Source organism: Strongylocentrotus purpuratus, unplaced genomic scaffold, assembly GCF_000002235.5.
Source record: "Strongylocentrotus purpuratus isolate Spur 01 unplaced genomic scaffold, Spur_5.0 spur5_scaffold_3, whole genome shotgun sequence".
NCBI classification, from domain to species: domain Eukaryota; kingdom Metazoa; phylum Echinodermata; class Echinoidea; order Camarodonta; family Strongylocentrotidae; genus Strongylocentrotus; species Strongylocentrotus purpuratus.
This window is the reverse complement of record NW_022145609.1, coordinates 18,646,742-18,718,830: the sequence shown is the minus strand read 5'-3', so window position 1 is coordinate 18,718,830 and position 72,089 is coordinate 18,646,742. Positions and strand designations below refer to the sequence as shown.

The window sequence follows — 72,089 nt, the reverse complement described above, 5'->3', positions numbered from 1 at the left end:
CACGATATCGTCAATTTTATCGCATATTTTTCACGAAGAAATTCACGAAGTTGACGATATCGTGAACTTTATCGTAAACTTTTCACGATGAAATTGACGATATTGTGAATTTTATCGTGAAAAGTTCACGATATAAAGTTCACGATATCGTCAAATTTATCGTGTACTCTATCGTGTACTCGGCGTGTACTCTCCTGACGGGCGCTTCGTAAACAAAACCAGCCCTAGCTGGGGGAGACAGAGAGAAGGAAAAAAGGGAAAGGGAAAGAGAAGATAAAAGGAAAGAAAGAATAATAAGAAGAAAAGAGGGAAACGGGGGGGGGGGCGAAGGGCTCTTGCCTCCTCCTCACTCCCCCCCCCCCCCCTCCCCGCCAAAAAATAAATCAGAGAGAGAGAGAGAAGGGAAAGGGAAAGGGAAAGAGAAGATAAAAGGAAAGAAAGAAGAGGAAGAAGAAGAAAAGAGGAAAACGGGGGAAGGGCGAAGGACTCTTGCCCCCCCCCCCCGCCAAAAAAATAAATCAGAGAGAGAGAGAGAGAGAAGGGAAAGGGAAAGGGAAAGAGAAGATAAAAGGAAAGAGAGAAGAGGAAGAAGAAGAAAAGAGGGAAACGGGGGCAAAGGGCTTTTGCCTCGTCCCCCCGCCCCCCGCCAAAAAATAAATAAGAGAGAGAGAGAGAGAGAAGGAAAGGGAAAGAGAAGAAAGAAAGAGAAAAACGAAAAAGAGGGAGAATAGGAAAGAAAGGAAAAGAAAGAAAAGAAAGGAGGCAAGAGCCCTTCGCCCCTGTTTCCCTCTTTTCTTATTCTTTTTCCTCTTCTTTCTTTCCTTCTATATTTTCTTTCCCTCTCCCTTCTCTTTCCCTTTGGCGGGAGGGGGCAGGGGGAGGTAAGAGCCTTTCGCCCTTCCCCCGTTTCCCTCTTTCCGTCTTCTTCTTCTTTCTTTCCTTTTATATTTTCTTTCCCTTTTCCTTCTCTCTATCTCTCTCTCTCTCTCTCTCCTATTTATTTGTTGGCGCGGGAGGGGGGAGGAGGCAAGAGCCCCTCTTTTCTTCTTATTCTCCTTCCTTTCCTTTTTTATTCTCTTTCCCTTTCCCTTCTCTCTCTCTCTCTCTCTTATTTATTTTTTGGGCGGGGGGATGCAAGAGCCCTTCGCCCCCGTTTCCCTCTTTTCTTCTTCTTCTTCCTCTTCTTTCTTTCCTTTTATCTTCTCTTTCCCTTTCCCTTTCCCTTCTCTCTCTATCTCTTATTTATTTTTTTGGCGGGGGGTGGGGAGGGAGGAGGCAAGAGCCCTTCGCCCTTCCCCCGTTTCCCTCTTTCCTTCTTATTATTCTTTCTTTCCTTTTATCTTCTCTTTCCCTTTCCCTTTTTTCCTTCTCTCTGTCTCCCCCAGCTAGGGCTGGTTTTGTTTACGAAGTGCCCGTCAGGAGAGTACACGATAGAGTACACGATAGAGTACACGATAAAATTGACGATATCGTGAACTTTATATCGTGAACTTTTCACGATAAAATTCACGATATTAGTACAGCCTGTAATGTCCCAATATTGAATCCCGTGAGATAATTGTGCCAAAATTGATTTTTTTGGCTAACTTTGTCAATTTGGGGGTGCTGAATCCAAAAAACTTTGGTACCATTTTTTTCGACCACGTCTTAGGCGGCCATTTTGAATTTCAAAATGGCCACCATAAAAAATGCATTTTTTACCATTATTTCATATTATAGACATTGGAGAAGGTGCAAATGTGGGATAAAATGTATGCTTATGATGTCTGATATATCAATACACATTTTTATAAAATTTTGCTTTATTTCGATTGGCCGCCATCTTGAAATTCAAAATGGCCGCCATTGCTAATCCTATTTTATCTCATGTCTCAAGTTATAAGCACCTGGAAAGGTTTGTACCGTAACAGTATCATAATACTGATGCTGTGTGTGTTTTCAAACAAAACACAAGCTCCCAGTAACTGACCATTCGAATTGGCCACCATTTTGAAATTCAAAATGGCCGCCATGGAATAACATTTGCTATATTAATTCATTTGAAAGTACCTTAGAATCATCCATTTTGAGAGTTCATCTGTATTTAAAGCTTGCAGGACCTGGTACTTAGAATACCGGCTGTCATCTTGATCATCGTATATATGCCTAAACGCATCACCCCCCCCCCCTTCTTCCACCCGGGGGGGGGGGGGCTTAATTATAACATATAACAGTTACTGAATGTGGTGTTAAAGAAAAACTAGAAAAATAAATTCCTTGGACTGGACGTATTAAAACTTCAGTGTGCAAATACAGGCCTGTTATTCCAGAGATAAGACATGATGAGACACGCATCACATCAGAATGCAGTATCACGTGTCTATGCAGATTGCCAGCATACATCTTTGATATGACATGTGCTCCCCATGTGCTCTCACCCACGTGGATGTATGTGTATAGATACACTATGTAAGTCTGTGTCCCATACAGATTACACACAACTGACAGATTGTTTTACTGTCCCACTAAACCTATTTACTTGTGTAAAGACTCAAGACCTCTACAATGTTCTTCTATGCATTCTGATTTTGTCAGAGCAGCTGTCACCATACCACATGATTTGAGAGGTAGGCCTTTTAAACTATTAAATTTGCCTACAATGTACATTTACCTTTGTTGATAAACAGATGTCAGTTGCTGTTGTTTTATAAGAATGTTTAAATAGACATTTGAATATGTGTAATGTGAAGTATTCTCTTTGCTCAAAGTCAATGATGTTACCATCTCGCACATACGTACTGTACAGTAGCTATTTGTATCTGTGTTATTTCCTATGAGTGCTGGGTGTTGAACAGTTTATCAAAGTTATTATAATTAACCCAAAATGATCGGAATAGGCTCCAAGGGAAGCAAATTTATCAATGATGTATTTGTGATCCCTACAATAACAGTGTTTATCAATATGGAATCTAGGGGGAAATTTTTATGCCAACATGGACATCTTAATTCACTACAAACTAGTAACAGATTAGTGAATCTGTAACCAATCGATGCATAATCTTTGCTGTTTTTCCCCTTCACTCCCTTCAGGGTCTGATTCAGATCTTAAATGATGAAAGAGTGGATATGAGGAAACAAAACTGTCTCATGTGTGTCAATTTCCAGGTTAGCCAAGAGAGAACATAAATGATTTATTATTTTTTTATCTTTTCAATACAAAAGTGAGTGATGCATTAATGAATGAATCAAAAATATATTGAAATCTTACTGAAATTAGATTTTGTGAATAAACGTCAACAATACATTACAAACGATTTACATTCCACCTTTATGCTGTCATTGTTATGACTTCATTAATTTGCTCGAAATGAAAGAAAATCTAATGCTCATTCAGTCATCCGGTCTCTTTCCAGGACTGAACGAGCAGACAAGATGGAGACCTCCGGCCGAAGTTCAAATAAGTGTATCGTATGTTTGCAAGCTGATGAATCAACCCAAATGAACTTGACACCATCCAAATCATCCCTAGAAAAACTCAAAGACTTTGCAAAAAAACGCTCTTCTTTGGGGGAAACTACGATTTCTCCTGTTTGGGAAAGGATAGTAAGTCTTACAGATGAACAATATTTTCAGTCTGTTTTTCATTGGGCATGCTACAAACAGATTGTAAATAATGCGAAGTTGAAAAGGGCAGAGAAAAGGGTTCTTGATGCATCATCATCATCATCAAAGACAGCAGTCCAACCAAAGAAAGGACGGCCTTCAAGATCGGTTTCACCGTCATGCAGCAAAGGAGATGTACCAGGGCGACTAAGAAGATCAAGCTCTGCACCGAATGCCAAAAATTGTGTGTTTCAATGCAAAAATGCACATAGTGGTGAACTACATAGAGTAGAAACAGAGTCTATGGGGAGAAGATTAATGTTCATCAAATCAAACACAAAAGATGAAAAATTACGTGTGGCGTTAGCTCATGTTAATGAGCCTACAGATTGTTCTGCATTTGACTTGATGTATCACAGAAATTGTCTAAGGGATCATGAGCGAAAGGTACAGGGCTACTCCAACTCAGAGATGAGGTCCAAATTAAACATTGGCAAACATATTGCTGATATTGACATATTGAATGCTGTGAAATGTTCTTTGAATGAAGGGTTTACTGTGACGATGAATGAAGTTAATGAGTTGTACGTTTCATTCCTTGCTGACAATGACATCGACCCCGGACCTTATCACCACAAAAAACACCTGAAAGCAATAATATCAGAAAACATTGAAGGAGTAAATTTCATAAAATCACATCGTGCCAATGAAAGTGAACTTCTCGTAGGTGAAAAGCTGCTTGGAAAAACTGTTTCTGAACTTCATGAGCAACAAACAGAAGAAGCTGATGTTGAATGTCTTCAGGAAGCAGCTACGATACTAAGAAAGGCACTTGCATCTTCATCTGCTAAATGGAAATTTACAGGTATCCAGTCGATGTCAGAATTTCAGCATCCTCCTCTACTGACCAGTTTCCTTCGTTGGGTTCTCTTTGGCACAAAATGCGTAGGCATTAAGGGAAGACGTAGCCAATCATCAAGAAAAGCAGTCAATCTTATGGCGCAGCAAATGTTGCTTAACTTCAAGACTGACCGTCAAGCAGCATATTCACCAGAATCAGATGCCGAATTCAGAAGGAGGCATGAAACGCCGTTATCAGTAGGATTGGCACTCACAATACACAAGAAGACAAGAAGTAAAGATCTAGTTGATCTTCTATCCCATTTGAACATTGGATGCTCGTATGATAAGGTGCTGCAAATTGAAAAGCGGATTGCCAGTGGAGTTGCAGAAAGGATGGAGACATCTGGTGGGTTTTGTTTGCCACCTTTCATTGAGAAAGGAAAGTCTCTATTTTTCGCAGCGGACAATATTGACTTCCTTGAAAACACTGCCGACGGTCAGAACACTCTCCATGGTACCATTCTGGTAATCAATCAGAACCAGGGTGGGGATAGTGACTCAACCACAGGTCTCCCGGTCAGTGAACCACTCCGGATTCCAGACGATGTCAAACCCATTGATGTAGACATCAAACTACAGCATCCACCATCTCTTGAAGTCAAAACAATCACTGCCAGTTCATTTGAGTTTGGCTCCTTTCAGCATGCCATCAGCGAAAATGAGATGTATGACAAGGCGTGGTTCATGGCATCCTTTTCTACAAGGTCAAATACAACTTCAAGTGCAACACACCCTGTAGCTGCAAATGAATCTCTACACATTGATATTTCTCAACTGACTGAGCCTCTTGATAGTCAATCACCGCTTACAGAACAATCAAGTGATGATGAGACTAGCCTCCACGTCCATTCTGATCAGAACAGTGATACACAACCTGAGGACGAGCAATCTTTGGAGTCGGTTACTTCAGGTGCAACTTTTGAACATTACCTTGTTTCGGATATTGAACAGCCTATGGCAATGACAACTCCTAGTCTAGACAATTCAGGTGGGAATTCCAGAGTCCATGGAATTGAACAAAGTGAAGGAAGCACTAAAACTTCTGAAGGACCTGGTGTACACTCATCAGCCAAAGCACTGAAGAAGACAGTAGTGCCAACCTGGGCAGCCACCAATTCCTTACTCGTTCAGGCACAGCAGAAAGGAAATCAATCCTTGACAAAGAGTGCGATTGTTGCTCCTCTGTTACGCCGACCTCCCACTGACTATTCATCTCTCTTTACAATCTTAAGTCTTGCTCAAGGGATATCAGCTGCTGTGGTTGGTCCTCATAAGAAAACAGTCATCACCCTTGATCTTGATTTGTATGAGAGAGCAACCAAACTTCAATCTTCCACAGGGAACAAGAACTGGATTCTTCGAATTGGTGAACTCCATGCCTGCTTCGCATCACTGCATGCAATTGCAAAATATCTCGAGGACAGTGGCTTGGAATCTATTAGCATTGAAGCAGGCCTCTTTTCCCCTTCAACGATCCGCCAAATATTCACTGGAAAGTGGTTCAAACGTGGTATTGAATTCCACATGACCAACATCATGGCGTGCTATGATCTCCTGTTTGAAGCATCAGTACATCATGAGCACTTGGACAGCATGATTAAGAAATGCGAAGAGCTTCGTAAGAAGTTACACGAGAGAGATAGTGACATTAAACAGGTTTTTGAGGAGGTAACTTCGATGATTAAAGAGCATTATCAAACCACAATCATCCAAGAGAATGACGAGATGGCAACATTCTTACTCAACTACATGAAGCAAGTTGAGAGTTTACTGCATGTGATTCGAGCTAGCAGACAGGGGAACTGGGAGCTGCATCTCGCTTCCATGGAAGAGCAGGTCAAGTACTACTTTGCACATGACTTATACAAGTATGCTAGGCTCGTGCCAATCTACCTTCTTCAAATGCATTCGCTGAAGACATCTGATCCTACTACTTGGGATGCACTAAAGGCAGGGGACTTCATGGTCACTAAATCTGGCATCCCATTCACGAACCTATTTGTTGACCAAACATTGGAACAGCTGATCAGGGAAGTGAAAGTAGCTGGCGGCATCACTGGAATAACACAAAATGAAGAAGCACTGGGTAGGTTTTTCCTGATTGCCCCTGAATTGGTCATCCTCATTCAAGACTTCCAAGATGCTTACTGTTGTACCACCAATGACTCTCAAACTACGAAGGAGCACTATCAGCTCAGTGGTTCTGTGGCTCTTCGCATGCACAGAAATTCCTCAACAATCAAGAAAGCAATCATACGACACTGCGAGGGCAATCCATTTGAAATCAGGTCAATGAAGCTGATGAATATGGTATCTAACATGCAAGTTCCTGAAGCTTTCAAGGAGGACATTCTTGAAAGAGATGTAAAGGGAAAGATCATGTTCCAAGAATTTGTATCTGACAGAATAGTTGAGTCATCGGCCAAGAAATCTATCTGGGACCCAATGAGGAAGGCCAAACTGAAGACATTCAGCTCTTGCAGAAAGAAGACACAGTGTAAGATTGGAGCCAAGCTCGTCAAGCTAAGAGAGGATCGCCAACTTCTTGCAAGATTTCTCGTTGTTCAGCAGTCCAGACCTGGAATGATACATTCACTGGGTGACACAATTGGAAAATATGAATTTTCTGTCATTCCTAGGTCGCTATTTACCTCAGATGGCCTTCTCCTTATCCCATCAGACAAAAGCTCTTTCATCCATGCCATAGAAACCTATGGAACTGAACCGAATAGTCAGTCTGAAGACCAGATCAATGAGCAGCAAGATTCACCCAACATAGAGACATCAGGAGAAGACAAGAAAACAGACAAACTGTGCATCATCGATGCCATGGCAGTTGTCCAGGCCATAAAGAAGTCCCCATCAATGGTTGACTGCTCCGACTTTGCTGCTGCTTTTGTTAGGAGCATAAGGAAAATTGCATCCCAGTACGATGAAGCACGTGTTATCTTTGATAGATACATTGATGATTCCCTCAAGGCACAGACTAGAGGGAAAAGGACTGCAGGTATTGAACCAGTGAAGTTTGATATCAAGGACAATACCAACATCAAGCTCGTTTCACTGAAGACTCTTCTGTCTCACAACTACACCAAGTCGCAACTGACAGAATATCTTGGAAAGGCTGTTCTGCATGAGTATACAAATAGTAGCAAGAACGTTGTTGTCGTCTACGGAAATGCTACATATTCCAACAAGCCAGATATGTTTGATCCAGAACTCACCCATCACACACATGAGGAAGCGGATACACTCATCCCATTGCATGTACTGGATGCTACCTCAAAAGCAGCAGAGAACATCATAGATATTGATGTTTATTCTCCAGACACTGACGTCTTTGTATATCTGATGGATCTTTGTTCTACACACAATGTCTTAGGTCGCCTTTGCTTCATCACTGGAAAGGGAAATGCGAAACGTACAATTGACATTGCTGAGAGATGTTCTGCAGTTGGTAGCGAAAAAAGCAAAGGTTTGCTTGGTCTACATGCATTCAGTGGTGCCGATTGGGGTGGTAAATTTGCAGGCATCTCAAAGAGCAGATGGATCAAGCAGTATTTGGGCCTTGACCCAGAATGTGACATAGTCCATGCATTCCAAACATTAGGTGAAGAAGACTTCAACCAGGAAAGTGTGTTATCAGTCTTGGAAGACTTTGTCTGCAAGGTGTATGCTAGAAACAGCAAAGCCACAAAAGTGAGTGACCTTAGATGGGAGTTATTCAGGGCAAAAAATCTTGAGGCAGAAAAGCTCCCACCAACCCTTGGATCCTTGACACCACACATCCAGAGGGCAAACTTCGTAGCCAGAGTCAACAAGGGATACAAAGTTCCAAAACCAAAGCTGCCCCCTCTAGATGGAAATGGATGGGAGCTTTCCCCAGAAGGAACATTCAGTGCAACCAAGTGTTTAGAGCTTCCTGCGCCGAAGGCAGTCATGGAATTGGTCAAATGCTCATGTCGGAAGGAATGCAAAAGCCATTGCTCTTGCAAGAAGAACCATCTGCCTTGCACAGCCCTATGCAAGTGTTGTGACTGTGAAAATACACAGGACTATGATGTGAATGTGAATAGCCCCGATGTTGACTAGGTGAATATAAAATTGTAGATTATAAGAAATTGTTGTTTCAATGTCGCAACTAAACTCACATCCATAAGATTAGTTGTCATTTTAGACACAGTTGTAAGGAGGTACATTTGGTAGACATTTGGTCTTTGAAATCACAATCGCATGATTTATCAGTCTCAGGTTATGCCATGCATTATATGTCATTATCCAATTCAACATATCGCAATATAAAGCAGGAGTTGACTGCCGTGATTGATTCTAGAATCACATGCCTTCCAAAATGATTGATTTTGCATTTTAAGCGCTCCAATACCCAATATGTGTTACAAATCTGAAATACCATATTATGGCGGCCATTTTGAATTTCAAGATGGCGGCTAATTAGAATGGTCATCATTAAACGAAGCATGTATTTCCTTTTAAAGCATGTATATCATCATAATGATGATCCTATAACAAGTTTTAACCTTTCCATGCACTTCTAACTTGATATTCAAGTTGAAATAGGCTTAACAATGGCGGCCATTTTGAAATTCAAAATGGCGGCTTATCCGGAACAAAGCACAATTTCATGGAAATTTGTATTACTATATCAGACATCAATGCCATGCTTTTTATCCGAAATTTGAACCTTCTATGATGTCTATAATATGAAATAATGCTCAAAATGCAACTATTTATGGCGGCCATTTTGAAATTCAAAATGGCTGCCCAAGACGTGGTCGAAAAAAATGGTACCAAATTTTTTTAGATTCAGCACCCCGAAATTAACAAAGTTAGCCCAAAAAATCAATTTTGGCACGATTATCTCACGGGATTTCATAGTAGCCTCTACTATATCGTCAATTTCATCGTGAAAAGTTCACGATAAAGTTCACGATATCGTCAATTTCGTGAATTTCTTCGTGAAAAATATGCGATAAAATTGACGATATCGTGAATTTTATCGCATATTTTTCACGATTTAGTCTATTCGCGATGTCCCTTCAGGGCCACCATAGAACTCTGTCTAACAAGTCCGTCTAAGAAGTCTGACTAGGAAGTCTGAACTCTGGAGATTGAAGTCTCTCGATTTTAGAATCCCTGGCTTTATATAGGGAGCTGTTTTGTAGCAGCAAGGACACAACCCGACCTCGAGCTAAAGGGCAGAGTCTGTCCTCAAACTGAGGACAAAGTCTGGCCTCCGCTCGGGGTCAGTCGGAGGCCGCACGCGACTGAGTATCTGTCCTTGCCGTTACGTAAGACGAGGACAGATTCTCTAGACGAGCGTGGCCCTGGGCTTACGCAATCGAAATTCAAGAACTACTCGAGGACGAAAAACAACGTCGTAAATCTACTGAAGGACAAGTTTGACTTGCACAGCAAGCAATAATATACAGCGAAATAATAATGAGCTATGCACATGGTACAGACATAGGCCTATATCTAAATTCGTAACAATATGTACAAAAGAATTCCAATTTTACTACCATAATTTTACCATGCATAATGTTTTACCTGTAATTTTACTCTGTCACTGATGTATACTTTGTAAAAGAAACTGCAATTCGGCTCTCGGGCCGCGAATGTTTTTGAATGAAATAAACCATTTTAAATAAAAATTCATTGAAAACTTTAATAAAGATTAAAAAACGAAGCCTTGGGGATCTATTTCAGCTGTGTGAAAAAAGAGAACAATGGCATACAAGTACAGCGTATAACGAGATCTCCAACCGGATCTATGACTGCGAGGTAGACTGGACTACATGTATAAAGGGTTCTTGGTTTTCGGATGGCTTTGCAAAGCCGAGTCAGAGCGAAAAAAAAAGCAGAGATCTAAATGATCAACTCGTAGAGCATGGCTTCCTAGACCTAGCACGTGAGATTATGATCATACCACAACGACAACTTGATCATAGATTGGGAAATATATGTTATGAAGAAAGTCTTGTATTCATGAATCAAAAGGAAGTTGTTGATCAACAACGGTTGTGATCATCATTGGCAATTTTAATAACGTTTATCTTTATGATAGTTACAATAATGACAGTAACAGTTATAGTAGTAATAGGAGTCAAAGTAGAAGTAATAGGTTTTCCCGCTCACTTTTGGAATTTGGTCATTCAATTTCATGTTAAGAGCATTGAAATTCACGTAAGATGTGATCGCTGGGGCAAATTTCCATTCGTTCAAATTCGATGTTCAAGCAACAAGCTCTTCAAATAAGTCATGTTAATTTGAATAAGGAGTATACGATTTAATGAACGGTCATTTAATTTCTTTTTCTCTCGTTCGAATGTAATCCGTACAAACAATCCTTCAAATAAGTCAGCTAAATTTAGAGAAAGAGCATGCAATTTAAGGGATGGGCATATTGACAGTTATATTCGTGGTTAATATGAATGCATACTTTATGCCCCTCCCCCCTTGAAATAATCTGGATCCGCAACTGACATGGGCGATTCCATGCATACACTAATTCAAACGCATCGAGATTGTTGTCTTCTTTGTGATGACAACTGCATAGCGATGAAAAGGGGAGCGGGACACTTTTCATAGCTATAGGTAACACCCCTTTCTATCCGAATATCACAAAGACCGTGAATACTTCAGATTGTTAAATATTAACACTAATTAAACAAAAATGAGTTTGGAAATGCCAACCACAGCACATAGTCATGATGGTTTGTTTGCTAATGCCACAATTACGTACACATTACAAGGAAATGTCTGATACTTGGTTTCATGGAGATGAAGTTAATATTAAAAAATATATTGGTAATATAACTAAAATACTCTCGCGGCACCCCGGTTGAACAACGTTACTAGATTGGCAAACTAGGAAGGAGAAAGATTGACTAGGCTGGGAGGAATATACCCTTTGCTCTTATAAGGAGTGGGACAATTGTACATTTTAAAGTGAAACGGACACACATACATACTCTCTTTCGGTCTCTTTACCCGTATATCTTCTATCTTTCACTCCTATCTCCATTTCTTTTTCTTCACAGGACACAGATCGGATCACCCCAAAGCATATTTCGATAATCGTTTCTTGCACCTCTTACAACAGATTTCATTTAACAATTACCATGTTGCTGAGTTACTAAGTCACACAGCGTTTTCAAGCAATCCACATCTCCTTATATTATCTGACGTTCTTTTCCCTTTTCCTTCATCTCTCCTCTCGCTCTCATCTATTCTTTTGCTATTCTATTGGAAAGCTAGTAGTGATGAAATTGTTTGTTATCAAATAATAAAGTAAACATCAAAGTGAATTCAAGCATCTTTTTCAGGTATAGTCATGTGCAGTGGCGTTATTTGAACAGTTTGACGGGTGTGTTTGTGTATATGTCTGTGTGGGCAGTGGAAGCAGGCGCGGACGCAGCGGGGAATTTTTGGGGGTTGAACCCCCCCCCCCTCAATTTGTGTTATGTGTGTTTTTTTTTTTTATGAAACCCCCCCCCCCCTCCTCACATGTTTGTTGTTAATAATACACACACACACACACAAATATTACCAAAGGGTGACCCCCAAAAAGTGACCTGACCTTAGAAAAAATCCTGCGTAGGCCACTGAGTGGAGGTGTATATGTGATTGGACCAGGCGTATCCGGACACCTACCTCCTGGACATCCACCTCCGGATAACCACCCCTAGTCAACTACCCCCCGGGACAACTACCCATCGGACAACTACCCCCTAGGACAACTAACCCCCGGACAACTAACCTCTTGACAACTACTCCCCAAGGATAATTGTCCCGGGGTAGTTGTCCTAGAGGATGATTGTCGTAGGGGGTAGTTGTCTGGGGGTAGTTGTCCGGGTGGTAATTGTCCGGAGGTACTTGTCCTGGGGGGTAGTCGTCCGGGGTAGCTGTTCCGGGGGGAGTCGTCCTAGAGGGTGATTGGCCTAGAAGATAGTTGTCTTAGGGGGTAAGTTAAGGGTTAGGTGTCCTATAGAACAGGAACAGGACCATGACAATTATGAAATTAAAATCAATTTATCACATTTCCTTCAATCTTAGTAACCTACGCTTAATTTAATGACACAGATAGGCTCAATTCATAAGAATATTGTGTTTAATTGCATCAATATTGGAGACCCGTAAATTTAGGACGTTTATATGTTTACGATGGATAGTAATTCGACTTATATGCTACAGTTAGCGTTGAAACGCAGCCTGTTAGAAGGCCGCATATGCCAATATTTCAGAAAACAAGTACCCCCCCCCCCCTGGCTTTGTAATAAGGAGTTTTGAGGAGGTAATAGGCACCCCTTCTCCCCACTCCCCTCTCCAGCTACGCCGTTGAGTACAGATCTCCGTGTAAATCCGTTAAATCTTGATAGCTCTGTGGACAAGTTGATCAACATGGCGGTTCAAATAGCATTGGTTGTGGTTGTGGGATTATTCATCGGAATCTGTGGGCCACCTGGTAAGTGATAGTAAGGTTTCATATTCAATAATTTTTATTGTATGAAATAACTTTTTGAAAGTGAAATATCTATATAACTTTATCGTTATACAGCAGGCTTGCGGATGCACCATGTGGGAGAGAGGGAGGATTGAGGAGTCCTGAAAAAGGACTCTCGGTAATCTTTCTTGAGGGTGTGAGTCCTGAAAAGGACTGTTGGTGAAGTCTTGAAAAACACTGTTGGTTATCTTTCTTAGCTTATAGTTCTAAGGAGAACTATAGTGCTTGGAGAGGATGGGTAGCGGGAGTGGCTCGACGTTTCGGACAGGTTGACTATCCGTCGTCAGGAGTGGAGAATAGGGACTTTTAGATTTGCGTGGACCGATACGTGTGACGTCCATTCAAGGCAGTGCATTAAAAGGACGTCGACCGTAGCAATCCACATTGTCTTCGTGCAAATCTAAAAGTCCCTAATAGCTGGTACTATACATGACCGGGTGGGCTTGAGTCTCCAGGGTGTGGAGTTGGGTGGTCTGCTTGTCCATCTGCTTGTCCGTCTGGGCTGGAGTCTCCGCGTTGCGGACTTGGAGGAGCTTCAGAATTCTTAACAAAAAATGCGATGGAAGGATAAATATGATGAAATATACACGTATCTGTAAAGGAATTATTGTTTACGATTCAGTTCAGTTACGATAATGATCATAGGTCATAGGCTTGTTTCCACTTTTACTGGGTCAATCTAATAATGTTTTGTTGTAATATTTGTGTATTTCATATTTGTTTTACAGTGTAATTACATCGAAGTACGGGCTCTGTCACAAAGCTTGCTTTTATGTGCTAAAGATATCATATTATTTTATGCAGAATACATAATGAAAATAATCAATGATACATTCATCACAATTTTCAAAATGCTATAGCTTTATGGAACTTAAGAATTAAGAGGTTTGTACATATTTGTCGTCGTTAATAGGTATGTTAATAGTATCACAGGGCCCTGCATGTACTTCATCATAATCCTCATCAATGATCAAGACCCATTATCCAAACTCGCTATCAAATCCAAGGATTTTTCTGGATGATAATTTCATCATAATTATTTCATTTTATTTTGTTCGATGAGGGTTTGTATTATTAAAGCATTAGAACTAAATAATATCGAAAAGAAATGCATTTTTTAACAATATTATTCATGGATCAAAGCTGACAATGAGCTTGAATATATTACCAACAGGCTTAGAATGTAACATTTACGTTAGAAAAAAGAAAATATATACAAACATGTTATATATTGCAGATTTTGAAATGTTTGGAAGCGAATTTCCACCTTTTGTAGCTAAAAGTATGATACCATTAATAATTAAACTTTCAAATTTCCAATATGTCTCAGTCTCTAACGTATGGCAAAGGCCACATCCCTGATTATTATTGCATCTGGATTATGAATAATGACGGACGGTTCAAGGTATGATGTGCTTAATTTCATCTGAATATTGTTGGAAAATTGTAGTTTATCACAATCATTATTTCCAGCGCTGCATGTTCCCGCCGAAACGATGATAACAATCATTGTATTTTGAGAGAAATATTCCAGAAGTTACTAAACGGGATAAAACGGAAAAATTATGAGATCATGAATGGCAGCGGGGATAACCAAAAAATATTATTTAGCTAACTACATACACGTCATACATAATTATGGAGAGCGAGAGAGGGGTGAGGAAAGGGAGGGAGGGAGGCAGAGAGATAGAGAGAAAGAGAAAAAGAGAGACAGAGAGGGAGAGAGGAAGAGAGAGAGAGGGAGATATATATAAGTGCTAATATACAAAACATTGAACATTTCTTCATGTGTATGAAATCGAAAGAAAAGCAAAGTTTAATTGTATTCACATCTTCGTGAGACTGTGAATTACCTGGGTCTGATTTGTGGATTTAGTAAAATAATCTATCTGATGTCACGGTTCAATATGAAGGTCAAATATCTATTTTAGTTGGTTTAGTATGTCCTGTTGGTATATGTATTGGCGAACGCGAACATTTTTCACGCACAAATATTAATTGTACAAATGTATTATATTTACAATGCAGTCCCATCATGAAAATTAATTGACTTAAATCCAAAATCTTTACGTGGGCGACATCGCTGTCTAATAATTGCAGAATGGCTCGGATGGTGATTAAAAAGCACGACTCTCAGATGGCAGCAGCCTTCTCGTCGAACACTCCCCCCTCTTATAATCTTACTTCTGTCGCGTCAGTCATAATCTTCAACAAGATTTCAAATGTGTGCTTATCTCACTGATAAAAGCATGAACTATAATACACGTCAAACAAGATTTTAAAGGGGCTGACGTTGTATTGAAAATCATAAACGTGGTTAGTATGAATCAATAGTTTATGCACACCCCTCTCCCCCCCCCCCCCCTCCACCTTGAAATATTCCGGATCCGCCAATGACATGGGCTGCTCCATTCAACAACAAACACAATTCATACGCATCAGAAGTTTTGTCTTTTTTGTGATGAGAGTTGCACAGCAAAGAAAAGGGGGAACACATCACCCAGCTAGGTAATACCCCTTTTATCCAATTTTACCGACCGTGAATACATTAGATGGTTTAATATTCAAACTGGACAGAAATAAGTTTGGAAACGCCAACCACAGTTCAAAGTCATGTTAGTATATGCCATAATGTCATAAAATTATGCACACTCAGGACAGTGGCGTAGCCTGGGCTAAGTCATGAGAGAGGGGTTCACCAGTCTTTAGTATATATGGTAGATCGGCATCCTTTATGGAGTTTCGCGTCACCCCAATCCACAATTCATCAAATAGGATGTGTTTTTAACATTCCTCGTTTACAGTATATACGTAGACATATACTGGTACATTTTCGCGTTAAGGCCGTAAGGGCCTCATATCCCCAAATTCGAACGTAGCCTGGGCTCAGTCATGAGAGAGGGGTTCAACAGTCTTTAGTATATATGCTAGATCAGCGTTTTTTTGTATAGTCACTGCATCCTTTATGGAGTTTCGCGTCACCCAAATCCACCATTCATTAAATAGGATGTGTTTTACATCCCTCGTTTACAGTATATACGTAGACATATACTGGTACATTTTCGCGTACATACTCGGTTCGCTGCATCTTTACAGACCAGAAAACCTCAATTCATTATCCCCAAATTCGGACCTCAAATATTGTGAGCTAGCGAAATGTTATGTAGCTTCAATAAGAGATTAAATTAAATACATTTCTTGTGCAACATACAAATTAAATTACATTTCATATTCGGGTGATATGCTTTTTTTGTTTTTGAAATATAGCTTATTGTTCATTCAATGCACCACAAATATTAACGGAATAATAATATACATAAATCAACACAATTTTGCAAGATATTGATATTAAGTTACTTTTAACATGAATGAAATGTATGATAAACAATACCCTTTTCATGTTTACATCTCGTTATCAAATCATTACAAATGCATAACAATATATATATACACTGTTGGTCATAATGGTGGAATATTTATTTTTACCCCAGTTTAGGGAAGGATTTTTAAAAATTATTTATTTCTAATAGATCTAAATAATGGCATACATTCTCAGATTTTATTGAATATTAAATTGCGAGTGTTTGTTTTGCGTGACTGCTATATCATATGTGTGCTACTATGCTAATCAGCTAGGGAACCTACGTGCTTAAATCATAATTGACAGTAATGAGGATTAATGCCTCACAAAAGGGCACTAATATAGCTGATCGGCACGATTTTTATCCTGGGGCCTCACAGTAACGAGGCTATTGCTTAGCCCCTGAATCATGACTGTACGCAGTGTTTGCTAGGGTACGCGGCCCCTTCCACAAATCCCCCAAAACGAAGAAAATGCAATAAATTGTCAAAAATTCATTGCATTTTCCCCCGGCCCCCTACAGGAAAAATTCCCCTGTGTGGCCATGCCTTGAACCATAATGCATGGCCCTACAGAGGAATTTTTCCTGTAGGGGGCCGGGGGAAAATGCAATGAATTTTTGACAATTTATTGCATTTTCTTCGTTTTGGGGGATTTGTGGAAGGGGCCGCGTACCCTAGCAAACACTGCGTACAGTCATGATTCAGGGGCTAAGCAATAGCCTCGTTACTGTGAGGCCCCAGGATAAAAATCGTGCCGATCAGCTATATTAGTGCCCTTTTGTGAGGCATTAATCCTCATTACTGTCAATTATGATTTAAGCACGTAGGTTCCCTAGCTGATTAGCATAGTAGCACACATATGATATAGCAGTCACGCAAAACAAACACTCGCAATTTAATATTCAATAAAAATCTGAGAATGTATGCCATTATTTAGATCTATTAGAAATAAATAATTTTTAAAAATCCTTCCCTAAACTGGGGTAAAAATAAATATTCCACCATTATGACCAACAGTGTATATACGTTTAGTTAATACTAACGATCATAGAAAAATGAAATGATTATATTCAGTTGGAAGTTATTAATCATTTATAACGATACGTTATGCACTGAATGTGGTGCTAAAATCATAACAATATTCGGGCGACGAGGTGCCCGAATATGGTCATATCATCATCATAGGGGATATGCATGTACCTCACTGCCTGAAACTATCCTGTTTATAAATATAGCGAGCGAGGAATAATACACTTTTACTATTTCTGAAATTATATTTCTTCATCAAAATACACCAAAGTCATAGATAATTAGGCATCTTGTAGTTTCTGATCCTCGGTTTTCATGGAGATGTCGTTATTCCAAGAGATTGTTTTAATATAAGTACCTAAATTAATTTCGCGGCACCCGATTAAAACACGCTAAACTGTGAGAGGGAAGATTAACTAAGCCGGGGAAATTATCCCTTACCCTTTTAGAGTGGGAAGATTATACATTTTAAAGTAACTCTACACACATACATACTCTGATTCAGTCTCTTTCTAGCTTTTACCCCTATCTCCATTTCCTTTTGTTCCCTGCCGTACGCTTCATCAAGGACGCAGATCGGATCATCCCAAGCATTTTTTGATAATCGTTTAATGGACCTCTTACAACAGATTTTATTTAAGATGTATCATGTTGTCCCAACGGTACTGAGTCAAATAATATACAAATATTTGAAGAGCGTCGTTTTGACCTTTGAGTGGGGGGGGGGGGGGGGGGGGGGGGGGCAATTGTCACTGTGTCCCTTCTCCCATAGCTACGTCACAGGCTCATATTACGGACTTTGATCATGCCTCGTTGTATTAGTGATACATTTTTATGATATCAAATATTTAAGTAAACATCAGCCTGAATTCAAGCATTTACTCCAGGTATAGTCACATGCAGAGGCGTTGTTTGAACAGTTTGTAGGGGGTGTATCTATGTCTGTGTGGGCAGGGTAGGTGTATAGGCTATTTGTCCAGGGGGGGGGGGTCACAAAGAATTTAAGTTGAACTTAACTCTAATTTGGACTTAAACATTATGGAGAGCCATTTGTAGCCTTAAAATAAAATATATTCAACAGTGACAATTCTAAAATTGTTGACTTCTTATAAATTCCACATCAAGACCTTGAAATCTCCTTGATAATAGAAATCATGAATAATTTGAATCAACATTTTATACCTTTTAAAATAACTTTTACAAAGCATTTTCATAGATGCTAACTGCTTTTCATACTTGTTAAGTCCAACTTAGAGTTAAGTTTGACTTAGGATCTTTGTGAAACACAGTCAATAAATCATATTTCCTTTTTATCTTATTAACTTACGCTTATTTCAGTTTCACAGATAGGTGCAATCCATAATAATATTGTGTTTAATGGCATCAATATTGGGGATTATTAAATTTTAGACATTGTATTTCTACGATTGATAGTAAATCAATTTTTGTGCTACAATTATCGTTTGAACCAAGCCTCTAACGTAAGAGGCCCGGATTTGCCAATATGTGGTCAACAAATTAAAAAAGCAGTATAACCCCCTTATTTTAATTTTCCGACAAATGTATATATGGATTCGCGAGCAGAACTTTACGAGGGCGTTGGTAATCCCCATCCCAGCCCTAAATATTTAAAAGCAACGCCGCTGAGCAAATATCCACGCGAGTTATTATCATTAATTGCTCTGTAGACAAATTGCTCAACATGGCGGTTAAAATAGCACTGGCTGTGGGATTATTCATCGTAATCTGTTGGCCATCTGGTAAGTGATAGCTAGGTTTCATTGTTTAAGAATTGTATGAAATGGCTTTTAGAAATTAAATATCTATATAACGTTATTGTTAATTCAATAATTCGTTCGGTTTTAATGAAGACAGTGCCAAAGGAAAAACTACAACTCCTGATATATATTGAAGTAGCACAATTTGAAAGTAAAGGTAAACTCGTTCATCCCGGTAGATCAACAGCCCATAAGATCGAGATCCTTCGGTATACCGTCAGTGAAAGTGACTAACATTTCCAAGAGGTCGACTATGTCGGTCTTACGATCCTTCTGAACAAATAAATTGTTGGAAAGCCAACGTGACCGACCATGACAGACATATCGGTCTCTTGGGTCTTCTGACAATTTAAATATTCGGGAGGTTCAACAGACCGTGTGCTGTTGGTCGCGTATGGCGCCCGTATGTCGTCCGTCTCGATGGCAAACCTGATTTTCCCTTTCCTTAAAAAACAACTCTTTAACTTTCTCCCAAATGTATCATGTTAGTGTCTTAGCGTTTTCAGTAGGCATTTCAAACGTCCCCAAGAACAGTTATTTCTGCGGTCACGGTAACAGGCCTACTTTAAATTAAACTTTACAAACTGTTTAAGAATTTCAAAAAGTGCAATCAGTGAACAAATATGTGGTTGGGGCCTTTTATGTTAATTTTGTTTGTGTACAGAACTATACTACAAGCAGACGGGATGAGGATGAGAAATTATGGGGGGGGGGGTTATCACATGACGTTACTTTTTCGGCTATCAACAAATTAGTAAATCCATCGACATATACAAGTACATGAATCGCTTCAACATTAGTATCAAACAAGTCAACGGCAAGCTCAACAACTATATGCATCTGTTGTCATATACTAGTAGCTTTTTACTATTCGCGCGCTCGGCTACCCAACGCTAGTTTGATCGCTTTTGTCCGGCTTGCCATGATTCTATTGTTCAGGTGCGAATAAAGGCTGCATAATGCTACGTTTACACTATGTTCCCGACGGCCACGGTAACCCCGTTTCTGGCCACCGTGGACGAAATGGAATTGACGTGACACAATGCGGGGGACCGTATGGGCGAACGTGACAGGCCGTGATTTCCGTGGATACCGTGTCAAAATTTTAAACTGTCAACAAATTTACCACGACAGTCACGGTGCGGATGAGAACCTAGTAGGCCGTAGTAAAACAGGGTGAACGTAACAAAACGTGACAGTCCTTAATAGACCGTAACAAAACTTGGAGGTGGTCCGTAGTGGGACGGGAGGCCCGCACATTCCCCGGCATCTTACGGTCTTTTCCATTTTTGTCACGTTCCGCCACGTTTAGTGCACGTTTTGTCACGGTTGCTTGACGGTTGCTGCGCATTTTGTCCCGTTTTGCCATGTTTTGCCAAGGTTTGCCACGGTTCTCACGGAAGGCCAGGGTGTATGGTAGCCGTTTTGTCGCGTTTAATCACGGCGCATCCCGGCATCTGACGGTTTACGGGCTTGGCGCGGTCGGGAGGTAGTATATAAAAGACGGGCGCGGCAGGAGCTTCATTCGAGTCTGAGCAATCGACGACACATTACTACATCTACAATGCGAAGAAAGAAGGTCAAGCTATGCCAACCGAAGAAGCAAGACGTTCGAAGGCCCTCCGTCCTGCACCACCACCGCTACCAGTAGTAGAGGAGGAGGAACATCCTGAAGATCCTCGCCGTTAACCCCTGCCAAATAAAGAGGAGCATGCTGCTGCTGCTGACCCGGTCCCTGAACTGGAACCTGAACATGAGGCTGAGGAGGCAGAGGAAGACGCACCAGCTAGGAGGAGGGCAGCCCCCAGGGTCGTCACCACCTTTACGGAGGATGAGACGGAACTCATCATTGACTTCCTCCAGCAGCATCCTACGCTGTACGTTATTGCCTGGGAGGCATTCTTTTTATACCGTGGGCACAACCGTGCTCCAATGCAGCCCGGCGTCCACGTTTCATCCGTAGAAAGCCTTGACAGAACGTGAAAAACGTGTCAGACCTTGACCAGAACGTGAGAAACGTGAGAAACCCCCATCAACCCGTGACGGGCCAGGAGGGAATGAACTGGCATCCGTGGTAGACCGGGGCCGAACCGTAGTGCGCCTTTTCCCCGCACGGCCCGTCACGGATACCGTGAAAGACCGTGAGAAAACTTGACAAGACCTAATAAAACTTGAACACAGAGACAAATATTGCTAAATTCCCGCGGCGCACTATGTTTCAGGCAAACGGGGCTGCCGTGGCCGCCGGGAACATAGTGTAAACGTAGCATTACTTGAATCACCCAAATAAGGATTCCAAAAATGTATAGGTTGTTATACCTCCGACCTTAAATGACGGCACTATGGTAAAAAAAAAAAAAAGGTCAATGCACTTTAGAAATTCACCAACACAGTTAACATCGTCCGATTCTAATGATTTTAGTGTCTAATAATATGTTTTCTGATATAACAACTTCAACTAAGCAACTTTTAAAATCAAAAGTGGTTTCCATAACCTTGAAATTTCCCCCAAACACATGAATAAGAAGTTGTTAGATGTTTGACACCGAAACGGCAGCCATTTTGAATTTACATGGTAAAGGTAAGCACTTTTACTTTTGAAAGTTGTATAGTTGAATTTTCCATGTCAGAAAACATATTATAAGACCCTAAAATCATTAGAATCGGACAATGTTAACTGTGTTGGTGAATTTCTAAAGTGCATTGACCTTTTTTACCATAGCGCCCTCATTTAAGGTCGGAGGTATAACAACCTATGCATTTTTGGAATCCTTATGACCAGACGAGTAATTTGATATGCAATTTAATAAGGTTCAATGTGTTGGTAAATTTGACTACCAGTCAAAAGTGTGTTGACCTTTCAACTTTTTTGACCATAGCGCCCTCATTTAAGGTCGGAGGTGTAACAAACTATACATTTTTTGGAATCCTCACGACCAGACGAGTAATTTGATATGCATATTGACACGATTGGAACTATTTGAATTTCTATCCCTGTGTGACCTTTGTTGACCCCTCACGAAAATGCCTGGAATTTTCAAGGGGGCAGCCCAAGTCAAAATTGTTCGGTATTCATCAGGGAACACAAAAACACTTTCAAACTTTTGTTCCCAGAGATTGGTCACGGGACCTACAGGCTGGTCTCCTACTATATTAAAGGGACTCTATGCGATATCCCTGCAGGCCTATGGGCGTATTAAACAGTATTGCATGGATTTCACGAACAAGACATGGGTCAAAGGTTGCCCTTTGGTTATCAACCCCCCTCCCCCTCTCTCTCTCTCTCTCTCATTCTCCCTTTCTTTTTCAAACGTGCCTTCCATCCTATGGCTACGTTGCGATCACATTTTATACGCCGTATTAAAGTGAAGGTGACAGATTTAGAGCGAATTAATCGAAAGTATATAACCAAAAAACAAGAACAGCAAAATGACAGTGCTGATTAAAGATAAACTTGAGTTCTGGTAAAAAAAGAAAATGAATTTTCACAGAATTTAACGAAACTTACACTGAATGTTTTAGATTACAAATAAATGTCATGTGCCAAACAATTTTGGAAGAAAATGTATATTGGCTGAGTTATGAGCATAGAAAGATAAGGAAATCAGGGTAGTACTAGCCCCGACACCATGTGTGTTGTCCCATATACATCTATCTGTGTAAGTGATTGTTACTTTACCAAGACTCTGCCAAAGTTATGATGATTTTGATGACTCTAGAACCTTGCATTACACACCATTACTTACATGCTATATGATCAACTTTTCTAATCCATTGCACACCTTTTCTTTCACAATGCAATCGCATTACCAGAACTCAAGTTTATCTTTAATAGAGGGGTTGCAAAATTGATCTAATACTTGGCGGAAAATACATATTTTATTGAGGGGGCGCAAAATTTACCTTGTACTGAGATAGCGAAAAATTGATCTGAAACTTCGGGGGGGGGGGGTCGCTAAATTGATCTTTTATTGAGAGGGCGCAAACATGATCTGAAGCTAAGGGGCAGGAATTTTTATATTCGATTGAGGGGGCGCAAAATATATCTTAAACTTAGGGGGGCGCAACATCTATCTTCAAATAAAAATGGGGCGCAAAAGAGAACTTTCATGTAAGGGGTGTAAAATTGATCTGAAACTGAGGGGGGGGGGGCGCAAAATTGAATTGAAAATTATGGGGCAGAAATGTATATCTAATTGAGGGGGCGCAAAATTTATATTTCATTAAAGGGACGCAAAATTTATATTTTATTAAGGGGGCGCAAAATTGATCTGTAACTTAGGGTGCAGAAATTTATATTTTATTGAGGGGCCGCAAATTGTTCTGAAACTAAGGGGGTGCAAAATGTATATTTTAGGTTGATCATGTAACATATACGTATTGGTTTGTACTACAAGGTTCTGAAACCATCAAAATGATAAGAAATTTTGCCAAGCTTTGGTTATAAAGTAACAAGCACCGTACATAGAAATATGTATATGGGACTACACAAACAAACTTTGTATAGTCCTACAATACTATATGCGTATTGTAAAGCCAAAATGTGTTAATATTGTTTTTGTCTTAACGTCGCTCTTTTCCAAATCCCCAATTTTAAGATTTGACTTTCATTACAACTAAGTTTGTAATCTTTAGAATGGTAGTGAAGAATCATAACATCACCTAGATCAAAACTTACTGAGAACTGTTAACTCTCTGAAGGCAGACAATGCACACTGCGATACACCAGCATTGTATTGCACTTTATTTTTTACCATAATGTTTTCAAATATATGTACACTGTCGCTCATAAAGGTGGAATATTTTAGTTTTACCCCAATTAATGGAATTATTTTAAAATTATTTAAAAATAATAGATCTAGATAATAGTATACATTCTCAGATTTTATTGAATAATAATTTGCCAATGTGTGTTTTGGGTGACTGCTAAAGCATGTGTATGCTTCTATGCTTATCAACTAGGGGACCTATGCCCTTAAGTCATAAATGACAGTAATGAGGATTAATGCCCCACAAAAGGGCACTAATATAGCACATCGACACAGTTTTAATCCTGGGGCCTCACAGTTACGAGGCCATTGTTTTGTCACTGAACCATGACTGTACGCAGCGGGGGCTAGGGTAGGGGGCAGTTTCCATAAATAAAAAAAACAAAGAAAATGCAATAAACTTTCAATAATTTATTGCATTTTACCCCGGTCCCCAACATAAACGAATCCTCAGGACGGCCATGCATTATGGCTCAAGGCAAGGAAACACAGAAGATTTTGTTATGTTGGGTACCGGGGTAAAATGCAATAAATTATTGAAAATTTATTGCAGTTTCTGTTTTTTTTTATATTTATGGGAATCGCCCCCTACCCTAGCCCCCGCTGCGTACAGTCATGGTTCAGTGACAAAACAATGGCCTCGTAACTGTGAGGCCCCAGGATCAAAACCGTGTCGATGTGCTACATTAGTGTCCTTTTGTGGGGCATTAATCCTCATTACTGTCATTTATGACTTAAGGGCATAGGTCCCCTAGTTGATAAGCACAGTAGCATACACATGCTTTAGCAGTCACGCAAAACACACATTGGCAAATTATTATTCAATAAAATCTGAGAATGTATACTATTATCTAGATCTATTATTTTTAATTTTTTTTTAAAATAATTCCATAAATTGGGATAACAAAAAAATATTCCACCTTTATGAGCGACAGTGTACATTTATTCTTTTCATTTTCATTCTCATTTTCTTCTTCTTTTGTATTTCGTACCTGTTCATTCTTGATTTATAATATAATATAAATATTATCTGTTTCGCCTTGACTTGACAAAGATAATATCTTCCCTGAATAGACAAAGATAATATTATCTCCCTCACATCGACTTGACAAATAGACTTATTTGTAAATCAATATGAATGATAAACAGAGGTGAATCATACTGTACATGCATACAGGATTATAGAAAAGAGGGGCGTTAGTAGAACATTTCCTTTGGGGAGAGGGGGTCGTCTGACTATATTAATAGAAATAAAAGCAAAATAAAACAATAGTATAAAAATTGAATTTAATAATTGTATGACCGGAAAAATAACGTGATTCAAAAGCGTTATATTTTGTTTTAGCTATGTAATACTCACTACAAGTATATTATTTTATTTTGTTCAGCTTTTAATTTGCTGCATCGACCCTTATCTTCCTCGTGACATGTTTGATATGGAGGGGGAAAATACCGTAAGTCACCGATCATGTCCCAGCGTTACTGAGTCATCAAATATTAGAATAATCTTTAAAGAGCGTTTTTTTTTTCATTCGAGGGGGGGGGGGGGGCAAAGTGTCTCTGTGTCCCTTCTCCCATACAACCTGTAGCTACCCCACTGACTCAGACTACGGACTTCGATCATGCCTCACCAGGTATTAGTGATCCATTTGTATGATATGAAATATTAAAGTAAACATCAGACTGAAATCAAGCATCTATTTCATGTAATTCAGGCGCAGAGGCGTTGTTTGAACAGTTTGAAGGGAGTGTGCGTATCTCTGTGTGGGCAGGGGGGGGGGGGGTTGTAGGTTATTGGACTACAACCCTTTAAAACAAACAAAAAGATACCATTAATTAATCATATTTTCTGCAGTCTTAAGAACTCATGCTTAATTCAATGTCATAGATAGGAATAATCCATAGTAAGATTGTGTCTTACCGCATTAATAATGGAGATTATTAGATTTTAGATATTAGATTGTTACCATTGATAATTAATCGACTTTTATGCTACAATTATCGTTAAGAGGCCCGGATTTTGCCAATATGTCAATAAACAATATAAAAAAGCAACCCCCCCCCCCCCCTTATTTCGAACTTTACAACAAATGTTTATGTATTCAAGAGCAGAAATTTACGAGGGAAGTGAAATTCCCCATCCCACCCCCTAAAACAAGGCCGATAAGCAAATATCCACGCAAGTTATTATCATTAATTGTTTTGTTGACAAAGTGCTCAACATGGCGGCTAAAATAGCACTAGCTGTGGGATTATTCATCGTAATCTGTGGGTCACCTGGTAAGTGATAGCTAGGTTTCATTGGTCAAGATTGGTATAAAATGGCTTTTAGAAATTATAATCTATACAAAGTTATTGTTAATTCAATAATTCATTCGGTTTAAATGAAGACAGGGCCAAAGGAAAAACTGAAACTCCTGCTATATATTGAATTAGCACACTTTGAAAGTAGAGGTAAACCCGTTCATCCTGGTAAACCGACAATCCCACAAGATCGAGATCCTTCGGTATACCGTCAGTGAAAGTGACCAACATTTCCAAGAGGCAAACAACGTCGGTCTTGCAAACCTTCTGAACAAATTAATTGTTAGAAATCCCACGTGACCGACCATTACAGATATATTGGTCTCTCCCAAATGTACCATGTTAGTGTCTTAGCGTTTTCAGTAGACATTTCTAACGTCCTCAAGGGGACTTAGTTCTGAAGTCACAGTAATAGGCCTATTTCAGAACAAACTATACCATTTGTTCAGGAATTTCAAAAAGTGCAATCAGGGAACAAATTTGTATTTGTGGCCTTTTATGTGAATTTTGTTTTTGTGTTTTCTTTGTTTAGAATGTATCTCATCACATTCAATTCATTGATCTACATTTGCCACACTCCACCCAGGTGAAGTAAATGGGTACCTGGTAGGAATTTATTCCTTGAAACGCAGCGCGCGTAACAGCTGCACTGCTAAAGCCAGGGTAATTATGCTGCATTATTGTAGAGCGCTTAGAGACTTCTACATATGAAGTGTTAGGCGCTATATAAGCAAGGATAATTATTATTATTATTATTCAAAGACATTCATGAACACACTTTTATGTTTCGAAAAGGTTTGGGGGAAGAAATCACAACTTGAAGAGTAAATGTGTCAGTTCGTCATGGACTCTGACAAATATTGATACCCACTTTAGGCATGCAAGACCTAACGAACCATCATAGTCTGAGATCGTTTTGTTTTCTGAAATCATCAAAAATGAATCGATTCACGACAACCAGATATCTTACTCCTTTTTGTTTGATGCAGGTCTAAAATCATCCCAGGTAGTTCCAGATGGTCTGGTTTACACCGAAGTCAAGAAGAATCTGGTCCAAGGAGTTCAAGGTGTTCTTACTTGTCGCTTCGATGGAGTCCCATTGGCAGTCTACTGGAGAAAGGGCCTTGATCCTGATGATCTAAGCCCCGTGGTAGCATGGCATGATGGTAAAGTATCAGGTCCAAGATTCGAAGATGGGAGCTGTGACGTGGACGAAAATTATTCCTTGATCATCAACAATGTCTCAACGGCAGATGCTGGAAGAATGTACTGCACAGTTTCTAACAACAATGGAGTTCTGATGAACAACTATACTGATATTTTAGTTGCAGGTAGGTTATTTAGAACAAAATTCTAAAATTCATTTACACTTTTGATCAGTAATGATTAAAACAAAATCCTATGTAACCAACTTAAAACTAAACATGCTAATCTGTGCAATCTACTTTATCACAAACAAGATCAGTCATTATTATGTTTGGGAGAGGTTTCTGTGAAGAATAAAGGTGTTAGCCCGTCATGCACACTTAAATCATAGTCTCTAATTCAGTGATCATTCGCACATTAGTCCACGATCCACAACGACTGCATATTCAGCTAAACTATATACTTCAATCTGTTCGATACAGGTCTAAAAGCATCCCAGGTGGTTCCAGATGGCGTGGTTTACACCGAAGTAAAGAAGACACTAGTCCAAGGAGTTCAAGGGATTCTAACATGTCACTTTTACGGAAAACCACTGGCAGTCTACTGGATTAGGGGCCGTGATCCTGACGATCTAAGCCCCATGGTTGTTTGGCTTGATGGAGAAGTATTTGGACCAAGATACGATGATGGAAGTTGTGACGTCGACGAAAATTATTCCTTGATCATCAACAATGTCTCAATGGCAGATGTTGGAAGAATGTACTGCAAAGTTTCAAACTACAAGGGATTTATAATGCAAAACTACACTGATACTTTAGTTGTAGGTAGGTTATTTCGCCGAAGGAAAATCTTAAACATTTTATAATGATTGTAGGTCTACAAGGTGTAAAAGAGAAAAATGACAGTTTTGATCAATAATGATTTCAAAAACTTATAAAACTACCTGCCTTGTTGATAAAAAGCATCACAATAATGAGACATAAACAAAGTAATATAACACTGACAAATTTACAGCCATAACACAACAATAGAAAATAAGTTAAAACACTTCAGTAATTTAAAAACTATATTGACAGGCTTAACAGATACAAATTGAAATAAGTTATTAACATCAAAATATGTTCGGTATTCGATTTAATATTTCAATAAGAAGCATTTAATGTTTTGGAACTTGTAGATTTCCTTTTTCCCAATAAGATATTCTTGCTCAATTATCATGATTTTGGGATTGAATTAGCTTCATCTACTAATAATGTAAATTTTTTGGATATTATTTTCCTACATTAAAAGATATGTATTTTTAGCACTTGCTCTGATATAAAGTGGCTATCATCATTTTTCCTTCAGATACTGCAATCACAACAAATCCACAAGCCACTCTGCAGATGCGTCAAGCCACTCATAGTATCCTGCAATGCACCGTTCACATCAAGGCCAGAAGAGTCTCTTGGAAAAAAGGAACTACTTCCTCAGCGAATGAAAGCTTGGTGGTAATTGAAAACAACCAAGTTGTTGCTAAAAGAACTGGTGCTCGGTACGACGGCCAGTACAACATCACCCAAGATTACTCGCTGGTCATCAACCAGTTACAGATCCATCGTGAAGGTCTTTATGTTTGTGAGGTGACCGACTTTGACACTGGGATATCCTTTCGGAATCACACATTTGTTAATGTGGTTGGTATGTATTTATCACGTAACAAACAAAATAAAACACAAACATAATAGAATGATGGGAAGAATTACGGTAAAACTTTTAAATGTTCTTAGATTATAAAAAAGAGGAAAATATCCAAATCAAAACTGTTTAATAGTTGTGTTCAGGGGAAAATCCATATATTTTTATTTCTAGTGAGTTTTGAATATTTACCTTTATTTGTATATCAACTAAGCTATTAAAAACTGACAGTCGTTTAAAAATACTAGATGTGGGTTGTCAATATTAGTGAGGGGATGTGGAGGTCGTACTACAGCACACTCATTTAGAATATGCTCAACAGTCTTAAGTTTGACGTCATGGACACACAAGCCAGAGTCTTTGACACCTCAGAGCGTTATCCTCTCTGCAAGGCGGCCTGCACCTGATCGTAGGAGGTTCAGTTGAATCTAGGGCTCCCTGAGAAACATTGCAGCCAGGAGGGTGAGAGGCCCTATAGCTTTAAGATTTGTTTCTGATCCTCTCAGGGATAGCTGGTTATGTAGCACCAGCTAATTAAAAGTTCTCAACATATTGACATAGTACTAGAGGTATCCTTGAATACAGTATGTACGGGGGCTCTTTTTATAGAGGAATTTATGCAGCATGTTGTCCAGCCGAGCAGCTTTGCAGTAAAGCTGTCTGCAGATGTTATCCACAATTATAGTTGCCCCAAAACTATTTAGCCACTGATGAGTGCCAGTTTCGACGGAGAAGCACAACTGTTTGGGTGCATTTCTGTTTCTGCGTGTGTGTGTCAGAGAGGGGGAGAGGGAGAAATGGAGAGAGCAGGGAGTCGAGGGGGGGGGGGATACTACACACTAAAGAAAAAGAACCACTTTAGTAAAATGTTAATTATAACATTGTTTTATAATTGACTTTGTTGATCCGTTAGTTTATTATCTGTATAATTGAAATGAAATTTTAAAGGACAATGTGACAAACCATTGTTATTTCAAATTTAGCCAAGCCTCTGGAACCGTTTCCAATCATCCAGGAATGTCTGAATACTGAACAGCATGACTCAAACTACTGCATCCTGGTCGCCAAATCCGGAATGACTCTCACATGCCAAGCGATGAAGTACTACCCCTCTATCAACCTTGTATTTCTATACGGGTCCAGAGTACTTGAGCCTTCAGATACAAGAGAATGGAATAACACAGACGGGACGAAAAACAAAACCATCACTATTGCCACCAAGGGTAACAAAGAATTGTATACATGTGTGGCTTCCAGTATTCCAGGAACTAATGAAAATAAATCCACATCTGTCTTACTCCAAGGTGACGAACCAGTGAAGTCAACTGTGGTGGTAATCTTAGTTTGTAAGTTATCTCAAATAATGGACATTCTGAATGTTAATTTGAGGAAATCCGAGAAATCATCAACATTTAAATATAACGTGTAAACATTAAGCCATTGAGAACAGGCAAATTCAGTAACCTTACTACGGACCTGATGGACACTATTTGGAATATGAAAGTATAGTGCAAAAGCTTCAGAACATTTTAAGAAAGAAAGTGATACTCAGGAATTCAGCAAAATATAAAGTTTGTACACCATATTTTTTATTATATACAGGTAAGCTAAATAATTTCGTTTACATGTAAATAAAGTTTAAAATTCGTGTGCTATGGTTTCCCGTGAAAGCTTGTATTATCTATGTCTACCACAAAACAGCACCTTGAACCTGTGAACATAATTCTACCGATATGTGCAGCTTTGTATTTATCTTCTTTGTAATTTTACTTTAGGAATGTTTAGAGAACAAGACCTTCATAAAAATAAAATTTTAATTGATTAGAACTACATTGTTAGATTTTAAAATGAACAAGCCTTTTGTTTATATCAAAGATTGATGACCAGAAGGTCATTGTGATATTTTGAACGCTTTATAGCATGCAAACTTGTTGCAATAGTTATGTTTTTCTCAATGTTATCTTCTTCGCTTTTGATTTTTTTTCTTCAGATTTTGCTTTAATGATACTCATCTCCTCAACGGCATATTTCATTTGGAGAAAGAAACAACGTAAGTGATTCGGTAGCATGATAAATTTGATAGTGGGAGATGCAAGTAATTGCGAAATAGTTAAGGACAAATCTAAAGGCTTAATAGTGAAACACCATTTATTCACCTTACAAATAAAGTTTTATTTTCTCTTTTGCTTTATCGATACTGATAGATGATCACATTTATGTAATTTTTGAAGGAAATTTCACCAATTTTCATAAGTGAATTATTGTTATTTTTATGAATGTAAAATGCATGTGGATAACATTATATTTTAAAGCCCTATAAAGTAATCGGTAAACTTGCAAACTTGATCAGCTTTTGATTTCTAGCACTGTAAAATAACAAACAAGGGAAATGCTCTCGGCGGTTTCGCCTGCATTACGCAATTTGATATGATGACAAATTGAGGTTGGGACATTATTTATAGGCAAGGTGGCCCATTGGCAGGCCCCCAAAATGAAATCCTTTGTATATAATCAGCATTTTGAAGTGAATATTGACTAAAAATCAACAAAAGAATTATTTACTATAATTTGTACCAAGGTTGATAACTTTAATGAAATATGAACAAATAACAATAATTGATTTATTAATTCTCATATTAAAGTTGTGAAAACATAACCCAAGTATACTGACATAAAATGACCTTTGACCTAGAATTTGTGACCTGGAATTTGTGGCATATGATTTTTGATACTTGATAACCCTTGTGTACAAGTTTCATGGAATTTGAACAAAGACTTGATGCTAATGCCACAACAAAGTCTAAGTTTGCAGACCTGAATTACATTTGATCTTGACTTCGTTTCGTAAAAGACTAATCACATGATGGGGTATACTTGAAAACCCCTTTGTTCAAGTTTCAAGGAAAAGGAATGTATACTTTCAAAATTATGATAACAATTCAAAAACTTAACCTAAACAAATCCTCTGTGTGACCATGCCTTGAGCAATAATGCATGGCCATCCAGAGGATTTGTTTATGTTGGGGACCGGGGTAAAATGCAATAAATTATTGAAAATTTATTGCATTTTCTGTTTTTTATTTTATTTATGGAAACTGTCCCCTACCCTAGCCCCCGCTGTGTACAGTCATGGTTCAGTGACAAAGCAATAGCCTCGTAACTGTGAGGCCCCAGGATTAAAACCGTGTCGATGTGCTATATTAGTGCCCTTCTGCGGGGCATTAATCCTCATTACTGTCATTTATGACTTAAGGGCGTAGGTCCCCTATTTGATAAGCATAGTAGCATACACATGCTTTAGCAGTCACGCAAAACACACATTATCAAATTATTATTCAATAAAATCTGAGAATGAATACTAATATCTAGATCTATTATTTTTAAATTATTTTTTAAATAATTCCATAAATTGGGGTAAAACAAAAATATTCCAACTATATCTAGATCTATTATTTTTAAATTATTTTTTAAATAATTCCATAAATTGGGGTAAAACAAAAATATTCCAACTATAATTATGAGCGACAGTGTATACAGCACTACAGAAGGATAACTAACATGATGTATAAGCTATAAGGGGGCAAAAACCATATCGTGTTTGCGTTCTAATAAAATGTTGACAAATACAATATGTGATTACCATTTCTTCTCAATATTGTAGAAAAAGAGGTTTTGCAAGCACTTGAACAACGTCTTAGTGAGGTATTGATGCAGCATTACAGAAGGACATCTGACTGCATTGACAAGAAACGTACTATGAAGGCTAATGACATTACTGATATTAGGACTGCTCTCTGTGATACTCATCAAATGCTGATTGATTGGCGTGAAAGTCAGAGATCTACAAGAAACCAAGAAACGATCGACATAGAAACTGAGTCAGGTAATGCTAAATACTTCTTCAGCAATTTAGGGAGTGGAGATAAAAAAAAAACCCCAAGAGTATTAACATATCTCCTCCCGATAAAAGAAGAAAGAGTACTTTTCCTTCAAAGAACTTTCTTACCCTTTCCTTCAACTACCTGATTTTTACGATAAATCGCACCCGGGTCTAAAGCTGTATACGCCTAATGCTTTTAAACACTAGGGCCCCGTTCCTAAAAACCGTCATAAGTCAAACTTCTTGACTATCCCATTGGAACGTGTTTTATATAATTAACACGCGTTTCAATGGAATAGTCAAGAAGTTATACTTATGACGGTTTCTAGGAACGGGCCCTAGATTACGAAGGCGGGTTGAACGGTATTTGGCTATACCAGATACGCTCACTGACAAAAAAGAAGAACGGAATATCGATCGGCCAAATTTCCAAATTTCGTTACAAAAAAAAAGTGCTCTTACCCTCTTACCCTCTCTTACCCTTTCCTATAACTACCTGATTTTACGGTAAATCGCACCCGGGTCTAAAGCTGTATGCGTCTAATGCTGATAAACACTAGAATACGAAGGCGGGTTGATCGGTTTTTGGCTATACCAGATACGCTCACTGATAGACAGCCTAACCAACCTCGTAGCAATCGATTTATCCTTTTTCTTGGAGGGCCGGGGAAGGGGAGTACTGAGCACAGGCGCGTACGCAGGGCGTGGTTTTGAGGGTCGAACCCCCCCCCCCCCTCAAATAAAAAAAACCCTCCTCGAGGGGTTTTCCTTACCTCCAACCCCCCCCCCCCTCCCCCCTCCAAACGGAATGAAATAACGATCCGCCAAATTTCCAAATTTCGGGACAAAACAAAGTGCTCTTACGCACCCCCCCCCCCCCCCCCCCCCCCCCGTTGCGAAATTTTCGGCGCGGCTTTTCCAATTAAAAAAACAAACCCTTCGAAAAAAATCCTGCGTACGCTCCTGACTAAGCAATACTAAGCAATATTATATCCCTTTATCTTTAGTTTGGTAATAATGTTTACATTGTGTTATAGCTTATGCCTGGCCTTCTAACGAGGAACTCAAAACGATTTCACGTCATCTCACACAAGAATCGATGAAGGAAGTCTGTATGAAACTAAACATTGACTGTCAATATGATGATGCTAATGACGAAGGGGAACGGTTCAAAACTCTACGTAAATGGAGAACCAAGGCGTCAGCTAAACCTTTAGAGGATAAATGGAAGCAATTGTTTTCAGCCTTGGAATCAAACCAGCTTGAAGGTACCTTCTTACCAAGTGCAAATGTATGTTACTTTGTCCAAACTATAAACATGTGAAACTAAATTATTTTCACTCCTCGTACCAATTTGATGTTTTTGTGGTGTTCGTTGCTCAAGAATGAAAGATTTGTTGTTTTGTTTTGTAAAATAACCATTTCAGGGAGTGTTTCACAAAGACTAAGATCAACTTAAAGTTGGTTTTAACTATGGCAGGCCATTCATTTCACTGGTTGCTCTCACCATTATGATCTTTAGATACAATTTTTTCCTTCGATAATGAATTATCAACAAATTTAAATTCTGCAGATATGTGACCATGATTTGTACGTCCCTTGAGAGACCAACGCCAGTAAATGATGAGAGCAAAATTCAGCATAAAGTGGCATGAACGGCCTGCCATATTTAAGTCTTACTTAAAGTCGATCTTAGTCTTTGTGAAACACTCCCCTGGTCTTATATATTTATTTCCTCATAATAATATATACATCTTCATATTATCAGCAATTGCCTCCATTTCTGGAGGGATATACAGTGTTTCCTACATGCAATATTTCTTCTATCTGTAAACGATAATTTCAGAAGTAAAACAAAATATGAAGAGTTATCTGTTTTGTTCTTTTCTTGAAAGACTTTTTGAAAGATTGACTGGCTGAATCAAGGCCTTTGTTCAGTACTTTTCGATGTAAGCTGTAATACGTCAAATTCTTATTTAACATGAATCGGGACAAATCAATGTTCACATACTTACACAACTATAGAATTTGATAAGGGTATTAATAATAGTTGTTAACTGTATTATTGTTCAAGAATATACACGTCTATGTGATTACCATCTGAATTAGAAATACCTCGCAACTTCTAAGGGTCATGTCAATTTATTTGTAGTCAAGTTACCACTAAACGTAAAAGATTCCATTCATTTTCAATTTTATTATGTAACGATCTGTGTGTGTTTGAAAAGCCTTATGTGCATTGCCGGTAATCCATTGTAATAATAAACATGGTTGTCTGTTTATAATCCTCAGGTTTGCTGCCAACTTTAAGAGGACCATACATTTACAAAGCTGAGTTAGTTGATCTGGCTTTTCATCTGCTCATGCAGGATCTTAGTCCTGTCGCTAAAGAGCTGGGTATCAATGTCACTAAACTGGTATCATATCGACCCGTATTCAGTCCTTCACACCTTGAGAGTAGTACCATCAACTTACTCATTGAACTCTACTCATCCATTAGAGACACCAGCCTAACAAAACCAGAACGAATGGTCTTCTTCAGGAAAATAGCGAATTCCAAGTATGATAGTGACGCTATTACAGGAATGTTTGGTAAGATTATATTTATATCGAAACTGAAATAGGTTTTATTATTTGAGGTACAAAACCTATTGTAAGGTTAATGTTGTAGATACATAATCTCAAGAACATTGATTGGTCTAAGTGGAACCAGAGTGAGACGTACTAGATGGAAAGTCTTGATCGACAATGTCTGGAACAGACAAGGCACCTAGCAAGCAAGCAAGCAAGTGGTACATACTGGCTTCCAAGAACTGACATCCACATTATAACGTTATAGCATTATAACATTATAACATTACTGATAATGGTACAGTTTGAATTATCTGGTTGTCGCAAATCTTTCTATTGACATGTTCAAAGTATAAAAGAACCGTTCAGCATTTTCTTTACTTTGATTTCTAAGAGTACAACATGAGCTATGGTGAGCTGTGTTCTATCTCGGAAGCAATCAATACAAACCTAGAAGGAAGTGCTGATCAAGGTAAGAATCTGCTGAAGCATAAAGTTATTATGGAATATAGTTTGATGCATTCATGATCCAATGCGATATCATTTTGGTCTGATCCAATGATACGGCTTTCTTGTCAATTTTCATCAATTCATCAATCAAGCCCATATTTAGAGGCATTTTAAGATTTTTAACGACTAATCCAACCTGTTTTACTTTTACACTTGAATTAAGCAAACTATCACGCAAAAAACAAAAAAACAAACAAATTTGGATAGTCGAATCCGTAATTGTGTCACTGATTTCATTCAGACAAATGCACTCGAAATCACGTTTAATAATGACGTTAGAAGTTGATCTTGTTGAAATTTTTTTTTATTTAGAAGCTACTTCCGGCATGCTTCAAGGTTCAGGAATCTGCGAATCACTTCAGAATGTGCTACAGCTGACTGATCAAGACAAAGCTGACGGTTTCGATGCCTCACAACCATTAACAGCATTTGCGCTGTTAAAGATATGGAAAGAGAAGCCACGTCCGTCGGTTTTCAACTATCGTGCGGCTTTAGCTTATGAACTGCGGAGGACCCAGATGCCTGGTCTCGCAGATGAAGTAGCTGCAGGTTAGTCCATATGCTATTTAATATATACTAAAGCTGAAGAGATACGATAAAAGAAATTAGAAAACAAAGAAAGTTACTACCCTCTAAGAATTTGAATCTATGTACGTCCAATTCGGTATTAAATATCAATTTTCGATCCAGGAATCTGTGATGGGGAAGGTGGAGGTTAAAGCGAGCACATTTCTCAAATAGTGCTCACGAAATGGTGGGGGCGGAGGACGGGTCTTTAAAGTTATTAACCTTCAGCTACAGCCTTTGTCAGCAAAGTGGAGAATGCATTATCATATATTTATCTTGCCGGTAGCAAGGTCTAAAAAAGTAGATCAAAAATCAAATGATGATGACAATACTTACAATAATGATAACAATGATAGTAATAATAAGATAATGTTTTTGGTGTAGCGAAATTTAAATCAAAGTGAGTTCTCAAAACAGAGAACAAACAATCAAGATGAAAGAATTACAACTAAATATGTTGTTAGGGAATTGAATACGTACATGTCGGTTTCCTATATTTGTATGAATATCTGTACGAATTACATATGCTCGATTATGGCCTTTATTCGTATATGGCAGGCAAATACATGAAGGAGGGGACAAGTCTTGCATTCATTGAAGACATGGTTCGGGGATTAAAATCAGATCAGCTGGAATGCCTTAGGAATATACTAAAACTGAGTGGAACAGACCGCTGGTCTACGAATACACCCTCAGATACGATCTCCAAGAAGATCTTTGACTGGGTGGCAAAATGGACAAATGCAATGGAGACTTGTCGGAAATCCCGTGCCAGACAACCTGTCAAAACAGACGTGACAACAGTCCCCGGTGGCTCCGTGTTAGGAGACGTTATTGCGACGAGAATGCTTCTTGATCACAGGAATCTAAATGATCTGCTCGTACAGCATGGTTTTCTAGATTTCGCGCGTGAGATTATGATCATAGAGCAACGATCGGTTGCAGGGTTGTTAGCATGAATAGAGCAGACTTTCGCATCGAAACAAAGTCGTCAATTTAGTCTTTGGATTGAGCGTATTATCGGCAATTTAATTTGTTGTTGTTGACATTCTACTATTTTATACCCTCCCCTTTAGTGCCCCCTCCCCCCCCCCCCCCCCAAAAAAAAAAAAAATAAATAAATAAATAAATAAAGGGAAGAATGCCCATTAAATAGTAAGTTTCCGTTATTTACGATGTATGATAATTGGTAGAAGGGGAGAGCATTGTGGAATATGTCGTAAGACAATCATAAAGTTTAGACATGTCAGAGGTCTCTTCTCAGGTGTTTTAATTAGGTTTTTTGTAGACTCTTTGTTCATTTGATCTTCAGCTGGTATAAAATACGTGACTGGTAATTTAGAGGCTATAGTGCATGTTATGAAATTTGGGTAAAAATGTGTAAGACCTCTTCCTCTCTATACCATCGACTATATACTGCATAAGATAACCTGAGTGTAATATGTTAAGTTTTAAACAAAATGCTAGAAAAACATTATAACATTGTATGTATATATTATGTACATGTGTAAGTTCATTTTTATTTAGGGATGCTATGTGCCCACTATAACTCTGGAGGCATTTCCCCTGATTTGAAAGACAGAAAGAGAGAGAGATATATATAGACACTTAACAAATAATGTAATGGAAGTTTAAATATCAATAGCAACATGAATTACATTTTCCAAGGGCCATGTACAATTGCATGAGTTAAAAAAATGAGGGTAATAACATTATTGGGTGGTATTCTCGAAAGCGGCCTAAGTTAAACCTGGCCTAACTTAGTCCGTGGATTAGTTAGGCCAGGCTTAACTTTAGTCCACCTTCGAGAATAGCAAAAGAGATAGTCCATGGTTTAAACCAGGTTTAGTCTATGGACTAAAGATAGTCCGCTTTCGAGAATACCACCCTTTATGTTTATCAGTAAGTTGTTCCCTCTCTGTGTAGCTGTAGCATCTAGTAATCTATTGTACATGTGTCTCTTTATTTTCATTTGTAGTTTATTTGATTGCGATGTTCTGTTTATCAATGATCATCAGTCTGCGAAATTTTACATACAATACACAAATTTATGTTACGTGATTTTTAGCGAACCCATGACAGACTTCTGTACATGTAATAGTTATCAAAACGCTTTATGCAATGGGGGCGCCAATATGATGAAATATACAATTATCTAAGAAGGAATTATTGGTTAGGAATTAGTTCAGGTACGATAATGATCACAAGTCATGGACTTGTTTCGACTTTTACTGTAATATTGTAATATTTTAGTGTTCTATATTTGTTTTACAGTGTAATTACATTGAAGTAAGGGCTCTGTCGCAAGACTTTCTTTCATTCATAAAGATACCATAATTATTATTGTATGCAGAACAAATAATGATAGTAAACAATGCTACATTCATCATACTTTGCAAAATGTTTAGGTTTGTGAAATTAACTTTTAAAAAGAAAGAGGTCTGTAAATATTTGTTGTCGCTATGCATGCTATATGTGTCACGAGGTCCTCTTTCTCATCACAATCTTCATCAATTCGTTATTATGTTTATCAGTTATGATGAATTTCATCTGTTTGTTACATCCCTCTGTACCTGTAGCATCTAGTAATATATTGTACATATGTCGCTTTATTTTCCATTTTTGTATATTTGTTAACGGTTTTCTTCTTATTTGTGAACATCAGCCTGCGAAACTTAAAATACGATACATGAATTTACGTAACGTGTTTTAGCGAGTCCATTACAGACTTCAAAACAAGAAATCAGTTGCAAAGGGTTTTGATCAATGGAAGGGTAAATATGATGAAATATACATGTATATACGAAGAAATTATTGTTACTATTATTACTTAGTTCAGTTACGATAATGATCACAAGTCATATACTTTTTTCCACTTTTACTGCGTCAATCTTATAATGTTTTATTGATATATTTGTGTGTTCCATATTTGTTTTACAGTGTAATTACATCGAAGCAGGGGCTCTGTTGCAAAGCTTTCTTTTATGTGCTAGATAGATCATGATATTGTGTGTAGAACACATAATGAGAGCAATTAATAATACATTCATTATAATTTTCGAAATGCGATAGCTTTATGGAACTTTATGGAAGCAAGAGGTATGTAAATATTTGTCGTCGTTAATAGGTATGCAAATAGTGTCACAGGGCCCTGCATGTACTTCATCATAACCCTCATCAATGATCTCAAGACCCATCATCCAAACTCGCTATCAAATCCAAGGATTTTTCTGGATGATATTTTCATCATAATTATTTAATTTTTATTTTGTTAGATGAGGGATTGTATCATTAAAGCATTAGAACTAAATAATATCGAAAGGAAATGCATTTATTTACAATATAATTCATGGATCGAAGCTGACAATGAGCTTGAATATATTACCAACAGGCTTAGAATGTAACATTTACGTTAGAAAAAAGAAAATACATACAAACATATTTCATATTGCAGATTTCTAATTGTTTTGGAGGCGAATTTCCAACTTTTGTAGCTAAAAGAATGATACCATTAATAATTAAACTTTCTAATTTCTAATATGTCTCAGTCTCTAAAGTATGGCAAAGCCACATCCCTGACTATTATTGCATCTGGATTATGAATAGTGACGGACGGTTGAAAGTGTGATGTGCTTTCATCTGAATATTGTTGGAAAATTGTTGTTTATCCCAATCATTATTTCCAACCCTGCATATTCTTGCCAAAACGATGATAATAATCATCTTATTTTTAGAGAAACATTTCCCAAGTTACTAAACAGGATGACACGGGAAAATGATGAGATCATGACAGGCAATAGGGATCATCGAAAACAGTATATTTAGCTAACTACATACACATCATACATAATTTTGGAGAGTGAGAGAGGGTTGAGGAAAGGGAGGGAGGGAGGGAGAAAGAGAGAGAGAGAGAGAGAGAGAGAGAGAGAGAGGATATTTATGCTAATATACGAAACATTAAACATTTCTTAATGTGGATGCAATCGAGAAAAGAAAAGCAAAGTTTCAATGCATTCACATACTCTATAGTATATTCTAATCGAACATCTTCATGAGGCTGTGCATTACCTGAGTCTGATTTGTGGACTTAGTAAAATAATCTTTCTGTTGTCACTTTAAACTGGACAGAAATTAGTTTGGAAACGCCAACCACAGTTCAAAGTCATGCTTGCCTATGGCATAATGTCATAAAATTATGCACACTCAGGACAATGGCGTAGCCTGGGCTCAGTCATGAGAGAGGGGTTCACCAGTCGTTAGTATACAAAAAACGCTGATCTAGCATATTATGCTAGAGACTATGAATATGACAGACAAAGAAAGCGGACTAAATATACAGTTCCTCAGGTAGACAAAGGAACATCCCTTCAAAGGAACATCCCTTCACTGCTATTATGTAAAAAGGTGAATATGCATGTGACACCTGCTCTACACACTTTTTTACATAATAGCAGTGAAGGGATGTTCCTTTGTCTACCTGAGGAACTGTATATTTTGTCCGCTTTCTTTGTTAGTCATATTCATAGTGAGATCAGCGTTTTTTTGTATAGTCACGGCATCCTTTATGGAGTTTCGCGTCACCCAAATCCACCATTCATCAAATAGGATGTGTTTTACATCCCTCGTATACAGTATATACGTAAACATATACTGGCACATTTTCGCGTTAGGGCCGTGAGGGCCTCCTACCTCCAAATCCGGATCTCAAATATTGCGAGCTAGCGAAATGTTATGTAGCTTCAATAAGAGATTAAATTAAATGCATTTCTTGTGCAACATACAAATCAAATTACATTTCATATTCGGGTAATATGCTTTTTTTTTATTTTGAAATATAGTTTATTGTTCATTCACTGCACCACAAATATTAACGGAATAATAATTTATATAAATCAACACAATATTGCAAGATATTGAAATTAAATTACTTTTAACATGAATGACACGTATGATAAACGTAATCTTTTCATGTTTACATCTCGTTATCAAATCATTACAAATGCATAACAATAGTACATTTATAATACTAACGATCATAGAGAAATGAAATGATTATATTCAGTTAATCATTTATAACAATACGTTATGCACTGAATGTGGTGCTAGAATCATAACAATAAACGGGCGACGAGGTGCCCGAATATCGTCATATCATCATCCTATGGGGATATGCATAGACCTCACTGTCTAAAACTATCATGTTTTAGACAATTTTCTGAAATTATATTTCTTCATCAAAATACCCCAAAGTCATAAATAATTTGGCTTCTTGTAGTTTCTGATACTCTGTTTTCATGGAGATGACGTTATTTCAAAACATTATTTTAATATAAGTACCTAAATTAATTTCGCGGCGCCCGATTAAAAAACGCTAAACTGTGAGAGGAAAGATTAACTAAGCCGGGGAAATTATCCCTTACCCTTTTAGAGTGGGAAGATTTTACGTTTTAAAGTAAGGCCCTAACACACATACATACTCTGATTCAGTCTCTTTCTAGCTTTCACCCCTATCTCCTTTTCCTTTTGTTCCCTGCCGTACGCTACACCAAGGACGCAGATCGGATCATCCCAAGCATTTTTTGATAATCGTTTAATGGACCTCTTACAACAGATTTTATTTAAGATGTATCATGTTGTCCCAACGGTACTGAGTCAGATAATATAATAATCTTTAAAGAGCGTCTTTTTGCCCTTTGAGAGGGGGGGGGGGGGGCAATTGTCTCTTTGTCCCTTCTCCAATAGCTACGTCACTGGCTCAGATTACGGACTTTGATCATGCCTCACGTGGTATGAGTGATAGATTTTTATGATAACAAATATTAGAGTAAACATCAGACTGAATTCAAGCATTTATTCCAGGTTTATATAGTCATGTGCAGAGACGTTGTTTGAACCGTTTTAAGGGGGTGTGTGTATGTATGTGTCGGCATGGGAGGTGTATAGGTTATTGGACCAAAGTAAATACCATTAATTAATCATATTTCATTCAATCTTAGTAACTTACGCTTAATTCAATGTCACAGATAGGTACAATCCAAAGTAAGATTGTGTTTAATGGCATCAATATTGGTATTATTAGATTTTAGACATTGTATTTTTACGAATGATAGCAAATCGATTGTTATGCTAAAATTATCGTTTAAACCCAGCCTCTATTTAAGAGGCCCGGATTTGCCAATATGTCAGTAAACAAATTTAAAAAGCAGTATAACCCCCTTATTTTAACTTGCCGACAAATGTTTATATGGATCCGCGAGCAGAACTCCACGAGGGGAGTGAAATTCCCCACCCCACCCCTGAAGCAAGGCTGATGAGCAAATATCCACGCGAGTTACTATCATTAATTGCTCTGTGAACATATTGCTCAACATGGCGGTTAAAATGGCACTCGCTGTGGGATTATTCATCGTAATCTGTGGGCCATCTGGTAAGTGATAGTTAGGTTTAATTGTTCAAGATTTGTATGAAATGGTTTTTAGAAATTATACCTATACCACTTTATGTTAATTCAATAATTCGTTCGGTTTGCATGTTGTATGGGTCCGGAAGACAGGGCCAACCGAAAAACTGAAACTCTTGGTATGCCCTCTACACTGTGAAGTCCCGCATAACATAGCAAACTCTAAAAGTAGGAGGTAAACCCAGTCATCCCAGTAGACCGACAACCCACAAGATCGAGATCCTTCGGTATACCGTCAGTGAAAGTGATCAACATTTCCAAGAGGCAAACAACGTCGGTCTTGCAAACCTTCTGAACACATTAATTGTTAGAAAGCCCACGTGACCGGCCATTAAAGACATATCGGTCTCTCCTAAATTTACCATGTTAGTGTCTTAGCGTTTTAGTAGGCATTTCAACCGTCCCAAGGGCACTTAGTTCTGTGTTCACGATATTAGGACTACTTTAAATTACACTTTACCAACTGTTCAAGAATTTCAAAAAGTGCAATCAGTGAATCAAATTAGAATATTGTCTTTTCATCCATTGTGTGACATGGCCCGCTGATCGCCCATTGACTCGCGCTGCTATTCTGCGTTAGTCCTGTAGAAATTTTTCAGACCTGGAAATGTTGATAAGTACAAGGTTTTTTTTTTTTGTTGATTCATGTTCTAGATGGGTATTAAAGTAAATTCAGCTTGGTTGCCAGCTCGGCAACCTTAAGCAACTTTTTATAGGCTAATTAGCATAATCATCTAATTATCATAATTATGTGCAATATGTAATAATGTTGCTAATCTCAATCCAGGAAGCCTGAAAACATGGGTAATACGACTTTTCAAGGGTTTTTTATGACGAGGAATTCATTTATGACACCAGTTTTTATTTTTAAGTAATGCAATTGTTTTAAATAGCATAATTAGCATAATGAGCTAATTAGGATATGTTCAATATATGGACTTCATTGTCATTGTTTATCTAAAAAGCCTGAAAATGGTGCAATGCATCATTGTAAATCACTTTTAAAAGACGACACATTGATTTTATGTGGGTATAGTATAATTTGCCAAATTAGCATAACAATCCAATTAGCATATATTTTATGTGCAATTTGTAGGCCTAATAATGTTGCTAATCTTAATTCAGGAAGCCTGAAAACATGGATAATATTACTTTGCCAGGGTTTTGCATGGCGAGGATTTGATTTATGACACCAGTTTTTATTTTTAAGTTATGCAATTGTTTTAGAAATCATAATTAGCCTAATGAGCTCATTAGAATATGGACAATATATGGACTTCGGTCATTGTATATGTAGAAAGCCTGAAAATGGTGCAATGCATCAAAACATAAGGGTACTTTGCAATTTAACAGTGTTCATACTCAGGTGCGTAGGTAATATTACAAGGGTACAATCCTCGCCTATTTAGTCTTACCTCAGCGGAACATTGGTTGCAAACTAACTAGAATTCATTCCAACTCTTCTTCGTCTTGCGAGTCTTTGTCATCTCCACCATCTTCTGACTTGTTTGGATTGCAACAGTTCAGTCCTGACTCGCACTTGCAGTACACAGAGCAAGATAATCTCTCACGGTGACAGCTGCAGTTGTGTGTGCTGCATGTTTTTCCTTTCAAAATCGCCTGGATATGTAATTTAGCCTTCTTTACTAAGTTAATTAAAAGTAACCTCTCTACAAATCTAAATTAAAATGTTGATGATTAGATATGTACGCAAATTAGATGAATTTGATAAATGCACTTAAAAATGATGCACTGGCTGGAATGCTCCCCAGGGAGTGGAGAATATGCATACATTGTGTGCGGGTAAGCCTGAATCCGATGACCGGGGTAATAATATGATTGCAGGGCCCTCAGGGAGAACAGTATGAATACTGATGAGGCTACCCTGGGTAAACAAGACATATTATTATTATTATTATTATTATTACTTACTGCATCATCGTCCTTGGTCGAAGAGATGAACGCCTCGCCATGAAGGCCAGTAGAACAGTCATGTTTGCAGGTTTGGTTTAGGCTTCCTAGATTTAGGTTGATAATTGATGTTCTACAAACATGCTAATTAGGCTTATAATATAGTACAATAATTACATATTACATCAATTGCATTATTTCAAAATAAAAACTAGTGTCATAAATGAATCCCTCGTCATGAAATACCCTGGAAAATTCATATTATCCATGTTTTCAGGGGTTTTTTATATTACGATTAGCAACCTTGTAACATATTGCACATATATGCTAATTAGATTATTAGGCTAATTAGGCTAATTATACTATATCTACATGGAATATCTTCTAATGAATTAATTTGTCGTCTTTCAAAAGTGATTTACAATGTTGCATTGCACCATTTTCAGGGTTTAAAGATAAACAATGAAAATGAAGTCCATATTTTGAACATATCCTAATTAGCTCATTATGCTAATTATGGTTTTTTAAGACAATTGCATTACTTTAAAAAAAAAACTGGTGTCATAAATGAATTCCTCGTCATAGAAAACCCTTGAAAAGTCGTATTATCCATGTTTTTAGGCCTCCTGGATTGAGATAAGCAACATTATTACATATTGCACATATGATAATTAGGTGATTATGCTAATTAGGCTATACAAAAAGTTGCTCAAGGTTGCCAAGCTGGCAACCAAGCTGAATTTACTTCAATACCCATCTAAAACACGAATCAACAAAAAAAAAACTTGTACTTATCAACTTTTCCAGGTCATGTGCATGGTCTATGGTACCGTCTACTGGACTACGTGGTGAAAATGCCCCTCAATGTATAAAACTCCCGTACACAAAATGCAATATCCTCATGTGTTTCACTCATTGAATCAATTTAGTCCTTGTGGAATGTTATGGCCTGTTGAATGGCTTTTCGGAAAATCGTCATGAATCCTCAAATCTGACATTTTTTAAAGACAAATATACTGTGATGTAGCTGTAAGTCTGCAAATTCTCATCAATTGGTCGGTTTTTCTGAATAATTTGTGAAACATATGAGGAAATAGCTGCGACGGTAATCCAAGTAATTTCCATCGCCATATTTTATTGGCATTGCAAAAATACTTCGAATGTAATGTTAATATTTGGTGTAAATAATTATGATCTATACGATTTTAAAAATGCCAACAAACTGAACAGTTTGACTTTCCTATATATATATAAAAATTAGCTGAAATGACCTAATTAGCATATTTGATGAATATTCATGATTTTTTTCTTCAAATAAAATATATTTCCATACCTGTCTGATATACATAGGTTTCACTGATGTATCATGTTCGGTTTTGATTTGATTAAATATGCGCATATTAATTAGGCGGACTTACTAGTAGTTATTTTCACAACTTTTTCATATCTGCAGATTCGCAAAAATGGCAAAAATGACTTATTTTGTTGGCTTCTCAGTGTTTTCAAAACGGTAATAGATATCTGAATTTTCTTTTTTGTATTTTTTACCACAAAGATGATATTTTAGTGTCTGATAATTTAATTTATTATTTGTGTCCGAGAAAGTGATGAATTAAGTTGTCAACTTTGTCGAAATTTGCCATTTTTGCCAATTTGACCATTTCTGGCAGGTTTTTCGGTAATTTTGCGATTTAAAAAAAAATGGTATAAAATCACAACGCATTGACCGATTTCAATTCTGTTTTTTTTTTTTTTTTGAAGCTTTCATAAAGCTTGATCACTTGCGATCATCAAATAACATGTGTTTGTTGTACTTATTTTTGGTGCGCTGTACCTACTTTTAATTTGCAGCATCTACCCTCGTCTTCCTCGTGCCATGTTTGATACGTTTGATATGGAGCCACCGATCATATCAAGATACAGTGGCGTAGCTGGGGGGGGGGGAGGAGGGCTCATGATTTCCCGATCGAATTGCAAAAAAAGAGTGATGAGAGCCAGGGGAGAGATGAAGGAAAAGGAAGGAGAACGTGAAATAATGTAAGGAGATAGATTGCTCGAAATTGCTATTCACGAGGAGACATCATCAAAAGTCATAAAATAAATCCGTTGTAAGACATGGGTGATCCGATCTGCGTCTTGAGAAGAAATAGAAAAGGCGAGTTGGCTCAGTCGGTAAAGCGTCTGCCTGTCGAACCAAAAATCCCGGGTTCGACTCTCACCCAGGCGGATGACTGAAGTCTGCGTTGTGTGTTAACGTGCCCCTTCCCTTGTTCATAGATGCCGGTTATGTCAAGTGGTAAACACTCCGTCCCTCGGATAGGACGTTAAATGGAGGCCCCGTGTTCAGGAGAGTCCCCAACCTTGCACGTTAAGAACCCTTTGCACTATTCGTATAAGAGTAGGGGGAAACCCCGGTATAATGGTCCACCTGCACACGCCAATCAGGCCGAGTATACGGCATCTGCAAGAATCTTCAGTATTGAAGGAGGCAGATTATCTTGAAGAAGAAGATATATAGAAGACACACGGAAAAAGAGACAGAGAGAATATGTATGTGTGTCCGTTTCATTTTTTAATGCAAAATTTCCCCACTCTACAGGGGGAAACAGGTAAATTCCCTCCCTGTCTGGTCAATCCGCCCCAACACATTTTGCGGTTTCTTATGCTTGGCTTCCATGGAGAAGATGTTATTCAATTTTTGTTTATAATATAAGTTACCAAAATCCTTTTGTGGCATCCGGTTTAAAACCGCTGTACTTGATGATCAAACTGCGAGCGGGAAGATTGACTAGGCCGGGGGAATATGTATATTGCCCCTTTAGAGTGGGAGGATGTATACATTTTAAAGTAAACAGACATTCAAACGTACTCTCTTTAAGTTTCTTCACCCGTATGTCTGCTATCTTTCACTCCTATCTCCATTTCTTTTTCGTCCCTGCTGTACGCTACATCAAAGACGCAGATCGGATCATCCGAAAGCATTTCCCGATAAGTTTAATGGACCTGTTTTTTTTTAACAGATTTCATTTAAGATTTATCATGTTGTCCCAAAGTTACTGAGTCATATAATATCAGACTCTTTGAAGAGCATCTTCAAGCAACCAATCTCCTTATATTATCTGACGTTCTTTTTACTTTTCCTTCCATCTCTCCCCTCGCTCGACTCATCTCTTTTTTTTTTTGCCGTCCGATGTGGGAGGGGGCAAGTGCGTATCCCCTCCCCCTCCCGTAACTACGCCACTGACCCAGAATACAGACTTTGATCATGCCTCACGAGGTTTTAGTGATACATTTTAATGATATCAAATATTAAAGTAAACATCAGAATGAATTAATGCGCACAGGCGTTGTTTAAACAGTTTGAAGGGAGTGTGCGTAATATATGCCTGCGTAGGCAGGGGAGGTGTGTAGGTTATTGGACCAGGACCCTTTAGAACAACACAAAAGATACCATTAGTTAATCAGTTATAGATAGGTACAATCCATTGTAAGATTGTGTCTACTTGCATTAATAATGGAGTTTATTGGATTTAGATATTAGATTGTTACGATCGATAATTAATCGACTTTATGCTACAATTATCGTTTAGACGCAAGAGGCCCAAATTTTACCAATATGTCAATTAACAATTACAAAAGCAATATATCCACCCCCTCACTTATTTTGAACTTTTCGACAAATGTTTATATGGATCCGCGGGCAGAACTTTACGTGGGGAGTGAAATTCCCCATCCCACCCCTAAAGCAAGGCCGATGAGCAAATATCCACGCGAGTTACTAACATTAATTGCTCTGTGAACATATTGCTCAACATGGCGGCTAAAATCGCACTCGCTGTGGGATTATTCATCGTAATCTGTGGGTCACCTGGCAAGTTATAGCTAGGTTTCATTGTTCAAGATTTGTATGAAATGGCTTTTATAAATTAAAATCTATACAACGTTATTATTAATTCAATAATTCGTTCGGTTTAAATGAAGACAGGGCCAAAGGAAAAACTGAAAGTCCTGCTATATATCAAAGTAGCAAACTCTGAAAGTAGAGGTAAACCCGGTCATCCCGGTAGATCAACAGCCCATAAGATCGAGATCCTTCGGTAAACCGTCAGTGAAAGTGACCAACATTTCCAAAAGGCAAACAACGTCGGTCTTGCGAACCTTCTGAACAAATTAATTGTCAGAAACCCCGCGAGACCGACCATGACAGACACTTCGGTCTCTTGGGTCTTCTGACAATTCAGATATTCAGGAGGTTCTACAGACCGTGTGCTGTTGGTCGCGTATGGCGCCCGTACGTCGTCCGTCTCGATGGCAAACCTGATTTCCCCTTGCCTTAAAAACAACCCTCTAACTTTCTCCCAAATGTATTATGTTAGTGTTTTAGCATTTTCAGTAGGCATTTCAAACGTCCCCAAGAACACTTAGTTCTGCGGTCACGGTAACAGGCCTGCTTTAAAATAAACCTTACAAAGTGTTCAAGAATTTCAAAAAGTGCAATTAGTGAACAAATTTGTGGTTGCGGCCTTTTATGTTAATTTTGTTTGTGTACAGAACTATACTACGAGCAGACGGGATGAGAATGAGAAATTGGGGGGGGGGGGGTGTTACACCCACAAATGTAATAACGCCCACAAATGTAATAACACTTTACCCACAAATGTAATAACACTCACAAATGTAATAACACTTTACCCACAAATGTAATAATTTCACCCACAAATGTAATAACCACTTTACCCACAAATGTAATAATTTTGAATCAAACACAAATGTAATAATGACTTTACCCACAAATGTAATAAATTTGAATTTTGTCGAATTTGTTCACAACTAAAACCCTGTAATAAAGCATGGGTATAGCGCGCAGTCTTTACTCCAGACCCGGTTATTTCAAAAAATTAAAAAATCTTCTAATCTAAGACCCCATAATCCTTATCCTGTGGAACATCATGAGAATCGAGCGTAGTCTTTCCTCCAGACACGGTTATTCAAAAGTAAAAAAGAAAGAAAAAAACTTTTAAACTATAAAGACCCCACCATCTTCCAAACTAAGACCCGGTAATAAAGCATGGAGTTAGAGCGTAGTTTTTCTTCCAGACCCGGTTATTTCAAAACTTTTTAAAAATCTTCAAAAATAAGACCCCATCATCTTATTCCTGTGGAAGAACATGAGTATTGAGCGTAGTCTTTTCTCCAGACCCGGTTATTCAAAAGTTAACAAAACAAAATCAAAACAAAACAAAACAAAACAAAGAAAAAAAATTTTAAACTAAGACCCCTAAGACCCCCCCCCCCCCCCCCATGCTTTGAACAAATGCGACAAAATATCACTTCAAATTTATTACATTTGTGAGTAAAGTCATTATTAAATTTGAGGGTAAAGTCAATATTACATTTGTGGGCGATTCAAAATAATTACATTTGTGGGTGAAATTATTACATTTGTAGGTAAAGTGTAATTACATTTGTGGGTAAAGTGTTATTACATTTGTGGGCGTTATTACATTTGTGGGCGTTATTACATGTGTGGGTGTAACAGGGGGGGGGGGGTATATCACATGATGTTACATTTTCGGCTATCAACAAATTAGTAAATCCATCGACATATACAAGTACATGAATCGCTTCAACATTAGTATCAAACAAGTCAACGGCGAGCTCAACAACTATATGCTTTGTTGTCATATACTAGTAGCTTTTTACTATTCGTGCGCTCGGCTACTCAACGCTAGTTTGATTGATTTTGTCCGGCTTGCCATGATTCTATTGTTCAGGTGCGGATAAAGGTTGCCTAATGCTACGTTTACACTATGTTCCCGACGGCCACGGTAACCCCGTTTCTGGCCACCGTGGACGAAACGGGATTGACGTGACACAACGCGGGGGACCGTATGGGCGAACGTGACAGGCCGTGATTCCCGTGGATACCGTGTTCAAATTTTAAACTGTCAACAAATTTGCCACGGCAGTCACGGTGCGGATGAGAACCTAGTAAAACAGGGTGAACGTAACACAACGTGACAGTCCTTAATAGGCCGTAACAAAACTTGGAGGTGGTCCGTAGTGGGACGGGAGGCCCGCACATTCCCCGGCATCATACGGTCTTTTCAATTTTTGTCACGTTCCGCCACGTTTAGTGCACGTTTTGTCACGGTTGCTTGACGGTTGCTGCGCATTTTGTCCCGTTTTGCCATGTTTTGCCAAGGTTTGCTACGGTTCTCACGGCAGGCCAGGGTGTATGGTAGCCGTTTTGTCGCGTTTAATCACGGCGCATCCCGGCATCTTACGGTTTACGGGCTTGGCGCGTTGCGTTCTGACACGGCGCACACAGTCGGGAGGTAGTATATAAAAGACGGGCGCGGCAGGAGCTTCATTCGAGTCTGAGCAATCGACGACACATTACTGCATCTACAATACGAAGAAAGAAGGTCAAGCTATGCCCACCGAAGAAGCAAGACGTTCGAAGGCCCTCCGTCCTGCACCAGTAGAGGAGCAGGAACATCCTGAAGATCCTCGCCGTTCACCCCTGCCAAATAAAGAGAAGCATGCTGCTGCTGCTGACCCGGTCCCTGAACTGGAACCTGAACATGAGGCTGAGGAGGCGGAGGAAGACGCACCAGCTAGGAGGAGGGCAGCCCCCAGGGTCGTCACCACCTTTACGGAGGATGAGACGGAGCTCATCATTGACTTCCTCCAGCAGCATCCTACGCTGTACATTATTGCCTGGGAGGCCTTCTTTTTATACCGTGGGCACAACCGTGCTCCAACGCAGCCCGGCGTCCACGTTTCATCCGCAGAAAGCCTTGACAGAACGTGAAAAACGTGTCAGACCTTGACCAGAACGTGAGAAACGTGAGAGACCCCCATCAACCCGTGACGATCCGGCAGGGAATGAACTGGCATCTGTGGTAGACCGGGGCCGAACCGTAGTGCGCCTTGGAGCCTCCGGGACTCAGCAGCCCCTTTCCCCGCACGGCCCGTCACGGATACCTGGAAAGACCGTGAGAAAACTTGACAAGACCTAACAAAACTTGAACACAGTGAAAAATATTGCTAAAATCCCGCGGCGCACTACGTTTCGGGCAAACGGGGCTGCCGTGGCCACCGGGAACATAGTGTAAACGTAGCATTACTTGAATCACCCAAATCGGAAATGCATAGGTGTGTGAAGGGGGGGGGCGGGGTGATTCATTCTTAATTTTTTAGATTTGTCTGATGTTCAATGTTTCACGAATGTTCTGTAAATATATTGAGTAAAGCATGACGTCAAAAATGTTTTAGCATGCTGCCCGGCACGTCGGGGGCATGGGTCGCACGCCATTAATAGCATGCATAAATTTTCCATACCGCACACATCCGGGCTTTTTTCACTCAATCAACGGATTACTCCATGCATGTCCAATTTATAATTCAAACGCCACTTCTGTTTCCAACAAAACGCAACAAAACGGACGCTTCGTGTCGCAACTCTATGTATATTAAAGGGACTCTATTCGAAATCCCTGCAGGCCTATGGGCGCATTAAACAGTATTGCATGGATTTCCCGAACAATACATGGGTCAAAGGTTGCCCTTTGGTTATCAACTCCCTCCCCCGCCCCGCCCCTCTCTATCTCTCTCTCTCTCTCTCTCATTCTCCCTTTCTTTTTCAAACGTGCCTTCCATCCTATGGCTACGTTGCGTTCACATTTTATGCGCCGTATTAAAGTGAAGGTGATAGATTTAGAGCGAATTAATCGAAAGTATATAACAAAAAAAAGGAACAGCAAAATAACAGGGCTGATTAATTAAGGGGTTGCAAAATTGATCTAATACTTAGCTGGCGGAAAAGACATATTTTATTGAGGGGGCGCAAAATTTACCTTTTACTGAGATAGCGAAAAATTGATCTGAAACTTCGGGGGGGGGGGGGGGTCGCTAAATTGATCTTTTATTGAGAGGGCGCAAACATGATCTGAAGCTAAGGGGCAGGAATTTTTATATTCGATTGAGGGGGCGCAAAATATATCTTAAACTGAGGGGGGCGCAACATCTATCTTCAACTAAAAAGGGGGCGCAAAAGAGAACTTTCATCGAAGGGGTGCAAAATTGATCTGAAACTGAGGGGGGGGGGGCGCAAAATTGAATTGAAACTTATGGGGCAGAAATGTATATCTAATTGAGAAAGCGCAAAATTGATCTGAAATTTAGGGGGCGCAAAATATATATTTCATTAAAGGGACGCAAAATTTATATTTTATTGAGGGGGCGCAAAATTGATCTGAAACTAAGGGGGTGCAAAATGTATATTTAGGTTGATCATGTAACAAATACGTATTGGTTTGTACTGCACGGTTCTGAAACCATCAAAATGATAAGAAATTTGGCCAAGCCTTGGTTATAAAGTAACAAGCACCGTACATAGAAATATGTATATGGGACTACACAAACAAACTTTGTATAGTCCTACAATACTATATGCGTATTGTAAAGCCAGAATGTGTTGATATAGTTTTTGTCTTAACGTCGCTCTTTTCCAAATCCCCCATTTTAAGATTTGACTTTCATTACAACTAAGTTTGTAAGCTTTAGAATGGTAGTGAAGAATCATAACATCACATATATCAAAACTTACTGAGAACTGTTAACTCTCTGAAGGCAGACAATGCACACTGCAATACACCAGCATTGTGTTGCACTTTATTTTTTACCATAATGTTTTCAAATATATGTACATTTATTCTTTTCATTTTCATTCTCATTTTCTTCTTCTTTTGTATTTCGTACCTGTTCATTCTTGATTTATAATATAATATAAATATTATCTGTTTCGCCTTGACTTGACAAAGATAATATTATCTCCCTCACCTCGACTTGACAAAGATAACATTTTGGCGGGCATAGTTAAAAATACGACTTCACTTTTAACCACTCAGATGGCAGGATTAGGAAAGATTCTTAAAGTAAGGTATATTATAGGATTAATATCATTGAAGCATAACACAAATAAACACAAACATATCATTTGTATATTATAGACGATAGGCGAGCCAGTAATTTAAAATAGCAAATCTTAGATTGTTCCCAAAATTATTTTGTCAAATATAAAATACATGGCATCTAATCCATTTAGATGCAGGGTGTATCTAAATGAAGTGAGCCCGAAGATTTCCACGGTACGACTGGTCTTTTAATTGATAAAGGCATATTAGCAAAGTAAGACCACGTAATTTGTCTCTAGTGAATTGTTGTTGTTGTTAGGTTTATACGGCTGTCCAATCTGAAAAGTTAATTTCCGCCAGGCTATACTGTTTTTTCGAGTTATTCATCAGTGATGATATCTAATGGCCAACTTTAACTAATATCATCTTCTTCTTTTTTTATAACCATGTACAGTGTGTCCCGAAAAAAAACTATACACTTTTGAAATGGCTGCCGAATAACAAATATATGATTCTAGGGGAAAAGTTATATATGTATGGAAAGCTCATATACTCAACCTTCATATGACACCAAAAGTTGCGAAAATAATTCATGCTCGGGTGAGCACTGCTCACTTTTGTAAAGGGTATGAAAATTAGGTTGCGCAGGAATTAGCCTTCCAATGTGTGAGAGGTAAATCCTTTGGAGCTTACGGAATTGAGGATGATATGACCAATTTATGATCAATTGTGATGAGTTTGGGTTTGCTGAGTGAAATGTTTGGTTTATGGGATTAACATTTTATGCATGAGTGAACAGGAATTGCATTTTTTATTGTAGCACTGTAACTTCCCTGTTAGACTCAGTGGTGTGTTCATGGGAGTCAGGATGGGGGTGATGGTACATGTTGTAATTTCCATGTTACAAACTGTTATTCTCTTACATCTGTGACTTTGAATAAAAACCTTCACCCCACATTTCAATTATTGTAAGATTAGTTGAACATCTCATTGATTTATTCAATACCCAGGTAGGGATAATGTAAATCGAATATTCAAATACGGTTTGTTGAAAAAAGGAATGTCCAAGATGTCGGCTACTTATTCTTCAGGTAAATGGTAACTGAAATGTGGGGTGAAGGTTTTTATTCAAAGTCACAAATGTAAAAAATAACAGTTTGTAACATGGAAATTACAACATGTACCATCACCCCATCCTGACTCTCATGAACACACCACTGAGTCTACCAGGGAAAGTTACAATGCTACAATGGAAAAAGGAAATTCCCGTTCCGTGCATAAAAGTTTGGTTTAATAAACCATGGAATTCACTCAGCAAATCATGAATTTATCATATCACCCTCAATGTTGTAAGCTCCAAAGGATTTACCTCTCACACATTGGAAGGCTAATTCCTGCGCAACCTAATTGTCATACCCTTTACAAAAGTGAGCAGTGCTCACCCAAGCATGAATTATTTTCAAACTTGTTGGTGTCATATGAAAGTTGAGTTTATGGGCTTTCCATACATATACAACTTTTTCCCCTAGAATCATATATTTTTTATTCGGCAGCCATTTCAAAAGTGTATAGTTTTTTTCGGGACACACTGTATAATGTAATGTAAGCAAAATTGTATCTAAGTATATTATTTTACTCATTGTAAGCGCCTTGAGCACCCTCTGGGTGGATATGTTGCGCGTTATAAATGTCTGTATTATTATTATTATTATAAGATGGCGCTGTTTATCTTTCTCTGACGAATTAAATGGTATCGTTTGGCTGGGTGTGGCGGTGTAGCAGGCGGCGGGTAGCTGTTTCTATTAGGCCGGCGGTGGCCAGACGACCTTATTTAGACGAGGCTCGGCTTCCATGCGAGAGGCTGCGGCCAGTGCATATTTGAGGGCATGTCGCTGTCCTCCCGCCGATGGCAGCCGGCTGAGCTCATGTTTTCTAGCTTTTTTTCCGAGGCTCGGCTTCCATTCGGTAGGCGGGAGACGTCGCATGCTTTTGGGATGCCGCTTGCCTGCTGCAGCGGTAGCCGGCTGAGCTAATTATAAAAATGCAGGCCGGACGCATAAGTGCAGCTAGCTGCAACCAGCTGGTATATATATTTTTTTGACGCCTCGCCTAAATAAGTATGTCCAAATCTCCATTTTCATCCGTCGGGAGACACATCTGTATATAAAATATGAACGAGTTATGAAAAAACACAAACAGCTAAAATTCAAACTTCAAACTATAACCATACATGGCGCTAAAAAATAAAAGGCAAATGTTTTCTAGGCCTTTGCCTATATGAAACTAAACTGATATCGCCGTTTTGTAAAATATGTATTCTATTTATTTGTATTATTTCCATATTCCTAGTTTCGTTACGTTTAGTCTATTTGTCTCTTAACAATCATGTAGATCATTGACCAAAATGTTTCTGCGTTCGTTGAAAACCTTTGAACTCTAGACTTATTTGTAAATCTATAAATATGAATGATAAACAGAGGTGAATCATATTGTACATGCATATAGGATTATAGAATAGAGGGGCGTTAGTAGAACATTTTCTTTGGGGAGAGGGGGTCGTCTGGCTATATTAATAGAAATAAAAGCAAAATAAAACAATAGTATAAAAATTGAATTTAATAATTGTATGATCGGGAAAATAACGTGATTCAAAAGCGTTATATGTTGTTTTAGCTATGTAATACTCACTGCAAGCATATTATTTTATTTTGTTAAGCTTTTAATTTGCTGCATCGACCCTTATCTTCTTCGTGACATGTTTGATATGGAGGGGAAAAATACCGTAAGTCACCGATCATGTACCCGCGTTACTGAGTCATCAAATATTAGAATAATCTTTAAAGAGCGTTTTTTTTTTCATTCGAGGGGAGGGGGGGGGGGGCAAAGTGTCTCTGTGTCCCTTCTCCCATACAACCTGTAGCTACCCCACTAACTCAGACTCCGGACTTCGATCATGCCTCACCAGGTATTAGTGATCCATTTGTATGATATGAAATGTTAAAGTAAACATCAGACTGAAATCAAGCATCTATTATCATGTAATTCAGGCGCAGACGCGTTATTTGAACATTTTGAAAGGAAGTGTGCGTATCTTTGTGTGGGCAGGGGGTGTGTAGGTTATTGGACTACAACCTTTTAAAACAAACAAAAAGATACCATTAATTAATCATATTTTCTTCAGTCTTAGGAACCCACGCCTAATTCAATGTCATAGATAGGAATAATCCATAGTAAGATTGTGTCTTACCGCATTAATAATGGAGATTATTAGATTTTAGATATTAGATTGTTACCATTGATAATTAATCGACTTTTATGCTACAATTATCGTTAAGAGGCCCGGAAATGTCAATAAACAATATAAAAAAGCAACCCCTCCCCCTTATTTCGAACTTTACAACAAATGTTTATGTATTCAAGAGCAGAAATTTACGAGGGGAGTGAAATTCCCCATCCCACCCCCTGAAACAAGGCCGATGAGCAAATATCCACGCAAGTTATTATCATTAATTGTTTTTTTGACAAAGTGCTCAACATGGCGGTTAAAATAGCACTAGCTGTGGGATTATTCATCGTAATCTGTGTGTCACCTGGTAAGTGATAGCTAGGTTTAAATGTTCGAGGAATGTATAAAATGGCTTTTAGAAATTATAATCTATACAAAGTTATTGTTAATTCAATAATTCATTCGGTTTAAATGAAGACAGGGCCAAAGGAAAAACTGAAACTCCTGCTATATATCAAAGTAGCAAATTCTGAAAGTACATGTAGAGGTTAATCCCTGTCATCCCGGTAGACCGACAACCCACAAGATCGAGACCCTTCGGTATACCGTCAGTGAAAGTGACCAACATTTCCAAAAGGCAAACAACGTCGGTCTTGCAAACCTTCTGAACAAATTAATTGTTAGAAATCCCACGTGACCGACCATTACTTGACATATTGGTCTCTCCCAAATGTACCATGTTAGTGTCTTAGCGTTTTCAGTAGACATTTCTAACGTCCTCAAGGGGACTTAGTTCTGAAGTCACAGTAATAGGCCTATATAGAACAAACTATACCATTTGTTCAGGAATTTCAAAAAGTGCAATCAGTGAACAAATTTGTATTTGTGGCCTTTTATGTGAATTTTGTTTTTGTGTTTTCTTTGTTTATAATGTATCTCATCACATTCAATTCATTGATCTACATTTGCCACACTCCACCCATGTGAAGTAAATGGGTACCTGGTAGGAATTTATTCCTTGAAACGCAGCGCGCGTAACAGCTGCACTGCTAAAGCCAGGGTAATTATGCTGCATTATTGTAGAGCGCTTAGAGACTTCTGCATATGAAGTGTTAGGCGCTATGTAAGCAAGGATAATTATTATTATTATTATTCAAAGACATTCATGAACACACTTTTATGTTTCGAAAAGGTTTGGGGGAAGAAATCTCAACTTGAAGAGTAAATGTGTAGTTCGTCATGGACTCTGACAAATATTGATACCCACTTTAGGCATGCAAGATCTAAAGAACCATCATAGTCTGAGATCGTTTTGTTTTCTGAAATCATCAAAAATGAATCGATTCACGACGACCAGATATGTTACTTTTTTTTGTTTGATGCAGGTCTAAAATCATCCCAGGTAGTTCCAGAAGGTCTGGTCTACACCGAAGTTCAGAAAACGGTGGTTCGAGGTGTGGAAGCGGTTCTTAAATGTCGCTTCTATGGAGACCCATTGACAGTCTACTGGAGAAAGGGCCTTGATCCTGATGATCTAAGCCTCATGGTAGCATGGAATGGTGGTAGAGTATCAGGTCCAAGATTCGAAGATGGGAGTTGTGACGTTGACGAAAATTATTCCTTGATCATCAAAAATGTCTCAACGGCAGATGTTGGAAGGATATACTGCACAGTTTCGAACAACAAGGGACCTCCGATGACAAACTACACTGATATTGTAGTTCTAGGTAGGTTTTTTTTTAGAAGAAAATCTTTAAAATCATTTCATAATGATTGTAGGCCTACATAGTGCCTACATAGTGTATTAAAAAAAGAACCATATTTTAAAATTGCTATCAGAAACGATTAAAGAACAACCGAATAACCTTCCCAAAACATAGTTTTAGGTAGGTTATTAGGATGTTCTTTAATCATTACTGATAAAAAGTGTAAAATATGGTTCTCTTTTTAATACACTAGTTTACATCTGTACAACTGAATGTTTTTTTGTTTTTTTTTCTTCTTTGCCTCATCAGAGGATTTATTGATTATATATACATGGTTACATTCAAAGATACAATACTACAAATCAAATTTACATAATCGCAAAAACATTATTATTGTCATAACAAAGAATTGAAATTAAGTTTTGCTTTGCAAAGCAATTGAATCATAATTAACATACAAATTATACTGATAGTTTTGATTCCCTTTCTTTTTTTCTTTTTTCTTTTTTTTTCTTTCTTTCTTAAATAACACCCAACAGTTCTTTTGGTTAAAGCTTTCTGTTCATCTTTAAGTTTGATTTACTTTCCATTCTTTTTATAATTTCTCTATGGAGATTTTGTTTAGAAGCAACTTTTCTCTTGTCTATCCCAGTTATATTTCGTTTAACAATCAATTTATAAATGGTCCAAAATGCTATTGTAAAGAATAATATACAATGACTTTCACAATCTATTTTGAGTAGGTGTTGGATATTGAGCGTCAGTATCCTTACTTTGTATATATCTCTTAATATTTCTTTGATATGTTTAATGAAGGGCTCAATTAGTTTGCATTCTATAAATGCGTGATTCATATCCTCTTTTATATTACATGTTGGGCATACATCGTCATTGGATATTCCCCATTTGAAAAGATTACTTCTTACTGGCAATAGGTTATACAGTAATTTCAAATTAAACTCTCGTAATTTGCTTTCTCTAATTTGAGCAAGATTACGCTTGAATACCTTAGACCAATCAATATCTACATTAAGTTTTTTTTCCCAATAAAGGCAACATGTGTTAGTTAATACAGTTCTTGAAGGAATGAGTTTATAGAAACGATTGCTACTTATATCAGTAACATGTTTTACCTTATTTGCCACCAACAGATGTGGAACATTGTTTTCATTTTCTTGTCTAGTATAATCATGCATAAATTCTTCTTTTAAACTATTGACCCATACAGGAGGTATCGTTCGTTTAAGTCTTGCATAGTCGAACATTGCATTGCATTTTCGTTTGGAATGCACCTGCGATCTAATATATTCTGTTGACCGAAAGCCATCTCTCGTAAAAAGGTCTCCTAAATATACTAGACCACTGTCATACCAGCCTTTATAAAAGAGCGACTGATTATCATACACCACATGTTTGTTGTGCCAAATAATCTGATCTGAAACTTTAACTGGTTCATGTATAGATATACAAACATCTTTCACTGTAGTGCAGTATCTAATCATTTCCCATGCCTTTAAGATTTCTACGTAAAATGACGGAATTTTCTTTTGAACTAGAATATCATTAAGTGTGGTTATATTATAAGAGCAGTTCAGCAGTAGCTTGATGCTTCCCAATAAGTTGAACCAGTAAGAAAAAAATGTTTTCCACGCTCCATTACTCTCATTGAAAAATCTACCTAACCATTTCAGTCGGAAGCTGAACAATTGCCTTTGTATGTCAAGTATTTCTATACCACCTTTACTGTAGTCTTCCATAAGAGAAACCCTTTTGATTTTTTCTGTTTTCCCACTCCAAATAAATTTGAATATAATGCCTTCTATCAACTTCAAAAAGTTTGGAGGGATGGAATCAACCATGATCAAGTGAGTAACTTGGCTGAGTGCTAGACTTTTCAGTACCGTGACTCTTCCAAAAATGGTTAAGCTTCTTTTTGTCCAGCTATCAAGAATTTTCCTCAATTTTATCAACTTCTGCTCCCAGTCCATCTTTAGAGCTTCATTATTATTAAAATATATGTAGTGGCCTAAGTATCTTATAGGTTTGTGGGACCATTTCAGATCATGATTCTCTAAATTCCAACTTCTATCAGTGTCTCCTAGCCATATCATGGCTGTCTTTTCTTTATTTATTCTTGGACCTGCTACTTCGCCAAACTGATTCAGTTCATGTAAAATTCCATTTAATGAAGTTTCATCCGGCACAAAAAATAATGTATCGTCGGCATATTGCAACAACTTTAGTTTAAGGTCATACCCGACCATTTCTATTGGTTTAATAATATTATTTTTTCTCACTTTGTTTGCCATGAGCTCGGCAGCCAAGATAAACAGCAGTGCTGACAATGGACATCCTTGTCGTATCCCTCTTTCAACGTCAAAACTTTTGGAAATCCAACCATTAACCAATACCGAACTTGAAATATTTTTATATAGGGCAGAGATCCATTTGCGAAATGATTCACCAAAGTTAAACTTTTGTAGGCATGAGTTAAGAAACTGTATATCTAGGACATCGAATGCTTTAGAAAAATCTACTAGCATAATTGCTCCAGTTTGACCATTTTTAGTAAAATATTCAATGATGTCTTTTGTCAACCTTACGTTACTGGCTGCCAGACGACCTTTTATATAACCTGTCTGATTTTCATGTACAATTTCCCCAATGACTTTCTGTACCCTTGCAGCTAAAACCGCTGCCATTATTTTATAGTCATAATTAAGCAAAGTGATTGGTCTCCAGTTTTTTAAATCATGAGCATCACCTTTCTTGAATAACAATGTGATGAGCCCTTTCTTTTGTGTGTCTGACATAACTCCTGTTGAATAACACTCATTCAACGCTTCAACCACCAATGTTTTTACCTGTGGCCAAAACACCTGATAGAATTCAATAGAGATTCCGTCTGATCCCGGTGTCTTATTTTTCTGCATTGCAAATACTGCACGTTTACATTCCTCTTCGGTAATTAATCCATCACACAATTCTTTGTTTTCGTTAGATAATTGATTAATGTTTTGAAAACCAATATAATTGCTCATATTCTTGGTATCATGCTTTTCTTCTTTATACAAATTTGAATAGTACTTTACAACCTCTTCCATAATCTCTTCATTTTTGCTAACGATTCGACTATCATTTCCACGTTTTAATTGTGAAATTTCCTTTTTCTTTGCATTACTCTTTTCTAAACCCCAAAAATACTTCGTACTTTTCTCTCATTCTTCCATCCACCTAATACGAGCTCTGATTCCAGCTCCTCTAGATTCATGTCTATAAATCTTCTCTAACTTCTCCTTTGTGTCGGTGTACTCTTTTTCTATTTCTTTATCAGGTACACTGACATCAATTTGTTTTTCAAGTTCACACAATTTCTTGTCTAATGAGAATTTATCATTTTTCTTATCGAGTGCTTTTGTTCTACAGAATCGTTGTGAAAATTCACGAATTCTAATCTTGAACATTTCCCACCTTTTTTGTGAGGAAGGGTATTCATCTTCACAAAAGGAATAGATCATTTCGGAAACTTTCATTTTGTAATTTACATCATCTAAGATATCGGTATTCATTTTCCAATACCCTGGTCCTCTTTCATTTTGTTTGATACAAAATTTAAGTGTTATAGCATTGTGATCAGTTCTGATGGCAGGACGGATATCAGTACATAATGTTTTTACCTTCATTTGTTTAGATACAAGCCAAAAATCCAATCTCGAAGCCCTCTTGAGAGATATGTTTCTCCATGTGTATTGCTTGATATCTAAATGCATTAGTCTCCAGACATCGCATAGAGCATATCTTTTAACAAACTTTTTGAGGTTTACGGGTGTCTTGTAATATCTGTTTTCCGTTCCTCGTACATCCTTGTGCATGTCTAGCACACAATTCCAATCACCCCCTAGAATTAATTCACGGTCACGGTTATAATGTTTATTCATTTCAGAATTTAACTTTCGAAAGAATCCTTCCCTATGTTGCTTTTGGGTGGGCGCATACACATTTATTAGCAATAAATCCATATCATGAACTTTGGCTTGTAGCATCAAAAGTTGGCCATTTAGCATACATTTTACTGCAATAGTTTGTACATTTAATTTATCATTGAAAAATATTGATACTCCTCGTGAGTGATTGGTTCCATGAGCAAAAAAACATGGACCATGCCATTCACTTCTTACAATTGTTTCAATATCTCTAGACCAGTAAGTTTCTTGAAGGAAGAGAATGTCTGATTTCTGATGTCTAAACCATCGAAATATCTGGTTTCTTTTATCCTTATTTCTCAAACCTCGTACATTTAAACTAATAACATGACAATTTACCATTATAGAAAATATAAGAGATAAACAAAACTACTACACACGATACTAATCGCAGATCTGCTCTATTTCTTCTTTGGCATTTTTTTCGATGTCTTTTGCTTCGTTTGTTTTGTTTCACGTTCTTTCCTTTCAGGGGATGTTTCAATAGCTCTGGTGATTCGACTGATATTTCTGACATATCGTCCACTCCTTCTTCATCGCTCAATAATTGTGATTCCTCGCTTGACGTGTCATTGTGTGCGCGAGAATCGCTCATTGCCAGGCTATCAGCTGATTGATGAATGGTGTTGACGTGTGCCGGTGCTGGAGTCGGGGTGCTAACATTAGACTGTCGTTGTGAAGTGTGCGATGCATCGCGATCTTCAGCCAAGTACTGCGTAATCTTGGGTTGCGCAACAGCTCGCGTCTGGTTGTCATGGTGCGGTGTGTTTACAATCACTGCTTCCGCTGCTTTGCGACCTGCAGAAATCAGCTCCTCGATTGATCGCTGTGCCGAAGGGGCGTTGGCGGCTGCAAGCGATGGTACAGCTCCGTTGGTATGAGCTCTGTACGGCGAGGTGGGCGGGGTCACAGAGGAGCTGCTGCAGTCCAGTTGAATGTAATTTCCAAAAAGCATTTTTTTTTCCTTCTAAACTTGTAGATTTCTATTTCCCAATCTGCATATTCTGCTCTTCTCTAACATTTTTTTATATTAACAACCTTACAGTCTACAAACTGCAGTTTTGTACATTTTCAAAATATGCCTTTTTGACATCTAATGGATGGTTCTAGGACAATTACCCCCTGGGCAATCACCCCCCGGAAAATTACCCCCCGGAAAACTACCCCCCAAGGACAATTACCCCCCGGAAAATTACCCCCCGGAGAATTACCCCCGAGGACAATAACCCCCTAAGGACAATTACCCCCCGGAAATTTACCCCCCGGAGAATTACCCCCCGAGGACAATTACCCCCCAAGGACAATTACCCCCCGGAAATTTACCCCCCGGAAAACTACCCCCCGAGGACAACTACCCCCGAGGACAATTACCCCCCGAGGACAATTACCCCCCGAGGACAATTACCCCCCGAGGACAATTACCCCCCAAGGACAATTACCCCCCGGAAAACTACCCCCCGAGGACAACTACCCCCGAGGACAATTACCCCCCGAGGACAATTACCCAACAAGGACAATTACCCCCCGGAAAACAACCCCCCGAGGACAATTACCCCCCGGAAAACTACCCCCTGAGGAATTACCCCCCGAGGACAATTACCCGCCCCCATGGATAACTACGCCTGAGGACAACTACCCCCCCCCCCCGAAGACAATCAGGATTCAATAGCAAAAGACGATTTGACACATTGAGAGATGTTGTGAAGGCTACGAGCCCATAAAATCCCGTGCATGAACCCACATTCGTTCAAATACTTGCGCGTGATGTTCCTCTCATTACTACACATTTTTCTTTAACTATAATGTATGCAACACCACTGTGGTTGCTGTTTTCTACGAAGGATTTCTCTTGAGCAGCGTTATTTCAAATTTTTGTTAGACACAGTGCCCTCTTAAGAAATGAAAAGTTTCGCCCAATCTTAAATTCTTCACAAACTATTTATTTTGCATCACTCTGGCATTCGTCAAGAGCTATGTACACACGTATGGGCACATTTGTTTCTTGATTTAGTGAACGAGCAAGAAAAAAAAGGACAAGACATACTTATTTTCTTTTAATATGGCACCGTACATACCATATATTTAACTTGAAGGCAATTTTTATTTCAAAATAAATTACAGTACAAGAAAACATATTTGAGTTCACCATGACAACAGAAATATATATATATATATATAAATATATATATTACATTACATTTATAAACATGAAGAGAACCTTTAGTTTGGAATAGATCGTGGATGAGGGCCTATTATGCATACAAAGACAAATATACTATCAGCTGATTAGAAAAGTTACAGAGGATGCATAAATAATGAAATCTTACATCCTAATTTCTTTGTTGGGCCATTTTGGGGGAGACTAGCTGTAACGCGTACTCATCTGCGCGCAATGTATTGTTAAATTTCTAAGAAATGTAAATTCCGTACTTTGATTTGATACATGCGTCTTCTGGCAATTGAATTCGATTTGATACATGCGTCTTCTGGTATTTGATATCTTCTTTTTGTATGCATTTGATCGTTTTCAGGATAAAAGTTTCTATTTTTTTTAATTCTCTTTTTTACTGTTTCATGTTTATATGATAAGCATGATTAGCATCGGGCAAGCGCAAGCTGGAATGGCGCCTCCCGCACGTAGGAGAGTGTACCAAGATACCAATCTCCGGCTCATCAGGCTCGTTACTAATTACCATGGGAGAGACATTGTAGATTTTTTAAGGGGCGTGTCCCATAATCTTCACTAACGATCAGTCACCTATGCTATTGTACAGTTTTTGATCAGTCCAGGTGAATTGTTTTAACATGCAGGACCTCCCATTTACTTGGCATTACATTATATGGGATTTTTTGTTTTACATTAAGAGATGTGTTACGTATATACATTGTTGAATACAGAATGATATCATTTGATATCTTCTTTTTTTATGCATTTGATTGTTTTCAGGATAAAAGTTTCTAGTTTTTTTTTAATTCTCTTTTTTTACTGTTTCATGTTTATATGATAAGCATGATTGTGATGATCTTTGCCTCTGAGTTTTACTTTGGGATGTCAGAACTCTGTTTTTAGTACATGACTTTGATAAGTCTCCTCCTTTGGCTTCCTTCAAGACAGCAGGAAGGTGTTTTATTTGTGTTAATGTATCATTAATATTTATCATGTTTATCCTCTTCAAATATGGTTTTGGGCAATACGCGCCAAAATTTGCTGGACAGAAGTTTTATCGTTGCAGAAAAAGCTCTTCGTATTAATCGCAACTCTCAGTCGCGTTCCCTTACAAATCCTATATTCTTTGAAAATAGCATGTTAATAATTAATGACCTCTATCTCTTCCAGTTAGGCCAGTTTTTGTAAACTAACAGTAATGACATGCTCTCAATTTTATTCATGATGTGTTCCTCCCCCCACCCCCCTACAAAAAATTACATTGTGGTGACTTTCATTTACCTCTTCTAAATACATTTATCTATGCCGGTCTCAAATTTTGGAACTTTTCACGTATTTGTACTAAACTTGCCCCATCACTCCATTCTTTTAAGCGAAAAGCGAACTCGTTTCTTTTACAATCTTATAAAACATATTAAATCTTCGCGTAGTCAACTCGTGTTTTACTCCCCCCCCCCCCCCCCACAGATTGCGTTTGTGACCTTTCATATAATGTCAGTCTTCGTCCTATGTCTCTGTTGGATCATGTTCACCCAGACGTAGGAAAAGCATGTTGTTATACATTTTTAAATTATGAATTTATAATTCATAAGTTCTCATTTCACAATTTCAGATTAATCTGTTTTGTCTCCAAATGTATATGTATTTATTCCATATGTTTATTACTACCGTCTTTTGAGGGATCCACATTCTACAAATCCCGCTTCTCAGTAGATCCCTCCATTTTCACAGTTTTTTTACTTTTAAACAAACGAAACATCACTTACAGCACATGTATACATTCTTTTGTAATTTAATTAATGATTTTCAAAATGATTTATGTAATTGATTTCTTGTCATAATTGTTTATATTGATAGTTCTGTTGGAAGTGAAAATAAAACTGAAAATTGAAACACTGTTTGAAATGCTATTAAAGTTATTCACTTGTGATAGAGAATGTAAATAGTTAACATATTGCATCTTGTATGTCAATTTACCTCCGCAACATTTTAAGTTCAATACCTTTTCTTTTATATAAAGAATGATGACAAAACAAGAATAGGATTTTCACCACATTAACTCGTACACTAGAGAACCATAAACAGCTAAACAAAAAATAAATTTTAAGCACAGTCTAAGTAGACATATTCCTTTGCTTCCAGAATTCATGAAAAGTCAAAGTTTTAGGAGACTTGGAGGCCACACTGAATAACGTCAAACAAAGCTGGCGAGAAGCGAACATCGTCACTAATGCTTAAGCGTCCCTTCGATTTTTAATCTCTGTTAAACTCGTTAAGAACAAAAGCTTGTCAATTTCATATGGTTCATAGAATTACCATGACCACGTTTCAGGGGGAAAATAAAGTAAAAATGCCTGCTTTAACCTTTTCTGAGATGGAGGTAGTGGATGTTTCTATCTTTCATATGGCCTAGAGTTTGAAAAAGTTTCACCAATTAAAAATTAGAAAATTATGATTTGTTGAAGGTGCAAACACAAATATGCAACTCCGTGACGTGTCTTGTGAGCTCCCCGCCTATTTGCCCTGTGCTAGAAAACTTTTAAAAAATCTGTATTCTTCCTTAACAAATTTTCCACATACATTCACCCAAAATATAATTAAATATAATTATTGCAAATATGTTTATACACAACCCCTGTACGAAACAAATCTATGCCGTCATAAATAACTAAGAAAATGAAAGTTCATGACATTTTCTCTAAATAGCAATTTGAAGCGGAGCTCGCATTATACGTCACAGTGTTGCAAATTCCCTGGGTGTGATTGTCCTCGGAGGTAATGGTGTTTCGAGGGGGGGGGGTAATTGTCCTCGGGGGGGGGGTAGTTGTCCTCGGGGGGTAGTTTTCCGGGGGGTAGTTGTCCTCGGGGGGTAATTGTCCTCGGGGGTAGTTGTCCATGGGGGGTAATTGTCCTGGGGGGTAGTTGTCCTCGGGGGTAGTTGTCCTCGGGGGGGTAGTTGTCCTCGGGGGGTAATTGTCCTGGGGGGTAGTTGTCCTCGGGGGGTAGTTTTCCGGGGGGTAGTTGTCCTCGGGGGGTAATTGTCCTCGGGGGTAGTTGTCCTCGGGGGGTAGTTTTCCGGGGGGTAAATTTCCGGGGGGTAATTGTCCTTGGGGGGTAATTGTCCTCGGGGGGTAATTCTCCGGGGGGTAATTTTCCGGGGGGTAATTGTCCATGGGGGGTAATTGTCCTCGGGGGGTAATTCTCCGGGGGGTAATTTTCCAGGGGGTAATTGTCCTTGGGGGGTAGTTTTCCGGGGGGTAATTTTCCGGGGGGTGATTGCCCAGGGGGTAATTGTCCTGATACGCTAATGGTTTCATGAAACGACATGGATATATACCTAACTTTAAGTTATGTTGTGGAATATTTTCATGTTATTCTGCTGGACATCAAATAAACTGGAGTAATTTTAAGCTTTTAAATGGGCTATACCTCAATTGTCATCAGCATAGGTTAAAGTTAGTTTCATACTGTTTTAATTATGAACGTTAGAAACCTTTGCTCTTATTATGAAATCATCGGCTATCATCGTTGTTTACTTCAGATACTGCAATCACAACAAATCCACAAGCCACTCTACAGCTGCGTCAAGCTACATATGGTATCCTGCCATGCACTGTTCACATCAAGGCCAGAAGAGTCTCTTGGAAGAAGGGAACTACCTCGTCAGGAAATGAAAGCCTGGTTGTAATTGAAAACAACCAAGGTTCTGCTGAAAGAAGTGGAGCTGGATATGAAGAGGGCACGTACAACATCACCCACGATTACTCGCTGGTCATCAAAGAGTTACAGATCCATCACGAAGGTCTATATGTTTGTCAGGTGACCGATGATACTGGGATATCCTTCCGGAATCAAACATTTGTTAATGTGTTTGGTAAGTATTCATCCCGTACTGAATATAATTTCACAGCACGAATAGAACAATGATAGGACCAACAATGGTAAAACCTTGAAATATGAAATATTCTTCAATTTGAATCTCGATTCCCTCCAAAAAACAACAACAATTAATATAATTGTTTTTTGTTCAGGGAAAAACCAATGTATTTTCATTCCCAGTGAGTTTGAAATAGCTATCTTTATTATTATTAATTCGTATATTAACCATAGCTATTAAAACTGACAATTGTGACACGAGTAAAGTGGGTCGTCAATATCAGTGAGGGGACATGGGGGCCTGCTATAGCACACTCATTGAGAATATGTTTAACAGTCTGAATTTGACCACGTGGACATAGGTCAGAGTCTTTGAGACCCATGAGCGTCATGGTTGCCGCAAAGCGGCCTAGCTGCGCCAAATCGCAGGCGGTTCAGCGGAACCCAGGGCTTCCTGGGAAGATTGCTGTATTGAGGGTTAGAGCACCAAGCTTTAAGATATTGCTTGAGCCTCTCAGGGATATCTGATTCTGTAGCACCAACTACCTCAAGGTTTTCATCATATGGGCTTAGAGGCCTCCTTGAGTAAAGTATTTACGGCAGCACGGGGGCTCTTTGTCAAAGAGGAATGTAAAGATGTCCTGTGGAGGTTTAATGTCCGATATCTGTATAAGTTGAATATGCCCCAAAACTATTTAGCCACTGCATATGATGACTGCGTATTTCTACGGAGGACCACAACTGTAAATGTGTATATGTGTGTGTGCGTGTGTGTCAGAGAGGGAAAGAGGACGAAAGCGATTTTTTGTGGGAGCGGGGGGACACTACACACTGAAAAAAAACTTAGTATAAAATGTTCATTATCATGTTCAATTAGTATTGACTTTGTTCATTCGTTATTTAGTAATTTGCACAATTGAATTAAAATTGTAAATGACAATGTGACAAACCATTGTTTGCTTGCCAAATATTCCAAATTTAGCCCAGCCTCTGGAACCATTTCCAACCATCCAGGAATGTCTGAATGCTGAACCGCATGACTCAACCTATTGCACCATCGTCGCCAAATCTGGAATGACTGTTACATGCCAAGCGGTGAAGTTCTACCCCTCTATCAATCTTGTCTTTCTATATGGATCCAAAGCGCTTGAGCCATCAGATACAAGAGAGTTGAATAACACAGACGGGACGAAAAATAAAACCATCACTATTGCAACCGGTGATAACAAAGAACTGTATACATGTGTAGCTTCCAATACTCCAGGAACCAAAGGAAATGCATCCACATCTGTCCTTCTTCATGGCGACGAACCAGTTAAATCGACTATGGTGATAATCATAGTTTGTAAGTTATTTCAAATAGTGAACTTTCTGAATATTAATTTGAAGAAAATCCAAGAAATCATCAACACGTATATGTAACGTGTACAATTGAAGCCATTGAGAACAGGCTAATTCAGTAACCAGTAACCTTGCTATGGACCTGGTTGAAATTATATAGAAGACGATAAGTGCTCCAGAGCGAAAGCTCAAGTCCATTTTTAAGAAAGAAAGCGCTACTCTTGAATTTAACAAAATATCAAAATTGTACACGATAGATTGTACACGATAATGTACACGATATGAAATCCCGTGAAAGATTTTAGTATGTCTACCAAAAATCAGCATTTCAAACCAGTGTACATTACAGTGATATACGCAGCTTCGTAATTGTATCATCTTTGTTATTCTTCTTTAGGAATGTTAACAGAACTAGCATTTATAAAAATTAGATTATAAATAATTATTACTACATTAATATATTTTAAAATGAACAAGCCTTTTGTTTATAACAAGGATTTATGAACACAACGTCTTTGTGATATTTTGAGCGCTTCATAGCATAAAATACTTGTTACAACAGTTATGTGTTTTCAATGTTATCTTCCTCTCGTTAGGTTGTTCGGTGTTTGCTGCATTGATACTCAACTCTTTAGTGGCCTATTTCATTTGGAGAAAGAAAGGATGTAAGTGTTCGGTAGCAAGATATGTTTAATGGTGCAAAATGCAAGTGATTTGGAAATAATAAGTTAAATTTTAAGGCTTAGCGAAACAACAAATAATCGCTTTAAAGAGAAGTTTAGTTTTCTCTTTTGCTGTATTGGTTTCAAACTTTGATATTGATATTTAGTTTCATTCATGCAATTTTAAAGGAAATGTCACTTATTATCTATTATTCTTATGATTAAAATAAGCTTAGAATGTTCAGATTATCTCAATTTATAATGGATGTGGATAACAATAACGTTTGTAGCCGTATAAAGTACTTGGTAAACGTGATTAAATTATTTAACATTTGTGTACTAGCATTGGAAAAATAAATGAAAAGGTGCAGTTGTATATCTTTTAATGGTTAACAATTGTTTTAAAGTGCTTTAAGTGCTAACATTACATTGTACTAAGTACTAATTCACAACGATATATGTATACTTTTTTCCAGTTCGCTACATTAATGTCCAACAACTTAACGATTCTTACGTCCAACAAAGTGCTCTTCCCCTGGAACCGGAAGGTAAAGTAACAAACATGTAATCCCCAACAATATGATTTATGTATGACTGTAAGTTAACCCTGAGCTATGGTTAAACGATTGCATTTTGGGGGGATTCGGATAAAGGAACTTTGAAATGCAATAGCTAACGATAAAATAATCATTATAGACCGATCGTGTATAGCGGTTATCTTATCAGATTATGATGAATAAGCGGGGGGGGGGGGGGGATTAAGAGGACATATATTTTATTTTTATTGGTCTCAAAAATGTCGCAACGACTCAGCCGGTCGCTGGATAAGCGAGGGGGGGGGGGGTATATTTTTTGTTTTGGGTCTCAAAATTTGAAAATTTGGTCGGTAGATATTTCGTTTCCTTGGGGGGGGGGGTCAGGGTCAGCTTTTTGAGTCATCCATTACCACAATTTTGTATTTATTTTAATTTTTTATTTTAAAAAAAATCAAAGGGGGGGGGACGGGTTTTTTCGTCAAAAACATACACATAACATTTTTTAAAGGGGGGTTCACCCCCCCCCCCCCCTTCAGCCCCCCCCCCCCCTTGCGTACGCGCCTGCTATGTACTAATTCACAACGATATATGTATACTTTTTTCCAGTTCCCTACATTAATGTCCAACAACTTAACGATTCTTTCGTCCAACAAAGTGCTCTTCATCTGGAACTGAAAGGTAAAGTAACAAGAATGTA

General features: G+C 38.2%; 2 protein-coding genes across 2 annotated transcripts; both read left to right on the top strand.

Annotated features, from left to right (window-relative positions):
* The first annotated feature begins 3,037 nt into the window (after positions 1-3,037).
* On the top strand, positions 3,038-9,233 carry LOC115928663. The gene is made up of 2 exons (XM_030996327.1): positions 3,038-3,144; positions 3,393-9,233. The coding sequence occupies exon 2, from the start codon at positions 3,412-3,414 to the stop codon at positions 8,575-8,577; it is 5,166 nt and encodes a 1,721-aa protein (XP_030852187.1). The 5' UTR covers positions 3,038-3,144; positions 3,393-3,411; the 3' UTR covers positions 8,578-9,233.
* Positions 9,234-26,170: 16,937 nt separating this feature from the next.
* LOC105443269 lies at positions 26,171-50,879 on the top strand. Its single transcript, XM_030995788.1, has 13 exons — positions 26,171-26,228; positions 27,242-27,583; positions 27,881-28,222; positions 28,746-29,078; positions 30,059-30,421; positions 31,066-31,125; positions 32,737-32,958; positions 33,993-34,223; positions 35,248-35,547; positions 35,921-35,998; positions 36,352-36,585; positions 37,162-37,512; positions 50,749-50,879. Exons 1-13 carry the CDS (start codon positions 26,171-26,173, stop codon positions 50,877-50,879), a joined length of 3,045 nt encoding a protein of 1,014 aa, XP_030851648.1.
* Positions 50,880-72,089: the final 21,210 nt, after the last annotated feature.

What these genes read in the sequence shown, in the direction of transcription:
- LOC115928663 (XM_030996327.1), top strand. Translation starts at nt 3,412, where the DNA reads ATGGAGACCTCCGGCCGAAGTTCAAATAAGTGTATCGTATGTTTGCAA.
- LOC105443269 (XM_030995788.1), top strand. Translation starts at nt 26,171, where the DNA reads ATGGCGGCTAAAATAGCACTAGCTGTGGGATTATTCATCGTAATCTGT. An exon ending in CGTAATCTGTGGGTCACCTG is followed by an intron (nt 26,229 to 27,241) that starts GTAAGTGATAGC and finishes TGTTTGATGCAG; the next exon opens with GTCTAAAATCATCCCAGGTA. An exon ending in TGGTTTTCTAGATTTCGCGC is followed by an intron (nt 37,513 to 50,748) that starts GTGAGATTATGA and finishes TCTATTGTTCAG; the next exon opens with GTGCGGATAAAGGTTGCCTA.